A 72089-nucleotide genomic window follows, 5' to 3' on the forward strand; every position below is an offset into this window, starting at 1 on the left:
TTGTAATGTAGCAATAAATAACACACTAACGGTTTATCCCCTTCAGTGGTGGTTCATGAGCCATCAGAATTTGAAATTATCATCTAAATTTGAAAACTAGTACATCCCAACAGTCTTTGGAGGACAGATAATTTCTACTCTTGTATGCTTGCCTAACTCAAAGTAATTTTGACTCACTAGCCAAAGAAAGTCATATGAACCTGTGAATTCTCTGATATGTGTTACTGTTTCACTGCCAAAGAGAGCTCAGTGGTGTGACAACCTACCACTCCAGGTCAGAGAGAGCAATTTTGCTTAATGATTCTGGCGTGTGTTGATTTTATTTATTTATGATATGGTCTTTTTGTAGCTGAGTTATCTGGAAATGGTTTTCCTATCCCTGGAGTCCTGACAGACATTTATGACCACTAAAATGCCCCAAGAGCCAGCAGGGCTATTGTAAGCCCTTTGCCACCAAGGCTACCTCTTCATATCTGGCCTCAATAATAAATTGTATTGTTTTTTTGAGAAGACAACGGTGTATTCAAAACCCAGTGTGTTTGGGCTTTCACCTGAATTATTGAGCACACAATTTATTTTTCTACCGTTGCTGAGTTGCCAGTGAAGTTACAACTAATTCCCGCCCCCCCTCTGGTTACTGTGTTCTGTACATATTTCTCATCCTAATTTGACTCTCATCCTTAACTGGAAGTTTAACTTTTCATCTTTTTTTTTTCCCCCTTCAAAAACTAAAGAGAATGGGGAGCCTTGGCTCAGATCATAATCCCATGGGATTGAGCCCCATGTCAGGCTCCCTGCTCAGTGGGGAATCTGCTTCTGTCTGCCACTCTGCTGCTTGTGGGTACAGACTCTCTTTCCCCCTCTCTCTATGTGTCAGATAAATAAAATCTTAAAAAACCTAAAAGAGAAAGGCACTGAAGTTCTTTGAAGCAGTGTCTCATGCATAAAAATTAATAATCATTTTTGATTTCTTGTTCTGTTTGGAAAGGTTATCAGTTTTTGCTTCATAGGTGTCAGGTTTCATTTATGGTGTAGAGTCATCTGGTCTAGGATGCAATTTTCATGTATGATTGTAGTCATGAAAACGTCTCTTATCACATATGATCCAGGGATGAAAAAAAAAATCTTACAGCAACACCATCAATTTCATCAATTCATCAATCAATTCATCATCAATTCATCAATCATTTCATCAATTCATCAATCAATTCATCATCAATCAATTCATCAACACCATCAATTTCACACTTGTTCTGAAATTTTATTGCACTAACAGTTTTTGTGTCCTGGACAGAGGTTCTATCTGGCAAAAGTTGGCAGGTGAATCTCTCTTTGCCATCTACTTTTTTATGCTCGTATCCAATCTTTTCCCCTCCCCTCTTCTCTTTTCCCTTCCCCTCTTCTCTTCTCCCCTCCCCTCTTCTCTTTTCCTCTCCCCTCTTCTCTTCTCTCCTCCCCTCCCCTTTCCTTCCTTCCCCTGCTTCCTTCCCTCCCCTCTGCTTCCTTCCTTCCCTCCCCTCTGCTTCCTTCCTTCCCTCCTCTCTGCTTCCTTCCTTCCTTCCTTGGTTTTTTCCTTCCTTCCTTCCTCAGGGTCCCTTCTTCCATATTGCCCCATATCAGGCCTCATCAGAGCCTCTGCTTCATGCTTTTTAATCAAATTCCTCCTGCCTTAGCACTGTGGTTTGCAAATGCTTTTTATAATGAGATCCTGACAAAATCTTAGGTGATCCTTCGATAGACAGATAAAAGCAGTGTTGTCTTACTTATTTGCAACTTCTAATTCATTAGAATTACTTATTAATTGCAACCAGGAGATTATTAGAGATGTTGCCTGAAAACATACAAAATCAGGGCTTGCTAGTGGCATTTGGAGTCTTATACCAACCTTATCATGTAGTGTCTCTCATTTTCTAAATATTTTTTGCATATAGAGTTAAAAAAAGATCCTGACTCAAATAGGTTGTGGCAAATGGCAACAAGTTTGTTAACAATCCATCTTGAAATATCAAAATGCACTTCAAACAAATGTATCCACAAATTTGAAAATGGCATAAAATAACATTTTGTTTCAAAATAGAATTATCTTAAATATCTAATGATCTATTTGTTTTAAATATCAAACATTCATTTTAAGATTCATTTTAGAGCAATGGAAAATGCCTCTCAGATAATAACCTAAGATATTCAGCAATCTCACTTAAAAAAATTCAGAGCTCATCTCTTCAGCAGTGCACTTGAAATTTCAGAAGCCTGTTTTTTTCCTGACATCCTATGAAATGTTCCCTATACCAGATGATTTTCTTTAATGTCAGATAGAGCTCAATTCAGCTTAGGAAAAAGAAAAATCCAGCAAAGTCTTCAAGTTGGGTGGTCATGTTAACTGGAGGTACAGTTAGTTAATAGAATCTCTTTGTACTTAGGTATCATTAACCCCATCCAACTGATCTGTTAATGTGGAGTCAAGTGCAGTGGCTGACTTCAAAGGAATTGCCCTCAGTTTGCTCTTCAGTGTTCTTCCACGTGGGCAGCCAGTCTCCACAGCTTCCTTAGTCCCACCCTTTCATCTGGCATGACACCTCCTCTCATCTACATACATTAAGTCTTCTCGGCCATGTGAGGCTCCACCTCATTTGACTTATTGTATACAGTAGGTCATCCAGGTGAGCTGACTACAAGAAACAGAGTGCCCATGTCCACGTACAAGATGATGCCTTCTTAGGCTCTATTCATCGTTCATGGATAAAGATATACAGGATGTATTATTTCAACGGAAATCATCTTATGAACCCCTCACCTTTAAATGCCTGCCTATAAATGCCTGCAGGTAATGATAAGATTTAGGTATCATCATTTGTGTTGTTTCAGAGAACTCACAAAAGTCTAATTGGAAGGCCACCTTTTATAAAAATGACAGTGTTGGTGCTATCATCCAACACTTTTGACAGCTGTTGGCATCAAAAGTTGGTACTCCCTTCACGTGAATACATTTCAACAGTGTTTTGATGAGATCTTCTACTCCTGTCATACTTTGTGCCTTTGCCTCTGTACCATCAGTGCAGGGAGTCTGACACAGGGGTGCCAAAATATGATGGCAAGGTGATATGTTTAACAGTATATTCCCCACCTGGTTGTCAAAGAAACATGCTTCTCAGAAAGTAAAGACAAGAGGTCCAGGAGGTCAGTTCTCTTTATGTTCATTTGAATTAAAATTGGTCACAAATTCCTTCTCGATAGACTGTGTTGGACAAAGGTAAGATGTTCCCTGTTATCAGGCAAAGATACTGGCTGTGTGCTGTTCCTGTTTGTCCATGCTTTCCTCCTTAACTCCTTTGAAGGATACTAGAGCATATTATATTTAAAATTTTGTGTATTTATAGTGTATTAGTATATTTTAATCTTTGTGTCTAAATTTTATGTGTATTTTTATTTTTTTTTATTTTTTTTAATTAATTTTTTATTTTTTCAGCATAACAGTATTCATTATTTTTGCACCACACCCAGTGCTCCATGCAATCCGTGCCCTCTACAATACCCACCACCCGGTGCCCCCAACCTCCCACCCCCCACCCCTTCAAAATTCTCAGATCGTTTTTCAGAGTCCATAGTCTCTCATGGTTCACCTCCCCTTCCAATTTCCCTCAACTCCCTTCTCCTCTCCATCTCCCCTTGTCCTCCATGCTATTTGTTATGCTCCACAAATAAGTGAAACCATATGATAATTGACTCTCTCTGCTTGACTTATTTCACTCAGCATAATCTCTTCCAGTCCCGTCCATGTTGCTACAAAACTTGGGTATTCATCCTTTCTTTTTTCTTTTTCTTTTTTACAGCTTTATAAACATATATTTTTATCCCCAGGGGTACAGGTCTGCGAATCGCCAGGTTTACACACTTCACAGCACTCACCATAGCACATACCCTCCCCAATATCCATAACCCCATATTTTTATTTTTTTATTGTGTTATGTTCAACACTATCCAGTATGCATCCATTTGTAAAATATAAAGCTATGCAATTTTTATGCTGAAAGAGGCTGGAATCCTTATTTTTATGCAGTTAGCTTTAAATATGGCCTTGTAACCTGGGACGGATGGGCTATAGAACAAAATATAAAAATTTCACTGCATAAAATGAGCACTTGGATACCTCTTATTGCTCTGCAAAAATGGCACCAAAATACCCAATAAGCATCCTTGTGCTCTGTTGTCTCTGGGCAACTTATGAGAATTTTCCTTAAAAGGCTTTCCTTCTGTTACAATGTGATCCCCTTTGGCTGAAAAACCCATCGCTAATTGCATTGAATGGGCTGTCCTTTCCTCTTGTGCCTGTTCAGTCTCTCCGTTCTATCAATAAATTTGTTTTTTCTTTAATCTTTGATCCATTTCTGGTTTTAAGAATGCTTCTGTCACCTTCAGCTGAAAAATCACAAAATTGATGAATATCAATGATGGACCTAAACGCTTGAAATGTGTAAAGGCTAAAACTCTGACATCATCATGGTGAAATATCCTCCGTGTTCACTAACTGCATAATTCTGTGCACTAGGAGTAGGGATGGTGCTAGGTCATACGTACGCTGGGTCCACATGGCATATTTGGAAGGCAGTTGGATAACCATTGTTTTTTTTTTTTTTAAATTTTATTTTTTATAAACATATATTTTTATCCCCAGGGGTACAGGTCTGTGAATCTCCAGGTTTACACATTTCACAGCACTCACCATAGCACATACCCTCCCCAATGTCCATAAACCCCCCTCCACCCCCCACCCCCATCAACCCTCAGTTTGTTTTGTGAGATTAAGAGTCACTTATGGTTTGTCTCCCTCCCAATCCCATCTTGTTACATTTATTCTTCTCCTACCCCCTTAACCCCCCATGTTGCATCTCCTCTCCCTCATATCAGGGAGATCATATGATAGTTGTATTTCTCCGATTGACTTATTTCACTAAGCATGATACCGTCTAGTTCCATCCATGTTGTCGCAAATGGCAAGATTTCATTTCTTTTGATGGCTGCATAGTATTCCATTGTGTATATATACCACATCTTCTTTTGGATAACCATTGTTTTAATGCAACTGAGCTCCCTTTAGTTTAAATCAATATTGATGTACGAATGGCCAAAAATCCATTAATTTGCTTATTCAAAAAAAGGATGCTTGCTAACCCAGATAAAGGTAAAATCTCATTGTGGGAAGTATAAACATTTCTAGTAATAATTATCTAGTGAGCTGGTGAAGAATGCAGAGTCCTGAGCCATCTGCCCATTAATTTGGATTCAGCAGATCCAGGGTTGATGGCAATATTCTATACTTTCAAAAAGTACTACAGGAAGTTCTGATACAAGTTGTCCATGCATCGTACTCTGGAAAATACAGCTCTGGAGTTTTTGTAAAGAAAGCCAGGGATGGCTATTTTCCCCAGAAAGCTGTTCAAACTACCTGAATGTTGTTCTTTCCAGTGCCATACTTTTATGTCAGACTTCACTGTGACATAGGAAGGTTGGGTCACTATTGCAGAACGCTTTCAACTGTTGTGCCAAGATAGCTAGCTGGCCACGGCCTTTAAAAAAAGACAAGTATTGTAAAATCCAGAGAAACTTGGTAAAGTTAATTAACTTTATCACCACAGTTTTTCCCAGCTGTCAATTAACAGTGTTTCCACAAGGAGAGATTCTTCTGCTTGGTTGTAATTCTTCTGATCGGAGTAATGACAATATACATTTTTTAAAAAGATTTTATTTATTTATTTGACAGAGAGAGATCACAAGTAGACAGGCAGGCAGAGAGAGAGAGAGAGAGAGAGGGAAGCAGGTTCCCTGCTGAGCAGAGAGCCCGATGCGGGACTCGATCCCAGGACCCTGAGATCATGACCTGAGCCGAAGGCAGCGGCTTAAACCACTGAGCCACCCAGGCGCCCTGATGACAATATACATTTAATGTGTCATTCTGTTTCATTAAGCGTGTCTTACCAGCCACCTGTGGTGGTGGTGTTGCACAACACGAATGAGAACACCTTGTGGAGATGTTGTCAGGCTTGGGGTGCAACATGGGTGACCAGACAGGAGCTTGCTGCCTGCCCGCCCCAGTGCCAGTCATGTTGGGAATCTTCATCCGTCTTTCTCCATCCATCCTAGCTTGACTAGGAGGTATCTGGGCAAGACTGCAGCTGAGATTCTCCCTCTCCCCTCCAGCATTTGGCTATCTTTCTCTCTCCATCTGAGTTTCTCTAGGAGCAAGCCTCAAAGGGCTAGAGTACATATCATTTAATGGGTTAAGATGCAAAAAATTCTAGGGACATGGGGGCGTGAGATTGGATGGAGAAGAAAGTACAGGGTGGAGGCTGTGTTATCAAGGAAGTTAGCACTGTGGGCACCTGGAGCGCCATCTGAAACCCTAGGAGAACTACAAGTCCCAGGGTTAACCTGTACAAGGAAGAAGGAGCTGGGTAGATAACCATCAACTTCACGTAGTACATAGTGGGCAGTGGCAGCTTCTGGGCGCTGACTTGTTTTCTCTTTTATGCCAGTGGTGTAGGCTCATTGGTCAGAAAAAGTCACCCAAGCCAGAAAATTAAACTCCCCTTAGAATCTCCCCTCTATGCATCTCTAAAGGAAACTCCAGTATGGTTGAAAGTGGTTTATTGTGAGTAACAAAAGAGGAAACTGGGTTGACCAGGGTTAGAGATTACAAGGATTATAGGAACTCTGTGCCAGGAAGCAGGAACAAAGATAAAATATTTCTTAGAGTTCTGAAATTATTTATCTGTTAAATTGGTTATGCAGATTAATTCCCCCAAATATCTGTGGCATCCCCCTTCCATTTTTGTTCCACTACCATCATGGTGTTTTGGGTTCTCTTCTTTCATCTAGGTCATTGTGGTAGCCATGGTACTTTTACAGCATCTGTATTTACCCCTTCTGAATTTTTCTCCATATTTCTTCTAGTGATAGTTTTCTTGGGAAACTATAAAATTCTTCACACATACAAAGTGTATTTTTAAAAGTACTCAGGTACTCATCATTTACTTTAAAAATATACACTAACTGGGGTGCCTGGGTGGCTCAGCTGGTTAACCTTCTGCCTTTGGCTCAGGTCATGATCCCAGGGTCCTGAGATTGAGCCCCATGTTGGGTTCCCTGCTCAGTGGAGAGCCTGCATCTCCATGTCCCTCTTCCATGCTCTCTCTCAAATAAATAAAATATTTAAAAAATATTTTTAAAAATATACTAATGGATCTGAGTCCTCTACTCCCTCTTTACTCATTTACTTGAAACTATTGTCCTGAATTTGGTGTTAGGCACTCCCATGCATTTCCTTATACTTTTCCTACACATAATTGTATCACTAACCATATGTAGTTTTTTGTATGTTTGAAAACATACAGCATTTTTAGTCTGAATATCTTTTGCAGGTTGATTTTCTTTTTCCACCTAGTATCTTTTGAGGTTCTTCTATGTTGAGGAATAGATTTCTGGGTCTTTATTTTCAGTGCTGTATAATGTACCATTGTATTAATGAAACAAAATATTCATTCTCTGTGGACACTTATTTCTCTTACTTTGCTATTGCTATTACAGTGACCGTCCTTGTATGTGTCCCTTTTTGTCTGTTCATGAGGATTTCTCAGGTATGTTCATACAGATGTGAAGTCTCTGGATTGAGGGATAAGGATGTTTAACTTGGCCAATAGTGCCAATTTGCTCTCCTGAGTGGTTTCCATATTTAATGTTCTGTCAATAGAATATGGGATTTTCCACTGTTTCACTTTTTACCCACACTAGGTGTTGTGAGTGACACACAATTTTAATGTTTATTTCCATTGTTTACTAGTGATACAAAGAACCTTTTTGCATTACCCATTTGAGCTTCTTCGAATTTCTTGTTCATATCCTTCATTTTTAACTAGGTAATTTGTCTTTCTATTATTGATTTGTAAGAGACAGATACATCCACAGGCAAAGCAGTGGACCCCAAAGGTGTCTGTCTTAACACCCATAATCTGTGAATGTTATCTTACGTGGAGTGATTTTGCTGATGTGATTAAGTTTAAAAACCTCAAGATGGGGAGATGATCCTGGGTTATCTGTGTGGGATCAGTGTAATTACATGAGTCTTTAAAAGTGTAGGAGAGAGAAGCAGGGGTGGGTCAGAGAAGTGAGATGGAAGGAGAGATTCAAAGCTTAAGAGGGACTGAACCAAACATCTTTGTCTTTCAAGTGGAGGAAGAAATGTGGGTGGCATCTAGAAGCCAGGAACAGCTCTGAGTTGACAGCTGGCAAGTAGATGATGACCTCAGTCATACAAATACAAGAAACTGAATTCTGTCAATCACCTTAATGAGCAAAGAAACAGATCTTCTCTAGAGCCCCCAGAAAGGCACAGCCCTGCTAACACCTTGATTTTTGGCCTGGTGAGAACTGAATCCTACTTCTGACCACAGAGCTGCAAGATAACTAATTTATGTTGTTTAAGCCACCAAGTTTGTGGTAATTTGTGATAGGAGCATTAGGAGACTAAGGCATACACGCACAGGGTAGTACTCCTTTGTTGTGTACCTTGCATACATTTTGTTCCAATCTGTGAGGTGTCGTTGCACTTTTAAATGTCTTTTAATGCCCAGAAATTTTTCAATAGAAGGTGAGGTTAGATTCATAATTTCTTTCTCTGTTGTTTGTACATTATCAAAACAAATTCTTCCTATTATACCAAAGTCATCAAGACATTTTCTGCCCTCAACATTGAGGTTTTTAATCCAACAGGGAAGTTTTTATATGGTATGTGTTAGACATGCAGTTTATTTCCAATGGATAACAGTTGCTCTGACATTTATGGTCTAGTCCATTCTTTCCTAACTCAGGTTGACCTGTCTGTGGTTCTGTTTCTGAGCTCCGTGTGTGTGTGTGTGTGTGTGTGTGTGTGTGTGTGTGTGTGATGTCCATCTGTTCCTAAACCAGTATTAGAATATCTTAATTACGATACTTTCATTTTCATAATTGTTTTGTAGGCTGGGACTCCTACCATGTTCTTCAATTATCTTGACTATTCTTGGTCCTTTACTCTTCCTTATGAATTTTAAAATGAGTTTGCAACTTCCTTAAAGACGCTGTTGGTGGGGCACCTGGTTGGCTCAGTCAGTTAAGCGTCTGCCTTCAGTTCAGATCATGATCCCAGGGTCCTGGGATCGAGTCCCGCATCAAAGCTCCTCCCTATTCAGTGGGGAGTCTGCTTGTCCTTCTCCCTCTTCTTGCCACTCCCCCTGTTTGTTCTCTCTCTCTCTCTCTCTGATAAATAAATAAAATCTTTAAAAAAATGCTGTTGGTGTTTTGATTGGATTAAATTGAATTTATAGATTAATTTTGGGAGAACTGACATTTTTACCATATTGAGTTTTCCCATCCATGAACTTGGTTTATTTTTCAATTACTAAAGTCCTCTTTTATGTCTTTGAATATTATGTTTTAATTTTATCTGTAGTGCATAAGATTTATGAACAATTTATATAATGCTTTTAAAAAAGTGTGTTCTCAACTATTAATTCCTATACGTAGAGATGCAATTTTTTATGAAGATTTTGTAGCTAGTAATATTGTTGAACTCTTCCATTAACTCTACTAACTTGTGTTGAGTTTCTTATGTTGACAGAATAATTATAGCATCTATAATAAAATCCTCATTGTTCATTTACAGTATTTGTATTTTGAATTCCCTTTTCTCATTTTAGTAGGCTCCCTTTAAGCAAAACAAAACATGCCCAGTGAGTGTCCTCTTCTTGTTGCAGAATTTAAAGTAAATGCTCCCATCATTTACCTATAAGAATGTATTTGCTCGGAGGAGTCAAGATGGCGGAGAAGTAGCAGGCTGAGACTACTTCAGGTAGCGGGAGATCAGCTAAATAGCTTATCTAAAGATTGCAAACAACTACAAATCCAATGGGAGATTGAAGAGAAGAAGAACAGCAATTCTAGAAACAGAAAATCAACCACTATCTGAAAGGTAGGACTGGCGGAGAAGTGAATCCAAAGCGACGGGAAGATAGACCACGGGGGGAGGGGCCGGCACCCGGCGAGCGGCGGAGCAACGGAGCAATGGAGCAAAATAAGGACTTTTAAAAGTCTGTCCCGCTGAGGGACATTGCTCCAGAGGCTTAACTGGGGTGAAGCCCAGTCGGGGTCAGCGCGGCCTCAGGTCCCACAGGGTCACAGAAGGATCGGGCGTGTCTGAGTGTCGCAGAGCTTACCGGTATTAGAACGGGAAAGCCGGCTACAGAGACAGAGCCGAGGAGTAAGCTCTAAGCTCGGGGTTACCTTGAACCGGTCGCAGGCTCGGTCAGCTCGGAGCGCAGGCGGAGGCCAGGGTGACGGGAGTAATTGGGCACTGTTCTCTGAGGGCGCACTGAGGAGTGGGGCTCCGGGCTCTCGGCTCCTCTGGGCCAGAGACCGGGAGGCCGCCATCTTCATTCCCGTCTTCCAGAACTCTATGGAAAGCGCTCAGGGAACAAAAGCTCCCGAAAGCAAACCCAGCAAACCCGAGCGGATTACTCAGCCCGGCCCCGGGTAAGGGCGGTGCAACTCCGCCTGGGGCAAAGACGCTTGAGAATCACTACAACAGGCCCCTCCCCCAGAAGATCAACGAGAAACCCAGCCAGGACCAAGTTCACCTACCAAGGAGTGCAGTTTCTATACCAAGGAGAGCGGCGGAATTCCAGAGGAGAAGAAAGCAAAGCACGGAACTCATGGCTTTCTCCCCATGATTCTTTCGCCTTGCAGTTAATTTAATTTTTTTTTCTTTTTCAATTTTTTTTTCTCTTCTTCTGCTAAATTTTTTAAATTTTTACCGTTTTCTTTTTTAACGTTTTTTAAATAGTTTATCTAATATATATATATATATATATATATATATATATTTTTCCTTTTTATATTTTTTTATCGGCTTTCTTTTTTTAATAGTTTCTTTTTTTTTCCTTTCTTTCTGAACCCCTTTTTATCCCTTTCTCCCCCCTCATGATTTGGGATCTCTTCTGATTTGGCTAACGCATATTTTCCTGGGGTTGTTGCCACCCTTTTAGTATTTTACTTGCTCCTTCATATACTCTTATCTGGACAAAATGACGAGGCGGAAAAATTCACAACAAAAAAAAAGAACAAGAAGCAGTACCAAAGGCTAGGGACCTAATCAATACAGACATTGGTAATATGTCAGATATAGAGTTCAGAATGACGATTCTCAAGGTTCTAGCCGGGCTTGAAAAAGGCATGGAAGATATTAAAGCAACCCTCTCGGGAGATATAAAAGGCCTCTCTGGAGAAATAAAAGAACTAAAATCTAACCAAGTGGAAATCAAAAAAGCTATTAATGAGGTGCAATCAAAAATGGAGGCTCTCACTGCTAGGATAAATGAGGCAGAAGAAAGAATTAGCGATATAGAAGACCAAATGACAGAGAATAAAGAAGCTGAGCAAAAGAGGGACAAAGAGCTACTGGACCACGAGGGGAGAATTCGAGAGATAAGTGACACCATAAGACGAAACAACATTAGAATCATTGGGATTCCAGAAGAAGAGGAAACAGAGAGGGGAGCAGAAGGTATGTTGGAGAGAATTATTGGAGAGAATTTCCCCAATATGGCAAAGGGAACAAGCATCAAAATCCAGGAGGTTCAGAGAACCCCCCTCAAAATCAATAAGAATAGGTCCACACCCCGTCACCTAATAGTCAAATTTACAAGTCTTAGTGACAAAGTAAAGATCCTGAAAGCAGCCCGGGAAAAGAAGTCTGTAACGTACAATGGTAAAAATATTAGATTGGCAGCAGACTTATCCACAGAGACCTGGCAGGCCAGAAAGAGCTGGCATGATATATTCAGAGTACTAAACGAGAAAAACATGCAGCCAAGAATACTATATCCAGCTAGGCTATCATTGAAAATAGAAGGAGAGATTAAAAGCTTCCAGGACAAACAAAAACTGAAAGAATTTGCAAATACCAAACCAGCTCTACAGGAAATATTGAAAGGGGTCCTCTAAGCAAAGAGAGACCCTCAAAGTAGTAGATCAGAAAGAAACAGAGACAATATACAATAACAGTCACCTTACAGGCAATACAATGGCACTAAATTCATATCTCTCAATACTTACCCTGAATGTGAATGGGCTAAATGCCCCAATCAAAAGACACAGGGTATCAGAATGGATAAAAAAACAAAACCCATCTATATGTTGCCTACAAGAAACTCATCTTAAACCCGAAGACACCTCCAGGTTTAAAGTGAGGGGGTGGAAAAGAATTTACCATGCTAATGGACATCAGAAGAAAGCAGGAGTGGCAATCCTTCTATCAGATCAATTAGATTTTAAGCCAAAGACTATAATAAGAGATGAGGAAGGACACTATATCATACTCAAAGGAACTGTCCAACAAGAAGATCTAACAATTTTAAATATCTATGCCCCTAACGTGGGAGCAGCCAACTATATAAACCAATTAATAACAAAATCAAAGAAACACATCGACAAGAATACAATAATAGTAGGGGATTTTAACACTCCCCTCACTGAAATGGACAGATTATCCAAGCAAAAGATCAACAAGGAAATCAAGGCCTTAAATGACACACTGGACCAGATGGACATCACAGATATATTCAGAACATTTCATCCCGAAGCAACAGAATACACATTCTTCTCTAGTGCGCATGGAACATTCTCCAGAATAGATCACATTCTTGGTCCTAAATCAAGTCTCAACCGGTATCAAAAGATTGGGATCATTCCCTGCATATTTTCAGACCACAGTGCTCTGAAGCTAGAACTCAATCACAAGAGGAAATTTGGAAAGAACCCAAATACATGGAGACTAAACAGCATCCTTCTAAAGAATGAATGGGTCAACCAGGAAATTAAAGAAGAATTGAAAAAATTCATGGAAACAAATGATAGTGAAAACACAACAGTTCAGAATCTGTGGGACACAACAAAGGCAGTCCTGAGAGGAAAATATATAGCGGTACAAGCCTTTCTCAAGAAACAAAAAAGGTCTCAGGTACACAACCTAACCCTACACCTAAAGGAGCTGGAGAAAGAACAAGAAAGAAACCCTAAACGCAGCAGGAGAAGAGAAATCATAAAGATTAGAGCAGAAATCAATGAAATAGAAACCAAAAAAACAATAGAACAAATCAACGAAACTAGGAGCTGGTTCTTTGAAAGAATTAATAAGATTGATAAACCCCTGGCCAGACTTATCAAAAAGAAAAGAGAGAGGACCCAAAGAAATAAAATCATGAATGAAAGAGGAGAGATCACAACGAACACCAAAGAAATACAGACAATTATAAGAACATACTATGAGCAACTCTACGCCAACAAATTTGACAATCTGGAAGAAATGGATGCATTCCTAGAGACGTATAAACTACCACAACTGAACCAGGAAGAAATGGAAAGCCTGAACAGACCCATAACCAGTAAGGAGATTGAAACAGTCATCAAAAATCTCCAAACAAACAAAAGCCCAGGGCCAGATGGCTTCCCGGGGGAATTCTACCAAACATTTAAAGAAGAACTAATTCCCATTCTCCTGAAACTGTTCCAAAAAATAGAAATAGAAGGAAAACTTCCAAACTCATTTTATGAAGCCAGCATCACCTTGATCCCAAAACCAGACAAGGATCCCAACAAAAAAGAGAACTACAGACCAATATCCTTGATGAACACAGATGCAAAAATTCTCGCCAAAATACTAGCCAATAGGATTCAACAGTACATTCAAAGGATTATTCACCACGACCAAGTGGGATTTATTCCAGGGCTGCAAGGTTGGTTCAACATCTGCAAATCAATCAATGTGATACAACACATTAATAAAAGAAAGAACAAGAACCATATGATACTCTCCATAGATGCTGAAAAAGCATTTGACAAAGTACAGCATCCCTTCCTGATCAAAACTCTTCAAAGTGTAGGGATAGACGGCACATACCTCAATATTATCAAAGCCATCTATGAGAAACCCACCGCAAATATCATTCTCAATGGAGAAAAACTGAAAGCTTTTCCGCTAAGGTCAGGAACACGGCAGGGATGTCCGTTATCACCACTGCTATTCAACATAGTACTAGAAGTCCTAGCCTCAGCAATCAGACAACAAAAGGAAATTAAAGCCATCCAAATTGGCAAAGAAGAAGTCAAACTATCACTCTTTGCAGATGATATGATACTATATGTGGAAAACCCAAAAGACTCCACTCCAAAACTGCTAGAACTTGTACAGGAATTCAGTAAAGTGTTAGGACATAAAATCAATGCACAGAAATCAGTTGCTTTTCTCTACACCAACAACAAGACAGAAGAAAGAGAAATTAAGGAGTCCATCCCATTTACAATTGCACCCAAAACTATAAGATACCTAGGAATAAACCTAACCAAAGAGACTAAGAATCTATACTCAGAAAACTATAAAGTACTCATGAAAGAAATTGAGGAAGACACAAAGAAATGGAAAAATGTTCCATGCTCCTGGATTGGAAGAATAAATATTGTGAAAATGTCTATGCTACCTAAAGCAATCTACACATTTAATGCAATTCCTATCAAAGGACCATCCATTTTTTTTTTCAAAGAAATGGAACAAATAATCCTAAAATTTATATGGAACCAGAAAAGACCTCGAATAGCCAAAGGAATATTGAAAAAGAAAGCCAAAGTTGGTGGCATCACAATTCCGGACTTCAAGCTCTATTACAAAGCTGTCATCATCAAGACAGCATGGTACTGGCACAAAAACAGACACATAGATCAATGGAACAGAATAGAGAGCCCAGAAATGGACCCTCAACTCTATGGTCAACTCATCTTCGACAAAGCAGGAAAGAATGTCCAATGGAACAAAGACAGCCTCTTCAATAAATGGTGTTGGGAAAATTGGACAGCCACATGCAGAAAAATGAAATTGGATCATTTCCTTACACCACACACGAAAATAGACTCAAAATGGATGAAGGATCTCAATGTGAGAAAGGAATCCATCAAAATCCTCGAGGAGAACACAGGCAGCAACCTCTTCGACCTCAGCCGCAGCAACATCTTCCTAGGAACATCACCAAAGGCAAGGGAAGCAAGGGCAAAAATGAACTTTTGGGATTTTATCAAGATCAAAAGCTTTTGCACAGCAAAGGAAACAGTGAACAAAACCAAAAGACAACTGATGGAATGGGAGAAGATATTTGCAAATGACATATCAGATAAAGGGCTAGTGTCCAAAATCTATAAAGAACTTAGCAAAGTCAACACCCAAAGAATAAATAATCCAATCAAGAAATGGGCAGAGGACATGAACAGACATTTCTGCAAAGAAGACATCCAGATGGCCAAGAGACACATGAAAAAGTGCTCCATATCACTCGGCATCAGGGAAATACAAATCAAAACCACAATGAGATATCCCCTCACACCAGTCAGAATGGTTAAAATGAACAAGTCAGGAAATGACAGATGCTGGCGAGGATGCGGAGAAAGGGGAACCCTCCTACACTGTTGGTGGGAATGCAAGCTGGTGCAACCACTCTGGAAAACAGCATGGAGGTTCCTCAAAATGTTGAAAATAGAACTACCCTTTGACCCAGCAATTGTACTGCTGGGTATTTACCCTAAAGATACAAACGTAGTGATCCGAAGGGGCACGTGCACCCGAATGTTTATAGCAGCAATGTCTACAATAGCCAAACTATGGAAAGAACCTAGATGTCCATCAACAGACAAATGGATAAAGAAGATGTGGTATATATACACAATGGAATACTATGCAGCCATCAAAAGAAATGAAATCTTGCCATTTGCGACAACATGGATGGAACTAGACGGTATCATGCTTAGCGAAATAAGTCAATCGGAGAAAGACAACTATCATATGATCTCCCTGATATGAGGGAGAGGAGATGCAACATGGGGGGTTAAGGGGGTAGGAGAAGAATAAATGTAACAAGACGGGATTGGGAGGGAGACAAACCATAAGTGACTCTTAATCTCACAAAACAAACTGAGGGTTGATGGGGGGAGGGGGGTTGGGAGAGGGGGGGTGGGGTTATGGATATGGATATGGAGGGTATGTGCTATGGTGAGTGCTGTGAAGTGTGTAAACCTGGCGATTCGCAGACCTGTACCCCTGGGGATAAAAATATATGTTTATAAAAAATAAAAAAAAATAAAAAAAAAGAATGTATTTGCTCAATCAGGTTTTAATAAGTTTCTTTCTATTCTTAGATTGCAAATATTTATTTTTTAATGACCAGATGATGGTTTTATCAAATGTTTTTTTTCTGCATCTGTTGAAAATGATTTTCTCTTTTAATCAGCTTACATCAAATTACATTAATAGATACTTTTAATGAAAAAGATCTTTACATGCTTAGAATAAACCCAGCTTTTCCTAATGTTTTTATATGGGTGTACAAATGTCTGTATATGCAGAAGCAAGATTTACTTATGTTTTATTGGAAATTTTTGTGCCTATGGCTGTAAGTGATACTGGTTTGAAGTTCATTTCTTTGTGGTATAATCTTTAAATTTGCCTATCAAGGTTATATTGACCTTAAAGAGGAAAAGAAAGAAAAAGAGAAAGAACGAGGGAGCGAGAGAGACTGAATAAGGCAAGAATGGTAAAATATTGATAATTCTTGAATATGGATAATAATTATACAGGATGCCATTAAAGAATTCTCTCCACTTTTAGAGAAATAAAAACAAATGATTATTCTTTTTTTGAATTTCTTTTTTTACTCTATTTTTTTTAAATTAATTTCTTTTCAGCGTAACAGAATTCATTGTTTATGCACCACACCCAGTGCTCCATGCAATCCGTGCCCTCTCCTATACCCGCCGTCGGGTTCCCCCAACATCCCACCTCCCCGCCCCTTCAAACCCCTCAGATTGTTTTTCAGAGTCCATAGTCTCTCATGGTTCACCTCCCCTTTTAATTTCCCTCAACTCCCTTCTCCTCTCCATCTCCCTTTGTCCTCCATGCTATTTGTTATGCTCCACAAATACATGAAACCATATGATAATTGACTCTCTCTGCTTGACTTATTTCACTCAGCATAATCTCTTCCAGTCCCGTCCATGTTGCTACAAAAGTTGGGTATTCATCCTTTCTGATGGAGGCATAATACTCCATAGTGTATATGGACCACATCTTCCTTATCCATTCGTCCGTTGAAGGGAATCTTGGTTCTTTCCACAGTTTGGCGACCGTGGCCTTTGCTGCTGTAAACATTGGGGTACAGATGGCTCTTCTTTTCACTACATCTGTATCTTTGGGGTAAATACCCAGTAGTGCAATGGCAGGGTCATAGGGAAGCTCTATTTTTAATTTCTTGAGGAATCTCCACACTGTTCTCCAAAGTGGCTGCACCAACTTGCATTCCCACCAACAGTGTAAGAGGGTTCCCCTTTCTCCACATCCCCTCCAACACACGTTGTTTTCTGTCTTGCTAATTTTGGCCATTCTAAGTGGTGTAAGGTGATATCTCAATGTGGTTTTAATTTGAATCTCCCTGATGGCTAGTGATGATGAACATTTTTTCATGTGCCTGATAGCCATTTGTATGTCTTCATTGGAGAAGTGTCTGTTCATATCTTCTGCCCATTTTTTTATATGATTGTCTGATTTGCGTGTGTTGAGTTTGAGAAGTTCTTTATAGATCCTGGATATCAACCTTTTGTCTGTACTGTCATTTGCAAATATCTTCTCCCATTCTGTGGGTTGCCTCTTTGTTTTGTTGACTGTTTCCTTTGCTGTGCAGAAGCTTTTGATCTTGATGAAGTCCCAAAAGTTCATTTTCACTTTTGTTTCCTTTACCTTTGGAGACATATCTTAAAAGAAGTTGGTGTGGCTGATATTGAAGAGGTTACTGCCTATGTTCTCCTCTAGGATTCTGATAGATTCCTGTCTCACGTTGAGGTCTTTTATCCATTTTGAGTTTATCTTTGTGTACGGTGTAAGGGAATGGTCGAGTTTCATTCTTCTACATATAGCTGTCCAGTTTCCCCAGCACCATTTATTGAAGAGACTGTTTTTTCCACTGTATATTTTTTCCTGTTTTGTCGAAGATTATTTGACCATAGAGTTGAGGGTCCTTATCTGGGCTCTCTACTCTGTTCCACTGGTCTATGTGTCTGTTTTTATGCCAGTACCATGCTGTCTTGGTGATCATAGCTTTGTAGTAAAGCTTGAAATCAGGTAACGTGATGCCCCCAGTTTTATTTTTGTTTTTCAACATTTCCTTAGCTATTTGGGGTCTCTTCTGATTCCATACAAATTTTTGGATTATTTGCTCCAGCTCTTTGAAAAATACCGGTGGAATTTTGATCGGAATGGCATTAAAAGTATAGATTGCTCTAGGCAGTATAGACATTTTAACAATGTTTATTCTTCTGATCCAAGAGCATGGAATGGTCTTCCATTTTTTTGTGTCTTCTTCAATTTCTTTCATGAGTGTTCTGTAGTTCCTCGAGTACAGATCCTTTACCTCTTTGGTTAGGTTTATTCCCAGGTATCTTATGGTTCTTGGTGCTATAGTAAATGGAATCGATTCTCTAATTTCCCTTACTGTATTTTCATTGTTAGTGTATAAGAAAGCCACTGATTTCTGTACATTGACTTTGTATCCTTCTACGTTGCTGAATTGTTGTATGAGTTCTAGTAGTTTGGGGGTGGAGTCTTTTGGGTTTCCCATATAAATAATCATGTCATCTGCGAAGAGAGAGAGTTTGACTTCTTCATTGCCAATTTGGATACCTTCTATTTCTCTTTGTTGTCTGATTGCTGTTGCTAGGACTTCTAATACTATGTTGAACAAGAGTGGTGAGAGTGGGCATCCTTGTCATGTTCCTGATCTCAGTGGGAAGGCTGCAAGCTTTTTCCCATATAGGATGATATTTGCTGTGGGTCTTTCATAGACAGATTTGATGAAGTTCAGGAATGTTCCCTCTATCCCTATACTTTGAAGCGTTTTAATCAGGAATGGATGCTGGATTTTGTCAAATGCTTTTTCTGCATCAATTGAGAGGACCATGTGGTTCTTCTCTCTTTTCTTATTAATTTGTTCTATCACACTGATTGATTTGCGAATGTTGAACCATCCTTGTAGCCCAGGAATGAATCCCACCTGGTCATGGTGGATAATCTTTTTAACATGCTGTTGGATCCTGTTTGCTAGGATCTTGTTGAGAATCTTAGCATCCATATTCATCAGTGATATTGGTCTGAAATTCTCCTTTTTGGTAGGGTCTTTGCCTGGTTTGGGGATCAGGGTAATGCTGGCTTCATAGAAAGAGTCTGGAAGTTTCCTTCTGCTTCAATTTTTTGAAACAGCTTCAGGAGAATAGGTGTTGTTTCTTCTTTGAAAGTTTGGTAGAATTCCCCAGGGAATCCATCAGGTCCTGGGCTCTTGTTTTTTGGAAGGTTTTTTTGATCACTGCTTCAATCTCGTTACTAGATATCGGTCTATTCAGGTTGCCAATTTCTTCCTGGTTCAATTTTGGGAATTTATAGTTTTCCAGGAATGCTTCCATTTCATCTAGGTTGCTTAGCTTATTGGCATATAACTGTTGATAATAACTTCTGATGATTGTTTCTACTTCCTTGGTGTTAGTTGTGATCTCTCCCTTTTCATTCATAATTTTATTAATTTGGGCTTTCTTTCTTTTCTTTTGATTAGTGTGGCCAATGGTTTACTGATCTTATTGATTCTTTCAAAAAACCAGCTTCTAGTTTCATTGATACGTTCTACTGTATCTCTGGTTTCTACCTCATTGATCTCAGCTCTAATCTTGATTATTTCCCTTCTTATGTGTGGAGTTGGTTTGATTTGTTGTTGATTCTCCAGTTCTTTAAGGTGTAGAGACAGCTGGTGTTTCTGGATTTTTCAACTTTTTTGAGGGAGGCTTGGATGGCTATGTATTTCCCCCTTAGGACCACCTTTGCTGTATCCCATAGGTTTTGGACCAAAGTGTCTTCATTCTCATTGGTTTCCATGAATTGTTTCAGTTCTTCTTTGATCTCCTGGTTGATCCAAGCATTCTTAAGCAAGGTGGTCTTTAGATTTCAGGTGTTGGAGTTCCTTCCAAACTTTTCCTTGTGATTGAGCTCCAGTTTCAAAGCATTGTGATCTGAGAATATGCAGGGAATAATCTCAGTCTTTTGTTATCAGTTGAGTCCTGATTTGTGACCCAGTATGTGGTCTATTCTTGAGAAGGTTCCATGTGCACTTGAGAAGAATGAGTATTCTGTTGTTTAAGGGTGGAATGTTCTGTATATATCTATGAGGTCCATCTGGTCCAATGTGTCATTCAATGCTTTTGTTTCTTTATTGATTTTCTGCTTCAACGATCTATTTCTGAGAGAGTTGTGTTAAGATCTCCTACTATTAATGTATTCATATCAATATGGCTCTTTATCTTGATTAACAGTTTTCTTATGTAATTGGCTGCTCCTATGTTGGGGGCATAGATATTTACAATTGTTAGATCATCTTGGTGGATAGTCCCTTTAAGAATTATGTAGTGTCCTTCTGTATTTCTCACCACAGTCTTTAGTTCAAAATCTAATGTGTCTGATATGAGAATCGCTACCCCGGCCTTCTTTTGAGGCCCATTGGCATGAAAGATGCTTCTCCATCCCTTCACTTTCAGTCTGGGTGTATCTTTAGGTTCAAAATGGGTCTTTTGTAGACAACATATGGATGGGTCCTGTCATTTTATCCAATCTGCAACCCTGTGCCATTTTATGAGCACATTTAGGCCATTCACATTGAGAGTGATTATTGATAGATACGTTTTTATTGACATCGTGTTACTTTTGAAGTCTTTCTTTCTGTAGATTGTCTCTATATTTCTGTTCCATGCTATTCTTAGGATTTTTCCTCTTTTATAGAACCCCCCTTAATATTTCCTGCAGTGTCGGCTTGGTGGTTGCATAGTCTTTTAAGCCTTGCCGGTCTTGGAAACTCTTTATTTCTCCATCCATTGTGAATGTCAGTCTTGCTGGATAAAGTATTCTTTTTTTTTTTTTTTTTAAATTTTTTATTTTTTCAGCATAACAGTATTCATTATTTTTGCACCACACCCAGTGCTCCATGCAATCCGTGCCCTCTACAATACCCACCACCTGGTGCCCCCAACCTCCCACCCCCCACCCCTTAACAAAATTCTCAGATCGTTTTTCAGAGTCCATAGTCTCTCATGGTTCACCTCCCCTTCCAATTTCCCTCAAATAAGTGAAACCATATGATAATTGACTCTTTCTGCTTGACTTATTTCACTCAGCATAATCTCTTCCAGTCCCGTCCATGTTGCTACAAAACTTGGGTATTCATCCTTTCTTTCTTTTTTTTTTTTTTTTTTTTTTTTTTACAGCTTTATAAACATATATTTTTATCCCCAGGGGTACAGGTCTGCGAATCGCCAGGTTTACACACTTCACAACACTCACCATAGCACATACCCTCCCCGATATCCATAACCCCACCCCCTCTCCCAACCCCCTCCCCCCATCAACCCTCAGTTTGTTTTGTGAGATTAAGAGTCACTTATGGTTTGTCTCCCTCCCAATCCCATCTTGTTTCATTTACTCTTCTCCTACCCCCTCAACCCCCCATGTTGCATCTCCTCTCCCTCATATCAGGGAGATCATATGATAGTTGTCTTTCTCCGATTGACTTATTTCGCTAAGCATGATACCCTCTAGTTCCATCCATGTCGTCGCAAATGGCAAGATTTCATTTCTTTTGATGGCTGCATAGTATTCCATTGTGTATATATACCACATCTTCTTTATCCATTTGTCTGTTGATGGACATCTAGGTTCTTTCCATAGTTTGGCTATTGTAGACATTGCTGCTATAAACATTCGGGTGCACGTGCCCCTTCGGATCACTATGTTTGTATCTTTAGGGTAAATACCCAGCAGTGCAATTGCAGGGTCATAGGGTAGTTCTATTTTCAACATTTTGAGGAACCTCCATGCTGTTTTCCAGAGTGGTTGCACCAGCTTGCATTCCCACCAACAGTGTAGGAGGGTTCCCCTTTCTCCGCATCCTCGCCAGCATCTGTCATTTCCTGACTTGTTCATTTTAGCCATTCTGACTGGTGTGAGGTGATATCTCATGGTGGTTTTGATTTGTATTTCCCTGATGCCGAGTGATATGGAGCACTTTTTCATGTGTCTGTTGGCCATCTGGATGTCTTCTTTGCAGAAATGTCTATTCATGTCCTCTGCCCATTTCTTGATTGGATTATTTGTTCTTTGGGGGTTGAGTTTGCTAAGTTCTTTATAGATTTTGGACACTAGCCCTTTATCCGATATGTCATTTGCAAATATCTTCTCCCATTCCGTCAGTTGTCTTTTGGTTTTGTTCACTGTTTCCTTTGCTGTGCAAAAGCTTTTGATCTTGATAAAATCCCAAAAGTTCATTTTTGCCCTTGCTTCCCTTGCCTTTGGTGATGTTCCTAGGAAGATGTTGCTGCGGCTGAGGTCGAAGAGGTTGCTGCCTGTGTTCTCCTCGAGGATTTTGATGGATTCCTTTCTCACATTGAGATCCTTCATCCATTTTGAGTCTATTTTCGTGTGTGGTGTAAGGAAATGATCCAATTTCATTTTTCTGCATGTGGCTGCCCAATTTTCCCAACACCATTTATTGAAGAGGCTGTCTTTGTTCCATTGGACATTCTTTCCTGCTTTGTCGAAGATGAGTTGACCATAGAGTTGAGGGTCCATTTCTGGGCTCTCTATTCTGTTCCATTGATCTATGTGTCTGTTTTTGTGCCAGTACCATGCTGTCTTGATGATGACAGCTTTGTAATAGAGCTTGAAGTCCGGAATTGTGATGCCACCAACTTTGGCTTTCTTTTTCAATATTCCTTTGGCTATTCGAGGTCTTTTCTGGTTCCATATAAATTTTAGGATTATTTGTTCCATTTCTTTGAAAAAAATGGATGGTCCTTTGATAGGAATTGCATTAAATGTGTAGATTGCTTTAGGTAGCATAGACATTTTCACAATATTTATTCTTCCAATCCAGGAGCATGGAACATTTTTCCATTTCTTTGTGTCTTCCTCAATTTCTTTCATGAGTACTTTATAGTTTTCTGAGTATAGATTCTTAGTCTCTTTGGTTAGGTTTATTCCTAGGTATCTTATAGTTTTGGGTGCAATTGTAAATGGGATGGACTCCTTAATTTCTCTTTCTTCTGTCTTGTTGTTGGTGTAGAGAAATGCAACTGATTTCTGTGCATTGATTTTATATCCTGACATGGATAAAGTATTCTTGGCTGCATGTTCTTCTCATTTAGTTCCCTGAATATATCTTGCCAGCCCTTTCTGGCTTGCCAGGTCTCTGTGGACAGGTCTGACGTTATTCTGATGGGCTTTCCTCTGTAAGTAAGGAGCCTCTTTTTCCTAGCGGCTTTCAAGAGATTATATCTACAATTATGATTCCTCAATTTGACTATCAGTTGCCTTGATGTTTTTTTGGAATCTATAATCTTGGGTGGAGACTATTTGGCCTCTAGTACATGAACGCTGGTTCCATTTGTGAGATTGGGAAAATTTTCATGAAGAACTTGTTCCATTATATCTTCTAGATTTCTTTCTTTCTCCTCCCCTTCAGGGATTCCAATAATTCTGACGTTGGAACGTTTCATGGCATCATTTATTTCCCTGATTCTGTTTTTGTGGCTTCTAAGCTGTTTGTTCCAGGCTTCCTCCTGATCCTTTCTCTCTATCTGTTTGTCCTCCAGATCACTAATTCTATCTTCTGTCTCAGTTACCCTAGCTTTAGATTGGAACTCATTGAGAGCATTGTGAACCTCATCCCCTGGTAGCTTTCAGCTCTGCCCTAACATTGTGAACATCATCTCTGGTTGCTTTCAGTTCGGCTCTAATCAATTCCGTTTGGTCATCCATGGCTTTCTCCAACCTAGATATTGCCTGTATAATTGTTAGCCTGAATTCTCTTTCCGACATATTGTCTATGTTGATAGCTGTTAGCTCTGTGGCAGAAGGCCCATCCTCTGTATTTTTCTTCTGTTGGGCATTCCTCCTCCTAGTCATTTTGGTGAGAGATGACTGAACAGATGTAGCTGGATGTATCGACTGTGGTGCAGTCAAGGTGCACCCTGGTATGCTTCTGAGCAATCAGGATTCCCCACCCAAACGAGAGAAAAAAGAAAAGAAAAAGAAAAAAAGAGAGAGAGAGAGACAGGAAAGGAAGGGAAGATAAAAGAGAAGGTTCAGCCCAAATGGGCCCCAAGGTAAGATTTATGAAGTATACAAACAAAAACAGACAAAAAGACTGATAAAAGTATATGACAAGAGAAAAAAAAATATATATATGTGCGCAAAAAGGAAGAACCTTGTCAAAAAGAACCCCAAGTGTAAGATTTATATACTATCGGGACAAACACAAAAACACAGAAACACTGGTGGAAGAAAAAGATGGGAGAGTGGTTATAAATTCTCAGTGTGGGCGAGGAAGTTTGTTTTGATTCTTCCTGGATGTATCTTGATATCTTTGTTAAAGGACTCAACTTTCCTAAAATAAAGGGGGATTAAAAAAATTGGTTTACCTATAGGGGTAGTATTGATTGGAGAAAGGGGATTACCTTGAAGTTTAACTCTATATGAATATTAGAAAATAAAAATAAAAAAGGAATAAACTAGACTAAACTAAACTAAAATAAAAAAAAAAAAGAAATTTAAAAATAGAAATGCGAAAGAAAAACACAGGTGTATGTATCAAAAAGTTCAGGTTAGAAGGTTATTATGGAATTTGATGTACTGGACATCTCACTGTGATGGTAAATAGGTTAAAAAATTATCTATATTAAAAAAAATGAGCCAGAATGGTAGGAACGAATTAAAAATAAAAGTTGTCCTATGAAGTAGTGGTGGTTGTTCTCTTGTAGTCTTTTTTTTTTTTTTTTTCTTTCCTGGTTGGTTTTCTGGGGGAGGGGCCTGCCACGTGGGTTTTCAGTCAATGATGTTCCCTGAGTTAAGTCCTCCCACCCCCCTCAAGGGGGTGGGCTCTGAGGAAACTGGTTTTTTCAGGCTTTTGTTCTCTGGAGGTTTTTATGTTTGTTCACTTTTTTTTTTCTTTCACCTTGACCACTTTTGATGGTTTTTGTTTAGAGGAAAGCAAACTGCACCCTGACCTCCCTCTCAGAGAGAAGCCTCAGTCTGCTCTCCTGTGGGTGCTGCAGAGCCCATATAAATTCCCCCTTAGCCGCTGGCAGAGCAGGTTCCAAGTCACGGTCCCTGGGGATGCAGATCTTCTGCTTGTACCCAAAACCATGGCAGTGGCAGCATTGTCTGGGCAGGTCCAGACCACCAGAGAGGTTCCAAGCAGTGATCGCACACTGAGATTTTCTCGCTGGCCCGGGCTGGGAGTGCCTGGTCTTTCTGGGTCTAAGAGCGCTGGGCTTGCGTGCACCTCTCTCAGGGGAGGGTGAGGGACACGCATGTCTCAGGCTCTGTAGCACAGCTCAGCATTCTGCTGTCTGGCGAGGCTCCCAGCCTCTCACAGGAGCCGGACCCCACACGTTCTTGGGTGAACAAATAAAATCGTAAAAAACAAAAACAAAAACAAAAAACCCCAAACAGTGGCAGCTCCTGCCTCATAGATGGTGAAGCACTGTCTCATCCCAATCTTGGTGAGAAGAGCACAACCACAACTCAGTCCTCTGGGGGGGGGGGATCTCAGTGGAGCAGTTGCTGTTGCTCTGGGATGGGGACAAGATGGTGTGGACTCCAGGCAGCTTTATTAGCTGGGTTGAACATTAGAGAATACTTAGAGGGTCCTTGGTGGAAGAAGCTATAGATGTCCATGGTGGTGATGAGCATTACCAAGGTCCTCTTGCTTTCTGTCCTCCATAGGGTGAAATTTCTCCAGGGGGATCCCTCTTGGCTCTAAGGTGCTCCACACTAAGGGTTGGGGTGATATAGGTAAATTTCTTCCTATCTTTTCTATGTGACCATCCTCAGGTGTTGTGATCGAGTTTCTCCTGCTTCACTGCAGTTCAGAGCTTTCCCAGACTTATTCTCAAGCCGTTGATAGTTGTTTATTCATTGCTTTTGTTGTTTTTGTGGGGGAGAAGAAATTGACTTCCTAGTCTGACATCTTGCTGATGTCACTAAGCTTGCTTGCTTCATTCATTCATTCTTTCATTCAGTCATTTATTCATTTTTTACTCCTTATTCCACTGACTCGAACTCCATTATAATGTTGAATACAAGTCATGAAAATGGATACTCTCCATGTTAATGATATTAGTGGGAACACATTCTGTTTCCAACATTAAATATGTTAGCCATGAGGTTTTTGTAGAGGACTTCATCAAATCCTCTTCTATTCCTAGCTTGATTTTTATTAAAGTTAGATTTTTGTCAAAATTTTTTTCTCTGTCTACTGAAATCCTGTTTTGTTCCTTTGAACATTTTTTAATGTGAGCTACATTGATTGTTATTTGTATATTATCCAATCATGCATTTTAGGTAAAATATCATTGATCACGATGTGTTATTCTTTTCAGATATTGTTGGATTCAATTTCTTAAAATTTTATTTATAATTTTGCATATTTGAGAGACATGGTCTATTGTTCACCTTTCTTATAATATCTCATTCTTATTTTGATACAGGGTTATGGTGACCTCATAGAATAATTTATTCATTAGAATGAATTTTGAAGTATTCTTCCTCTTTAGCTTTTGCAAATTCCTGCAGAATTAGTATAAATTTTTTTTTCCTGTATGTGTAAGAATTCAATGTAGAGCCACCTGGGACTGAAGTTTTCTATTTGGAAAAATTTTCAGCTTTAAAGTCCATTTCAGGGACGCCTGGGTGGCTCAGTTGGTTAAGCAGCTGCCTTCGGCTCAGGTCATGATCCCAGCGTCCTGGGATCGAGTCCCGCATCGGGCTCCTTGCTCGTCAGGGAACCTGCTTCTCCCTCTGCCTCTGCCTGCCATTCTGTCTGCCTGTGCTCGCTCTCTCTCCCTCGCTCTCTCTGACAAATAAATAAATAAAATCTTTAAAAATAAATAAATAAAATAAAGTCCATTTCATTAATGGATACAAGGTTATTTGGGTCATAGATTTCCTCTTTATTGAATTTTGATAATTTGTGTATTTTAAGGACTTTTCCCCTATTCTGTTATTCAGCTTATTGACCTAATATTTTCCATAATATTCCCTTTATATATTTTTATTCATGGAGACTGTGATTTCACTTCTCTCATAAATGGTAAACTGTGCCTTCCCACTTCCTTTCTTTCAGAAGTGTGGCTAGGTTTATCACTTTCTGTTTTCAAGGAACCAGCTTTTAGTTTCACTGATTTGTCTCTATCATTTTTCTGTTTGTATTTCACTTATATATCCTGTTATTTTATTTTTGTTATTAATTTGACTCTTTTGCTCTTTTTCTGATTTCTTTTTTTTTTAAGATTTTATTTATTTATTTGACAGAGAGAGAGAGATCACAAGTAGGCAGAGAGGCAGGCAGAGAGAGAGGGGCAAGCAGGCTCCCCGCCGAGCAGAGAGCCCAATGTAGGGCTGGATCCCAGGACCCTAGGATCGTGACCTGAGCCGAAGGCAGAGGCTTTAACCCACTGAGCCACCTCAGTGCTCCTCTTTTTCTGATTTCTTAATGTATAAGCTGTGGTCATTCATTTGAGAACTTTCGATTTTTTTCTAATACATGAATTTCTTTCTCTAAACTTACCCCAGATTACTGTTAGTAGTATTTCACAAATTTGGTATTTTGGTTTTAAATTTTATTTAGTTTGAAGTACTTCATAATTTCACTTTTAAATTCTCCTCTAAACTATAGGATTAGTTAGGACTTTGTTATTTATTTTCTAAATATTTGGGGGATTCTGCAGAGTCTGTTACTCTAGTTACAAATACTTTGTGTGATTTTGAATTTTTATATTTTGATTTGTTTTATGACCCATAGTATTTATTTTGGTAGGTTCCATGTGTCCTTTTGATTTTATTTTATTTATTGGAGATAGAGAAAGAGACAGGGTCAGTACAAGCAGAGAGAATGGCAGGCAGAGGGAGAAACAGACTCCTCCCCACTGAGCAAGGAGCCTGATTGGGGCTCAATTCTAGGACCCTGAGATCATGACCTGAGCCGAAGGCAGCCACTTAACTGACTGAGTCACCTGGGCTCCCAGTTCTATGTGCCCTTGTAAAGGATATGCATTCTGCTATTGTTGGGTAGACTGTATAATTAGGTTAAGGTAAAATATCATTGATCACTGTTCAAATCTTCTATTCAAATCTTCTATTTTCTTATTGTGTCCACTTGTTCTATCATTATTGATGGAAGGGTATTGAAATCTCAAACTAATAACTGTAGATTTGTCTGCTACAGAGTTCCATTTTAACATTCTATTACAAACAACGTTGCCTGTATATCTGTGTAAATGATTATGTAATAGTTTTCTATGGATGCCAAAATAAATGACCACAGACAGTAGTTAAAACAACACCCTTTTATTATCTGTCTTTCTAGGTCGTAAATCTGGGCATGGCATACTGGGTTCTCTGCTCATTGTATCATAAAGTGGAAGCCCAAGTGTCAGGTGGGCTCAGCTGAGGTCCTATTCCAAGCCTGTTCACATAATTTAGTTCTCTGTAGCTATTGGACTGAGGTACCCCCCGCCTTTTTTCTCCAGCTGTTGAGCTAGAAATTGCTACTAGACCTACTGAAGGCCACCCTCAGATTTTGGTGCTGTGGTCCTCTCACAGCGTGGAGTTTCCCTTCTTCTAGAAAGGGCTTAGTGCCACTTGTAAGGTCATTATGTCAGGCCCACCTAGGATAATCTTTCTTCTGATTAACTCAAAGTTAGCTGGCCGGACACCTTACTTAGATCAGCAGAGGCCCTTCAAATGACCATACGATGGAATCTAATTACAAGAGTAGAATCATATCATATTCACGGGTCCTACCCACACCCAGGGAGTGGGAATTCTATAAGGACATGTTTCGTTGGGGGTCATTTTAGAATCCTGCCTGCCACCAATTATCTGACTAGAAAAGTAATCTGAAATGATACACACCAAGGTTGTAATATTTATTAGATTAAAAATATGATGGGGTAGGTAGAGTAAAATAGATGGGAATGGGAGCAAGATGTTAAAAAAAAAGCTGGAGGAAAAGAGGGGGGAAAAGCTGCAGTAAAAATTAAGTAAACATGTAGACTATAAAAATCCCCCTTGTATGATCATCATATAAAACTGTAACCTTTTGGATCTGCACTTGGACTAAAACTGGAAGTTGTATTAGAAAAATAAAAATACTGTCTTTGCCTTCAGGACGGAGTGATGATTGATGGTTTTTTTTTTTCCTCCCTTGAATTTTTACTTCAGTAGAAACTTTTCACTTTCAACAACAAAACATTTTAAAACCCAGCATCAATCCCAAAATCTTGGTTCCTTTTAGAGATCCTAGAGATAATAGTTCATGAGAAAAAATTATTTTTTATTTCCAGTGTTTTCCTTTTACAGAGAATGAAAATTTATCCAGGCAATTAAGGGCCAGTTTCATGATGGCAGGCAAAGAGGTAAAGGATTCCTGTGATAAATCTGTCTCTGAACAATAACAGCACAGTATGCCTTTGATTTTTCCGTAGGATGCCACAAGTCGAGATAATTGAATTCATTTCGTTCACTAATATTTGGGTGAATGTTGACGCTAAAGCACCTTAAGTTAGAATTATTTGAAGATTCTGTTCTATATGGCTGTCCTCGGGCACATGGAAGCCCTGATTTTGAGCAAGAATTTCTCCCTGTTTTCTCCTCCACACACGTTATGTTAAGCTGTCATTCATAGCCAAAGCAGGAATTCAAGACTGTCTTGGAATAACTTGGATGACAGAAGCTCTCTCACAGTATGTAGCTCTCAAAAAAATTAAAAAGTCACATCACTACAGATCTTTTTTTTTTGATGTGTTCGGTATTTCCAGATCCATCTTACAATGACAAATTAAGACATTTGTACAATGAACTCTGACACTGGTGTGACTGCAACTGTCCCTGGTCCTACATAGCTTTTCATTTTTTTCTGGGATGCATCTTTGATAATACTCTCTAAATGCCCTGAATCCCTTCAGAAGCAACTCACTGACAACTGGTAGTTGAAAATAATCTCTACCTTTTCCAGCCCCGTCAGTGAACCTCCCTGTTGAAAGACGCTTAGGTATGAAGCTGAACTCTGAAGAATGTGGCTATGGAAAATCAAATTCTGGAATTACGACTTTGCAAAACCTATTATATAATAGCTTCAAAACACCAAACCATTTAACATAAACTGCAGCTTACTAATAAAATAAGCTATAATTTTTTTGTGACCACAAATACCTGTTTGCCTCTAATTTTATTTTATTTTTTTTAAAGATTTTATTTATTTATTTGACAGAGAGAAATCACAAGTAAGCAGAGAGGCAGGCAGAGAGAGAGGAGGAAGCAGGCTCCCCGCTGAGCAGAAAGCCCGACGTGGGGCTTGAACCCAGGACCTGGGATCATGACCTGAGCCGAAGGCAGCGGCTTAACCCACTGAGCCACCCAGGCGCCCCTGCCTCTAATTTTATTGTATGTAGAAGTCCACTGTGATTTTTTTTTTAATGACAAAAGAATACCAGCATGGTATTTGACAATTTTTTTTTCTTAAATCAGTTCATTTAATCAGGCATAGGTAATCTGTGAGTTGTACAGAATCCATCCAAAATGCAAATTTACTGCTTAGTTGAAGGGAAACATATATAGAAAAATCTAATGTGTTTTTTAATTTAATTAATTAATTAACTAATTAATTTTAAAGATTTTATTTATTTATTTGACAGAGAGAGACACAGAGAGGGAACACAAGCAGGGGGCGTGGGAGAGGGAGAAGCAGGCTTCTCGCTGATCTAGGACCCTGGGATCATAACCTGAGCTGAAGGCAGATGCTTAACGTCTGAGCCACCCAGGCTCCCCTCTACTGTGTTTTTTGTTACTTTGAAATTCTCACTTGAGTTTTTACATTTTCAGAAGCATTTTTTTTTCTGTCACGTAACATATATTTATTTAATTTCTAATTTGTTGTGTGCATTTGCTTAGTATTTGAGATTGAAAGTGAATATGGATAGGATCTTTGCCTTCATAGAACGCACCACCTTCCTGTGGGAGACATTTAGCAGTCATGAGGTATGTAAGTTAGGATCATAAGAAAAGTTACCATGTTTCACTTATTTGTGGAGCATAACAAATAGCATGGAGGACAAGGGGAGATGGAGAGGAGAAGGGAGTTGAGGGAAATTGGAAGGGGAGGTGAACCATGAGAGACTATGGACTCTGAAAAACGATCTGAGAATTTTGAAGGGGTGGGGGGTGGGAGGTTGGGGGCACCAGGTGGTGGGTATTGTAGAGGGCACGGATTGCATGGAGCACTGGGTGTGGTGCAAAAATAATGAATACTGTTATGCTGAAAAAAAAAAAAGTTACCATGATTTTCTGCTGGCATTTGGTGAATACCCATGGAGGCATTTCATTGGTCAGGCAGTCTTTATTCACAGCCTGATAAGTGCCAGACACCATGCTGAAATTAGATAAATACATAAGGAACAAAAAACAGCAGCAGGAAAGAGAACCCTTCAATGTAATTATAGTTCTACAGACTAAATACAAACATTGTGATGTGTAAAATGTAGGGGGCTATTGTTTACTCTTGCCTGTCTTATGTTTGTATGTGTATGTATTCTGTCTTCCTACCTACCCACCCACCCATCTATTTATTGGTGGGAAAAGCAGACCAGATGAATAAGGAAGATTCCACAGAGGAGATGGACCCATTTTATATACTGAAGGTTAGGGGGAAGATACCACTCTCTAGAAGAGAATGTTTAGGTCAGGAATAGAGTATATATGCCAAGATTAATTACATGTGTTGTGTATCCCAGGTATGAGACCCATCTTGGTAGCCAATGCTGTAGGTGCTCTACTGTTTCTACCTTGGTCCTTGCCATTTCCTGTCCAACTTCCACCATCCGGCACTGCTCTCTTCATTTCAGTGCTTTTTCTACTTGACAGAGCCTATTCTGTCCATGCATGTTGCTGGAAATAAACTCCTTTTAGGATCAGCTTGCAACCAGTGGTAGATAGAGGTCGGTGGGATAACTAGCCCACCTCTCTTACTTCTGGGATAGGAACAGTTGAAGTGTGCATTCTAAACTGTTGTCCAGAGTTCCCCAGCAGGATGACAACCTAATTGTCCACAGTGGTGATCTGTTTGATAATGCACTTATGGCTGCCTTGCCTTCTCGGTGTCACTTCCCCATTCCCCCAAGGGATCCTAGGTCACGTCCTAAATGACTTGCACTTGAGTCTTTGCCCCCAGGTTTTGCTTCTGGGAAAACCTGACCTAAGACATTCCCTATTCCTCATAACCCACAGTTTATGCCGTTAGGGTGCTCCCTGTCACTTCATTCATCTAGTAGGACCCAGATCAATTCAGCATTTAGAACCAACAAATAAACAGGGCCCCCATTAAAATCCTTTGTGATTAATATATAATGTAATATATATTATAATATAATATTATATATTAATATATATTATTAATACTAATATATTAATAATATTTATTATAATATAATGTAATATAATTACATTCTGTTGATTAATATACTCAACAGAAGTATAGATTTATATTTCTGAACAGTACCTCAAAGGTGGTTTTCCAAGTCTTTCATTTTTCTACCTTTATGAGAACTTGAATCCAAAACTCTTAACTTCCAGGCTAAGGCTGTCTCCAAATAGTGAAGTTGTGTCAGAAAGGAAGGTTAGCAGAAAATAATCAGGTGCAAAATTGAGATTTCTGATATGGCTGTAGCCATTGTTGCATAACAGATCACCTTGAGACTTAGTGGCTTAAAGCAATTATCATTTATTATTGCCAACAAGTCTGAGTCACATGGGTGGTTCTGCTAACCTGACTGAGGTTCATCTGATCTTGGCAAGTCTGCTTATGTGTCTTTGGTCAGCAGATGGGTGTGCTACAGGTTAGCAGTTGGCAGGTTGGGACAGTGAGAATATCTGATCTGCACAGGTTCTCCTCTTCCACTGGGGCCAATTTGTTTACATGACAGACAGGAGCACAAGAAGGAAAGCAGAAATGTGCAAGGATTTTTGAGATCTAAGTTCAGAACTAGAAGAGCATCACTTAACTGTTTTCTATTGGTTAAATCAGGTCCTAAAACCAAGCTAAATTCAACAGGTAGAGAAATAACTCCTCTGAATAGAATTTTTCAAAATCACATTGCAAAAGGATGTGGGTATATGGAGAGAAATAATTGTAGCCATTTTTTTTTTTTAATTAAAACAACCTATTTCTGGCCAGCATAGTCCTAAATACAGTCTCTGCTTACCAGATGCCTGGGACATTTTGTAAAGAGTGGGAAGGGAGCCACGTTAACCACAACATAACTTTATTCAGTCTCCCTGCAAGCCATTTTTTCCTGTTATTCCTCCCCTTGGGCATTGCCTGTGATAATTTTCTAATGTTTCAGAAATTCTGATGTCTGGTCCACTGGTTTTTTCCTTTTTTCCTATTTTAGTGTTCTCAAGTTGCAGATTACACCACTAACTTAATTGAACTATGGAGCATTTATTAGAAATGTTATAGCATAAGAATTGTATTCTCTAAATTTTATAATAGCTACTCATAGGGGAACCTGCACATAGTGAGAAGGATTGGGAGGGAAAACAGGAGGGCTCTAAGTGTAAAGACAGTCAAGAAGTAACATTCTTGCCACCCTGTGGTAATTTCTGAAATTGCATTATTCCAAAGCACTGGAAATGTGGCTGCTGTGCATGGCTATGTTTAAGTTTCTGTGCTGGGTGCCAGTGAGGGTGAAATGGACTGTGCTTGGTAGAGAGAGACCTCTTCAGGTAGCAGAACTGAATGGAGCCTGTCAATCCACCTAATTTTGTCATGTTTCCAACCTTACCATCAGCCTCATCTCCATAGTGATGGGCAGATGTCTGTGTCTCCTCCTAGGATCAGGATATTAGAAGCAGAAGAAACCTGTGTGTGTGTGTGTGTGTGTGTGTGTGTGTGTGTGTGTGTGTGTGTGTGTGTGTTAAGATTTTATTTATTTATTTGACAGACAGAGATCACAAGTAGGCAGAGAAGCAGGCAGAGAGAAAGAGGAGGAAGCAGGCCCCCTGCCGAGCAGAGAGCCCGATGCGGGGCTCGATCCCAGAACCCTGGGATCATGACCTAAGCCGAAGGCAGAGGCTTTAACCCACTGAGCCACCCAGGCACCCCGAAACCTTTGTGTTCTTCTAACTCAGCTCTCTGAGCTTTTTGTTAGGTAAACTTTTTGTTTGTTTGTTTGTTTTTAATGACAGTGTGCATGCAGAAAACTACAGGGGTCATAATTTAGTAGCTCAATGAATGCACGATATAACCACAGCATGTAGACTGCACCCAGATCAGGAAATAGAAAATTACAAACCTGCAAGAAGCCCCCCCTCATGTCCTGTTCAGTCACCGTGCCTCTTTCTTTATCTTAACTTCTATCAGCGTGGATATGTTTAGCCTTTCTGTGAACTTCTTAGAAGCGGAATTCTACCGTTCTCTTTTGCATCTGTCTTGCTCACTCAGTACCCTCACTCAGTACCTCTGTGAGATTCATTCTTGTAGATTATTCATTTTCATTACTGTGTAATGTTTTAATACCTGATTACGTAATTCAGTTCTATAGTTTATGATCACTGGGTTGTTGGCAGTTCTGACTGTCACAAATTATCCTACTGTGAACATTTTCGTACATGTCTTTTGGTACGCATGAGCTTGTATTTCTATGGTGTACCTGTCCATGAGTGGAATTTGGGGGTCATGTATATGGATGTGTTTGGCTTTAGTAAATTCTACTAGTTTTCCAAAGTGGCTGTACCAAAAATAGTCACATTGGACGTTATGAACTTTGAAGGGACAATTCAGTCCATAATGTTATGGATGTCTGTCTTTTTAACTTTTATTTTCAGTGACATAATAAATTGTAAAGACATGTTCAGGGAGGTCCTGTGCGCCCTTCATCCAGCCTCCCCTAAAATTAAAGTTGTGTGTGTGTGTGTGTGTGTGTGTGTATTTTTTCTTTTTTTAAATAAGCAGACTGAAAGAGACAAAGTGATGTGGTTGAAGCCTCACAGCTAGTGAGTTACAAGTTTATAAATGAATGAAGTACAGGCTTTCTGATGACTCATAAAAAGCTATTCAAAGTTCTCTTTAACATGGTCTTAAAGTTTACAAATCCCTTTATGTTTTTTAAATTAGGCAGTTCGAGACACTTGGGTGGCTCAGTCAGTTAAGTGTCTGCCTTCGGCTCAGGTCATGATCCCAGCACGATCCTGGGATCAAGTTCCTGCATCGCGCTCTTTGCTCAGGACAGAGCCTGCTTCTCCCTCTGCCCCTCATCCTGCTCATGTGATCATTCTCTTTCTCTGACAAAAAAATAAATAAAATCTTTAAAAAATAATAGTCAGTATGACCTCTCAGTAAGATACAAAGAATATGTAAACCTATTTTCTTAGATTTGGGGGAGACATTAGTGTCAAGCCATATAAGATCAGTGTTTACTAGATGAAGTAGTTATGGAATGTTGATAGCAACAGCATCGTTCCATGTGGTGGGTATTTTAATGTCCATTTTTTAGAAGGATGTGATGCACAATGAGGGATATGGTTTTATGAGGGACCACATTGATAATCCACAGAGCCTGAACTTGCACTTGAATGTCTGACCTATATGTCAGTAGCTGATACTAGTAACTTCCTTGATAATACACACTGCATTGCCTTTCTACCCTTCCCTGTCTTAGTTGCCCATCCTCCTGCCAAAATCATTTGACATCACATCCCAAATAAAGTACTTGCAAGAAAATTCTTTTTTTTTTTAAGATTTTATTTATTTATTTGACACACAGAGATCACAAATAGGCAGAGAGGCAGACAGGGGGGCAGGGGAAGCAGGCTCCCTGCTGAGCAGAGAACCTGATGCAGGACTTGAACCCGGGACTCTGAGATCATGACCTGAGCGGAAGGCAGAGGCTTTAACCCACTGAGCCACCGAGGTGCCCCAGTACTTGCAAGAAAATTCCTGCTCAAGATCTGTCCCTGGGAGAATCCAAGTGAAAATACTCATCTGCACTAATTTTTCTCCTTTCATCTATCTCCTTAATTTCTGTTCAGGTCCAGAAATAATTGGAAAGGATGTTTCTATATGACCCTTTCAGGACTTCTCCATTGTTACTGAAAAGTTAGCATATGCATAATCAGTTTCTTCTGCAGGATTGATATTTTCTGTGGCCACCATCTTCATCTCATGGTTTTTATCTAGATTAATTGCTTGAAGGACCCTGGTTTGGGGGAAGTTGAGTTTTTTACTTGACCTTTTTACCAGGAATATTTGTGTATTACAGGAAAGTCCTCTTTTGCTCCCTGACCTTAGGTACTCCAAGAGAAAACCCTTCTATGCTAGAATAAAGGTCATGCCTTCTTCAATTATAGCTAATCCTGAAGCACGAGAGTTTAACGAATGGTTAAATCCATATTAAATTTAATTACAAATAGATGAGTATATAGCATTCCAATCCATGCTCCAGTGATTTATGGAATAAATGTGCCGGAATACTGCTGTTCAAATCCAAAGCAGTAGAAGAGTCTCAGCAATCAGCAATCACAAGGACAACTTTAGGACAAAAGCCATTGCTAAGCATTAGTCAGGCAGTTAAGATTAACATGGGATAGCACAACCCTCCATTAGTTACTCATCAGCAAACCCAGAAAAAAATAGGAGTTAGATTATAGCTCTTTGGTGTACTTTGAAAAGTGAGAAAATAGAAAAGCACCGAGGCAGAGCAAGAACCCGGGGCCAAGCTCAAGCAACCAGCTAAGTTGCTGAGCTGTCAAACAGTAAGCTCTCTCAGTCTTAATCCATCGTACAAACAGCCATTGCAAGGAATGAGAAGATGCAAGACACTAATTCAGTCGTTTCAATCTTCAGTGTGCATCAGAATCACCTAGGGGGCTTGTTAAAACACAGATTGTTGTGCTCCATCACCCAGAATTTCTCATGCAGTAGGGCTGAGATGTGGGCCCTGAGACTTTGCATCTCTAACAAGTTCCCAGGTTATGCTGATATTGCTAGTCCAGAGAATGATTGTGAGAAAGACTGCCAATGAAACAGACTTACCCTAAAATGCATCTCCGATGCTACTTCTGCAAGGAGCTTGGCCCATCCCGTTGGCAGACTCAAGGAAATGTTCTTGCTGGAAGCACGGGTTTAACCTTCAGGTCTGGGCAGAGAATGTTGGAGGTGGAACGCCAAGGAGTTAGGTCTCAAAACCAGGCGGCCAGGAGGAATTTGGATTTGTAAAGATCAGAAGGAAACACAGGCAGAAAATGAGAGTGAAGTTTAGAAATGCTGAGCCCAGTAACACTCAAGTTCGCAATGACCACTCTTGCTCTCCCATCCAGTTTGCTTTCTGCATGGCTTTTGACAACAAGGGAAGAAAGGAGTTTGTCGTCCAAAGTAAATGCTGGACCATGAGGAATAACGGCACAGCATTACAATACCTTCACGTCCCCCCCAACCCCTTCAACACGTATACCTGAAGTTTCCTCATAATGGGTACTTTGATGAATGCTTGACTATAACCTCACTCCATAAGTGTCTGGGATTGGCCATGCTCTTCTTCCTTACCATTTTTAGTATAGTCTCTTGCACTGTCCTTCTTTCTGTTCCAGACTTTGTTGATTTAACTTAATTGTGGAAAGAAGCTCTTTCCTCTCTCTTTTATTTAAATATAACACCTCCGTTCACTAATACTAGGTAGCAAATTGAATTTAATGCAAATATCTTGGCCTTCAGAATTTTACATAATTGATTTTTAAATCGCAGCTCTGCAATTCACTGGCTTTTGAAATTTGATCAAGTTATTAAGTCTTCTTGGGCTTGTTTTTTGCATCTGTTTGCCTCAGCTTGGAGGGCCACAACAGTACTACAGATGGGGTGGGTTAAGCGACTGGATTTATTTTCTCACATTTCAGAGGTCTTGAAGTTTAAAAACAAGGTATTGGCGAATTCAGTTTCTGGTGCTTGCAGATGGCGGCCTCCTCACTGTGTCCTTACACGGCCTTTCCTCTGTGGGAGTGGAGGAGAGCGAGAGCAAGCTCTGGTGTCTTTCTCTTCTGGTAAGGATACCAGTCCTTTCAGATTAGGGCTCCACGCCTATGACCTCGTTCAACCTTAATTGCATCCTCAAAGGCCCTATCTCCAAATATAGTCACTTTGAAGGGAACCCAGTTCAGCCCATACCATGACATAATGCAAATGGAAATAATAAAATTTAGGTCAAAAGTGTATTGTTGGGGAGCACCTGGGGGGTGCAGAGGGGTAAGCATCCAAATCTTGGTTTTGGCTCAGGTCATGATTGTTATTGTTATTGTTAGAATTGAGACGATATAGTTCTTTGCTAAAAGTGAGATTTAAAAAAAAAAATCTTTATTTTACTGTCTTTTTGTAAAATGAAATTTTACTCATTTAATCATTCAGCAAACTGAATACTTATAATATGCTGGTTCCATTTCTCAATGCTTGGAAACATAGTCCACTAGCCACAGAGTTGCTCTTTGGTTGGAAAGACTATAAAAACAAAAGTGAGGTAAATACATCTGTTTCTCTGCTTGTGATAAGTAATGTGGAGAAAGATCAACCAGGAGGTGATTTTATATATGGCGATCATGGAAGGTGTCTCTAAAGAGGTAATATGCATCTGGTGGAAAAAGCTGAATAGTCAGTATAAAGACCCTCATCTGGGAAGTGGTGTCTTTCCTTCTGGCAATGCTGACAGTCTTCCACAGGGATACTCACTTATGGCAGAAGGGAAAGAATGTTAAATTCTTAAATTCTGTTACATCACAGGCAAAGAAGTTTGGGTGATTAAGAATGACTGAAGCTGGGGCGCCTGAGTGGCTCAGTCCATTAAGCATCTGCCTTTGGCTCAGGTCATGATCCCGGGGTCCTGGGATCAACCCCAAATCGGACTCCCTGGTTGGCAGGAAGCCTGCTTCTCCCTCTCCCACTCCCCCTGCTTGTGTTCCCTCTTTCTCACTGTGTCTCTCTCTGTCAAATAAATATAATATTAAAAAAAAAAAATGAAGTTGAGTCCAGATTTTTTCTTCACAAGTTGCAGGACTGAAAAATGATCTCTTATGATCTTGGTTTTCTTACCAGGAAAAAGAGGTTAAAATAGTGTCTTCCTCATCTAGCTGCTTCAAGGATTAGGGGAACTTTGCATGAAATGCACTTGGTGGACACAGGAGTTGAAAAAACTCTTGTATCATCATCTTTACCATTGCTGCTATAAGCTGGTAACTTTCCTAAGACAACTGCCAAAGTCCTGGTAATGTTTATGGTTTATGTGTGAGTTCACTTTTGAAAAAAACTGGTGATATTTGAATAATGATTACCTCTGAGGATGAAGAAGTGTCTTTCACTTTAGGGATTAGAAAACTTAAGGAATGGACCCTGGGTGTGTGTGTGTGTGTGTGTGTGTGTGTGTATTTATGTCAGTTTAAAGTGTTCGGAATTAACTTGGAAAAGATAAATGACATTAGTAGAAAAAATGTGAAGTGCATATGGTGAATTCTATAATAGCATTGTGCCAGTGTTAATTTTTCAAGTTTTGTAAATGAACTATGGTTATGTAAGATTTAAACATTAGGAGAAGCTGGGTACAGAGTGTACAAAAAATCTCTGTAACATTGCAGCTCTTCTGTAAATTTAAATTACCTCAGGTTTTAAAAAGTGTTAAGAGCTAGAATGGTAGGTAGTGTTTTAGTTTTTAATAGCCTTGTATGGGACAAATATTTATTTTTTGAAGACACATTTGTTTTTTCTGGGAATAGCTAAAATGCATCCAGAAACAAGTTGTGGCAGAGAAATGCTATGGGCTCACTAAAACCAGTTTCCTCTCTCCCCTGGGCTCTATCTTGGACTACATTTCCTAGCCTCCCTTGCACTTAGTTGGTCATGTGACTGCATGTGGTGAGAGGAATGTGATCAGTCCGTATGTACAGTCTTCAGGCCTGGACTATGAAAACCTCCTATAATCCTCTGTGTTCTCCCCGCCTCCATCTGACACCCTAGGTGACAGAAAGTGAGTAAGATGAAGGGAACGTGGCCCTGAATGAGCATACAAGCCTGATGTCCAATCAGACATTCGGTTTGGGCTTTGATGGGTAAAAGGAACTTTTGGGGGGATTGAATCACTGAAATTGGTTACTTACCTAACTAATGCAGAAAATTCTGGGCACCATGCTGTGGAATTTTTTTTTTTAAAGATTTTATTTATTTATTTGACAGAGATTACAAGTAGACAGAGAGGCAGGCAGAGAGAGAGAAGGGGAAGGAGGCTCCCTGCTGAGCAGAGAGCCCGATGTGGGGCTCGATCCCAGGACCGCAGGATCATGACCTGAGCTGAAGGCAGAGGCTTTAACCCACTGAGCCACCCAGGTGCCCCACCATGCTGTGGAATTTAATTGTATGGTATTTTTTTGGTTAAACATAATTAGGCTCTGGAAAAAAATCTCAAAGGGGGTAAATATTCCCAACATAAAATTCCGTGATGGATATTTTCAAATGAGATACATTAGTTGGATGTGTCCGTTCTGGTATTTGTATTTTAATGGTTTATATTCACATGTAATTAAAGACTGTAAGCTTCGCAAAGGTAGGGATCATGACTATCTTGTTCTTGGTTGTATTCCCAAACTTAACACAGTGCCCTGCTTTCAGTAAAATTTAATTGAATCAGGAAAGTATGGAAATAACTGAATGACTGATTGCTTGGTTCATACAAATGAGGAGAGAGTTTTTCGTTATATATATATTTCTAAAGATTTTATTTATTTGACAGAGATCACAAGTAAGCAGAGAGGCAGGCAGGAGTGGGGTGGGGGGGGAAGCAGGCTCCCCACTGAGCAGAGAGCCTGACTTGGGGCTTGATCCCAGGACCCTGAGATCATGACCTGAGCTGAAGGCAGAGACTTAACCCCTTGAGCCACCCAGGCACCCCTTCATTATATATTTTGAAGTGAATATAGCAATGAAGTTTTAGTAGTAGTTAAAACATATTATTTTATACCTCAACTCTCTTTGAATCAATAAGCATGAACCTACATAGTGCTTTTCGTCCCATACTGTGTTTTTTTTTTTAAGATTTTACTTATTTATTTGACAGAGATCACAGTAGGCCGAGAGGCAGGCAGAGAGAGAGAGGTGGAAGCAGGCTCCCCACTGAGCAGAGAGCCTGATGCGGGGCTCGATCCCAGGACCCTGGGATCATGACCTGAGCCGAAGGCAGAGGCCCCCCACCCACCGAGCCACCCAGGCGCCCCCCATACTGTGTTTTGTCTTATAGTTTAAAATTTTTTTTTGCCTGGCACATCGTAGGTGCTATATAAGCACATGTTGAATGAATTAATGAATTTTACAAACACTAATCAACTTGGTTAGATTGGGGGTATATGTGGTAATGAGGACTACTTTTTTTTTTTTTTTTTAGGTTTCAATTACAGTTAACAGTGTTAGTATCAGGTGTACAATATAGTGATTTAACAATTCCATATATCACCCAGTGCTCATCATGACATCCTTAATCCACATCACCTATTTTAACCCCTCCCCTGATCCACCTCCCCTTTGGTAACCAACAGTTTTTTCACTTAAGAGTGTTTCCTGTTTGGGGCACCTGGGTGGCTCAGTGGGTTAAAGCCTCTGCCTTTGGCCCAGGTCATGATCCCAGGGTCCTGGGATCAAGCCCCACATCGGGCTCTCTGCTCAGCAGGGAGCCTGCTTCTCTTCCTCTCTCTTTGCCTACTTGTGATCTCTGTCTGTCAAATAAATAAAATCTTAAAAAAAGTGTTTCCTGCTTTGTCTTATTTTTTTCCCTTTTGTCTCTTAAATTCCAAACATGAGTAAAATCATATGGTATTTGTCATTCTGATTTATTTCACTCAGCATTATACTCTCTGGCTCCAGCCATGTCATTGCAAATGGCAAGATTTCATTCTTTTTTTTTTTTTAAAGATTTTATTTATTTATTTGACAGAGAGAAATCACAAGTAGGCAGAGAGGCAGGCAGAGAGAGAGGAGGAGGCAGGCTCCCTGCTGAGCAGAAAGCCCGATGCAGGGCTCAAACCCAGGACCTGGGATCATGACCTGAGCCGAAGGCAGCGGCTTAACCCACTGAGCCACCCAGGCGCCCCGCAAGATTTCATTCTTTTTACAGCTGAATAATATTCTGTTGTGTATATATACTGCTTACTTATCCATTTCTTGGCTATCAGAAAAAATGCTGCTTTAAACATAGGGGTGCATGTGTCTCTTTGAATTAGTGTTTTTGTATTCTTTGGGTAAATACCCGGTAATGTAAATACTGGATCATAGGGTTTCTTAACTTAAATTTTCTTAAATTTTTCACTTTTTGAGGAACCTTCATACTGTTTTACAGAGTGGCTGCACCAGTTTGCATTCCAATCAGTGGTATGTAAGTGTTCCTTTTTCTCCACATCCTCGCCAGCACTTTTTCTTGTGTTGTGGATTTTAACCATTTTGACAGGTGTGAGGTGATCTCATTGTGGTTTTGATTTCCTTTTCCCCAACGGTAAGTGATGATGAACATCTTTTCATGTGTCTGTTGGCCATCTGGATGTCATCTTTGGAGAGATGTCTGTTCATGCCTTCTGCCCATTTATAATCAGGTTGTTTTCTTTTTTGGGGTATTGTGAAAGTTCTTTATTTTGGATGCTAACCCTTTATTGGAAATGTCATTTGCAAATATCTTCTCCCATTCTGTAGGTTGTCTTTTAGTTTTGTTGATTATTTCCTTTGCTGTGCAGAAGCTTTTTATTTTGATGTTGTCCCAAAAGCTAATTTTTCTTTTTTTTTTTTTCCCCTTGCCTCAGGAGACCTATCTAGAAAATAGGAGCTACAGCTGATGTCAGAGAGGTGACTTCCTGTGTTCTAGGATTTTTATGGTTTTAGAGCTCACATTTTGGATTTATTTTTGTGTATTGTGTAAGAGAGTGGTTTCGTTTCTTTCATTTGCATGTTGCTGTCCAGTTTCCCGAACAATGTTTCTTGAAGAGACTGTCTTTTTCCCATTGGATATTCTTTTTCCTGCATTGTCGAAGATTAATTGACCATATGTTGTGGGTTTATTACTGGATTTTTATTCTGTTCAGTCATCTATGTGTCTGTTTTTGTGCCAGTACCATATTGTTTTGATTACTACAGACTTGTAATAGAAGTTGAAGTCCGGAATTGTGATGCCCCAGCTTTGCTTTTCTTTTTCAAGATTGCTTTGGCTATTTGGGGTCTTTTGAGATTCCATACAAATTTTAGGATTGTTTGTTCTAGCTCTGTGAAAAATGCTGTTGGTATTTTGATAGGGATTACATTAAATGTGTCAATTGCCTTGGTAGTATAGGCATTTAAACAGTGTTTGTTCTTCCAATCCATGGGCATGGAATGTCTTTACATTTCTTTGTGCTGTTTTCAATTTCTTTCATCAATGTCTTATGGTTTTCAGAGTACGGCTCTTTCACTCCTTTGGTTAGGTTTATTCCTAAGTATCTTACTATTTTTTTAAAAAAAGATTTTATTTATTTGACAGAGATCACAAATGGTCAGAGAAGCAGGCAGAGAGAGAGGAAGGGAAGCAGGTTGCCCACTGAGTAGGGAGTCCAACTGGGGGCTGGATCCCAGGACTCTGGGATCATGACCTGAGGCAAAGGCAGAGGCGTTAACCCACTGAGCCACCCAGGCGCCCCAGTATCTTACTACTTTTGGTGCAGTTGTAAATGAGATTGTTTTCCTGATTTCTCTTTGTGCTGCTTCATTATTAGTGTACAGAAATGCAGATTTCTTTACATTTATTTTTGTATCCTGTGACTTTACTGAATTCCTTTATCAGTTCTAGCAGTTTTTGGTGGAGTGTTTGGGGTTTTCTTTACGTAGTATCATATCATCTGCAAATAGTGAGAGATTTTACTTCTTCCTTACTGATTTGGATGTCTTTTATTTCCTTTTATTGTCTGATTGCTGAGGTTAGGACTTCCAGTCTATGTTGAATGAAGTAGTGAGAGTGGACATCCTTGTCTTATTCCTGATCTTAGGGGAAAAGCTCTCAGTTTTTCCCTATTGAGGATGATGTTAGCTATGGGTTTTCCATATGTCCTTTATTATGTTGAGTTTCATTCCTTTTAAACCTATTTTTTGAGGGTTTTTATCATAAATGGGTGTTGTACTTTGTCAAATGCTTTTTCTTGATATATTGAAATGATCATGTGGTTCTTATCCTTTCTCTTATTGATGTAATGTATTATGTTGATTGATTTGGAAATACTGAACCACTTTTGCAACCCAGGAATAAATCGCACTTGATCATGGTGAATAGTTTTTTAAGGTATTGTTGGATTTGATTTGCTGATATTTTATTGAGGATTTTTGCATCTATGTTCATTAGGGGTATTGGCATAGTTCTCATTTTTTAGTGGTGCCTTTATCTGGTTTTGGTATCAAGATAATTTTGGCCTTATAGGATGAATTTGGAAGTTTTCCTTCCTGTTGTTGTTCTTGTTGTTGTTTTTCAAATACATTAAGAAGAATAGTTACTAACTTTAAATTTTTGGTGGAATTGGCCCTTGAAGCCATGTGGTCAGACTTTTGTTTGTTGGGAGTTTGATTACTGACTTGATTACTTTGCTAGTTATTGGTATATTCAAATTATCTATTTCTTCCTGTTTCAGTTTTGGTAGTTTATATATTTCTAGAAACTTACTCATTTCTTCTAGGTTGTCCCAACTTGTTGGCATATAGTTTTTCATAGTCTCTAATAATTGTATTTCTATGGTGTTGATTGTTATTTCTCAGTTGTGATTTTGAGTGCTTTCTCTCTCTCTCTCTTTTTCTTGACAAGTCTGGCTAGAGGTCTATTCTTCATGAACCAGTTCATGGTTTCATTGACCTGTTCTTTTGTTTTTGTGTGTTTTGTTTGTATATCTTCTTTTCTTTTCTTTTTTTTAAAATTTTTGGCAAAAATTTTATCTATTTGAGAGAGAGTATGCATGAGCATGAGTGCAGGGAAAGGCAGGGGAAGAGAGAAACAGACTCCCCACTGAACAGGGAGCTGAACGCTGGTTTGAATCCCAGGGTCCTGGGATCACAACCCGAGTGGTAGGCAGACACTAAACTGACTGAGCCACCTTGGTGCCCCTATATCATTTATTTCTGTTCTAATCTATGTTATTTTTTTCCTTCTGCTGGTTTTGGGTTTTGTTCTTTTTCTAGCTCCTTTAAGTGTGCGGTTAGGTTGTTTGAGATTTTTCATGCTTCTTGAGGTAGGCCTGTTTTGCTGTTAACTTCCCTTAGAACTGCTTTTGCTGTATCCCAAAGGTTTTGAACAGTTGTTTTCATTTTCCTTCGTTTCCATGTACTTTATCTCTTTGATTTCCATGATGACCCATTCATTGCTGAGTAGCATGCTATTTAATGTCCACGTATTTGTGGTCTTTCAGATTTTTCCTTGTGGTTGACTTCTATTTTCCTAGTGTTGTGGTCAGAAGAGATGAATGATGCATGGTAAGACTTTGATCTTCTTGAATTTGTTAAGGCTGGTTTTGTGGGCTAAAAGTCGATCTGTTTTGGAGAATGCTCCATGTGCACTTGTAAGGAATGTGTATTCTGCTGTTTTAGGATGAGATGTTATGAATATATCTGCCCTGTCCGTCTGTTTTAGTGTGTCATTCAAAGCCATTATTTCTGGGATGCCTTGTTGGCTCAGTCGGTTAAGCAGCTGCCTTCAGCTCAGATCATGATCTCAGGCCTGGAATCGAGTCCCACATCAGGCTCCTTGCTTAGTGGGGAGTCTGCACCCTCTCCCTCTGCCCCTGCTCATGTGTGCATGTGTGCACGCTTTCCCTTTCTTCCTCCCTCTCTGTCAAATAAATACATAAAATCTTTTAAAAAACAAAGACCAAAAAACTCCCACATTATTTCCTTATTGATTTTATGTTCAGATGATCTGTCCATTGATATTAATGGGGTGTTAAAATCCCTTACTATTATTGTATTATCCTTAGTTCCTTTATGCTATTAACTGCTGTATGTATTCAAGTGCTCCTATGTTTAGGGCGCATTAATATTAATAATTATTATATCCTGTTGGATTGTCCCCTCTATTATTGTAGTGTTCATTGTCTCTTGTTACCAGTCTTTGTTTTGAAGTCTGTTTTGTCCAGTGTAAGTATTGCTACTCTTTCTTTTGACATCCATTAGCATTATAGATGTTTCTCCGTCCCCTTCTTTCAATCTGTAGGTGTCTTTAGGTCTAAAATGAGTGTCTTGTAAGCAACATACAGATGGGTCTCGCTTTTTTATCCATTCTGTCATCCCAGGTCTTCTGACTGGAATATTTAGTCCATTTACATTCAAAGTAATTGTTGATATGTATTTATTGCCATTTTAATTGTTTTATGGTTGTTTTTGAAGATTTTCTCTGGTCCTTTCTCCTTTGCTGATTTTTTCTTTTGTGGTATATTTGGATTTCCTTTTTTTTATTTGCCTATTAGTGGTTTTTTTTTTTTTTAAAGATTTTATTTATTTATTTGACAGAGAGATCACAAGCAGGCAGAGAGGCAGGCAGAGAGAGAGGAGGAAGCAGGCTCCCTGCTGAGCAGAGAGCCCAATGCGGGGCTCGATCCCAGAACTCTGAGATCATGACCTGAGCCGAAGGCAGCGGCTTAACCCACTGAGCCACCCAGGCGCCCCACTATTAGTGGTTTTTGATATATGATTACTGTCAGGTTTGAATATACCCTCTTCGTATAACTGACGAGTACATCTTATATTGCTTTAGATCATGATAACTGAAGTTAGTTACATACCTTAGAGACCTGTGTGTGTGTGTATATCATATATGTGTAATGTTATGTATATATGTATGTATATAATGTACATATGTGTATATATGTATTGTGTATATAATACAAATATGTATATAACACATACATGATATATACACACATATACAGGTACCTCATAAATCCTACATAGAAAATTTAATTAGTGGTTGACATACGGTAGCATTGGAGAAAAGTTTAACTCTGGTTTTGACTGAAGAAAATTTCCAGCATTTCCTATATTAAAATAATTAAAGGAATAAGAATGCAAAAAATTAGCATGAAGTTTTAAGAATGAATTAAAGTTTTCCTCTACTATAAATCTAGTTATTGCAAGAAGATTGAAATGTGCTCTCATTTTTTAGTCCTCTGTAGTTTATTCTAAAAGAAATTAAGAAGCTGTGAGGTATCCTCTTGTGAGATCTTGACATTCTAGTTTTTGCTGTGTGCAGGGTTTCTCAGAAGCTGCTAAAATTAATTTCTGCCTTCAGATTGAAACTGCTGAGAGGAAAAAGGAATAGACAGTAGAAATATATATTATAACTAAGAATGTATCTGTATTAATAAGGTTTTCTAGTTAACAGTTCCACCAAATAAAATAATATGGAATGGCAGTAGTGGAAGCACATAATGTAATTTCATTCTGTGAAGCTGACATAAAATATAGTAAAATAAATAGGTTGGTGACAGGATAATTATAGATTTATTAATTTGTGCTTTGAATCCACTGCTGTGTAATAAGCAAACAGAATGAAGGGCAATAGCATTTTTGCATTGTGTCTTCCCACCCAATACATACCCCTTTTTGGAGTAAGTAGACCTCTTTCCCACCCCACCACCCCGTTTCTTTGTCTCAGCTGAAACTTTAATTTTTGAGCAAAAAATAAATCTGTTGGAGAAAATGTTCTGTGTTTTAAAAGCTAAAACTTTAGCTTATGCAAGATACTCCTAAGAAGGGGTACTTCAGTTTGAGGGAAAAAACCATGGCAGCACGATAGAGGTGATAGCTATGTGGTGCCTCTAGGAGGTTGGATGGAGTGGATGGAATTCCACAGCTCATGAAGATCCTTGTCCTGAGGTGTCTGGAAAATTGCAGAGCTGTCAGGCTTAGGGACTACATTAGCTGGAAAATGAAGAATTTACTGGTTACTAATGTGTGTGGAGATCAGCATATAGTCCCCAACTGTTTTGTTCTGCCTAAGATCCTTAGTATGATTCAAGGCATTGCCAAGTGAGGGCAGAGGAAATGAGGCAGGGTGAAGGGAGAGTTAGGGGATAGCTCCTAATAATGAGTAAGATTTAATTTCCCTCCAGAGTTAAAGTTAGATTTAATGTGATTGAAAGAAATGTTACATTTCTTTAACATTTCTTTAACTTTGAATTGTAGTGGTAGAAAATTCGCACCTCCTACACATTTTCAAGATTCTCTATACTATATGGCTTATTAGATAGTAATGCATCTTACTTGAACTAAAGACTGTTTTTGATCTAAGAAGCAGTTCTTAAAACAGAAAATGCATGCTTGAACAGAAATTTTCTTTCAAGAATAAATTGATATCAAAGCTGTTTCCAGTTATTGGTGCCATTTACAAATTAAACAGCTTTTTTGGTAATCATAATTCAGCAGAACAGATGAAAAAAGTGTATAAATGTATTTTCTGTATTGCCATCTAAAGTGCATACTGCTTAGGGATTTCATTATAATGTCATATTTCTTTTCAAGTAACCCATAGCCTCAAATGTATCTAAAATCATGGATTTATATATATTCAGTGATGATGAAGCAGCATCTTAGAACTGAGATACTTATCTTAGTTCTAGTGAATTCCAAAAATTTTTGCTTGCCATTCATTAATTTCCCAGCCACAGGTATTATATTACTGCTCCCCATGATTGACCCATTCCTGGAATCCTACTCTCTATGCATTTATAGCTATTCCCACTGCAGTGGGTAGAGTTTACTTCCCTAACCCATTGATGTTGAGCTTGACTGTGTGAAGTACTTTGGCCAGTGGAATGTTCATGGATCTTCTGCATGAAGAAGTTTAATGCGCCCTGTGGCTGAGCTTGACTTCATGTGCTCCTGTCTTTTATTGCAAGAAGACTCTGCTTCCAATAGCCACCGGTCCCTGAAGAATGGGGGCCATGTAGATAAGATCTGGACCAAACTGCCTATATCTGAGTATGGTTGAGCCCAGCCAAACCCTAGATCACCTGAAAACATGTGAATAGGGAATGAATGTGTGTTGTAACCTACTGAATTTGGGATAGTTTGTTATACAACATTATATTATTCAAAGCAGACAGATGAATTTTTCCATTCTTTTCAGTAGATCTCCAAGTTGCTTGTGGTGCCTTGAATTTTTAGGTTAGTTAGCTTTTAAAATTTATTCCTTATTTAGAATACAAGGAAACTTATACACTGTGGCTCCAATTTAGCATGGAACAAGCTTTCATTTGTGACTGTGTTTCAGTATTTAAATTCAGTTTATTTCAAGAAAGATTTTATGGCACTGTGAGATGGAGAAAGACTTGAGCATTAGATACTATTCCAAAGGTCACACATATAGACAATCATAAAATATGCAAAAAGGTAACATGCTCCTGGAGAGGTACAAATAATGTGTTGTGGTTGTCACTTAAACTGGCTTTTACAAAAACACAAAAATTAAAAGATGGAAGAGTGAAAAGTGATCTTTTCACTGGGGAAAGCATTAATCCACTTTTTATTCTCACAGAACCCATGTTTTAAAAGCACTTAAAAGAAAAGAAAAACAAAAAACAAAACCACTTGATGAGCCAGCTGTTAGTGATACAGTGGTGAAGAACACAATCATAGCATCTGGTTACTGGTTATGACAGGAGGAAGAAACAGACTGGGGAGTGGAATAGATGCCAAATCCTCTGGATGGTACAGGGCCAGTTGAAGAACAAAGCTGAGTAGTAGACAACATTGTGTCCACAGGCCTTTCCAGCTTTGGGAAGAATCAGGAAACCATTGCAGTTGTGTAATTTGACCCATAACTGGTCCTAGACAGTTGTCCCACACAGAAGTCAGGCTGGACATAAGCTGATATTAGGGGGACTCCTCATGTGGCTTTTCCGCCTGGAAGACGGCATGGGAAGTGCATTCATTGCAGTAGATCCACAGGAACTCTACATCCAAGTCACTGGAACATTTTGGATTGCTGATTGATTAGACTTGTGTTGGAATACTGGGAGAGAAAGGAGTTGAAATGGACAAAGAGGTTTTAATTTTGATTTTTGTTGAATAACACTGAACAGAATAGTTAAACCTTATAGTCCGTTCCTCCAATTTCTTTATCTATTTATACAGTGATGTTGTAGAACAATCTTAAAACTTAGTAGCTTAAAATAATACCCATTACCTTCTTTTCAAGAGTCTGACAATCGGCTTTTTGGTTTCACTGATGAGGGCCAGGCTGACTGATCTTGGCTGGGTTTCCTCACACCTCGGTTTATGGCTGCAGGTTGGGTTTCCTCACACCTTGGTTAATGGCTGCAGGTTAGGTTTCCTCACACCTTGGTTGATGGCTGCAGGTCAACAAGGTTGATCTGTTGGCTTACTCTGAACTATGTAAATCTGAAGACTTCACCAGTGTAATGGCTGACTCAGTTTTGCTCCATGAAGTTTCTCTCATCCACCAGGTAAGTTGAAAACTTATTCATATGGCAGCTTGGCAGGGATCTAGGAGAGTGACTAGATGCTCATAGGACTTCTTGAGGCCAAGGCTCAGAACCAGTTTCCATCACGTTTATCATATGCTTTGGCCATTCAAGTCTCAGATCATCCAGATTTGGAAGTTGGAGGAATAGAATATGGCCTTTTGCTGGGAGGAACTGCAATGTCTCATTGTAAAGAGGTGCTATGGGCTGAATTGGGCCCCATTTAAATTCAGATGTTGGAGGGCCATGATCTCAGATATACAGCCTCCAGAATGGTGAGAAAATTTTCTGTTGTTCAAGCCACACAACCTAAGGTATTTTGTTATGATAGCCTGAGCTGACTAATACGGGAAGGGGTGGAGAACTAGGGCTCCTTTTGCAATCATCTACTGCAGTGACCATTTTCAGTTTCCCTGTTTCATGGCTGGCACTGTGTTACAAACTTTACCAACCTGATCTCATTAATAATCACAGCAGTTCTACTAGATGAAGAAAATGAATCTTGGGGATGCTAAACTTGTGTATGATCACACAGATATTAGGTGGTAGAGTTAGGATGGTAGTTCTGATTCTCTAAAGTATAAGCTCTTTCTGCTTCCTTTACACTGCTTCTCTGAATCACTGGCTCCCAATTTTCCCCCAGATAGTTTACCAGTTGAAACAGAATCAATTCTGCCACAGCAGGAATCTGAAGAGTGAGATGAGAAGGCTGTGTGTTCTGAGATTGTCATAGTTGGCCTGGCCCATGCTGGCAATGTTCGTCTGAAATTAAGGGTCATCTGATACTGAGTGAGAGAAATTAACCTTTTGCAAGGGAGGAACTACCATTTGAGGAGCCAGAATTCCACATCTTCTTGTCTATGGAGGCTGAATGATATCTCAGGAGTCTGTATTTGTAAGAGAATGGGAGGTAAGAATGTGACTCCTAGGCAGGAACAGTCCTTGCCCCCTAGTGGGATGTCTGTATCATATCATATTGCTATCTGGCTGAGGACAAGGATGCTGAAAATAGGATCTACCCCACGGAAAGGGGTTGCAGGCATGAGGCTAGAGGTTTGTAGCTCCCCCAAGTAACTGGGACTCTGGAAGGGCAGAGAGAATTATACATTGATGCAAGCATTTTATATTCTGTTCTTCACTCTGCTGCCAGCACTTTGAGCGATGTCTGGTGCTTGCAGGCATGGAGTAAATATTTATTGAGTGGTGAAGATGAGGATGTAATCTGATGCAAGGAGCACCCAGAGGATTAATTACTACAAGTGTGTGGGACACTAAATGGGAAAACATCGGGTATTTTCTAGACCCTAGTTGGTAATGGAGAAAGAAAGTTCCAACTGTACATCAAAGTTTCTCACTTACTGGTGTAGAGACCAGCACTAATTTCTTAAAGTGTGGTCTGCAAACTACGAGACAAATAAGAATTTATGGTGCTGACATTCTGAAGCTTCCATTTCAAGCAAGCTCTTCTATGATGGCCTGTCAAAGATTTAGACCTTCTGTCTTCAGCAAAACTGAACTTGCCAATAGATAAAAGGTTATAATTTCTTCCAAATAGACCAGTGCCACTCAAGGTGAAGTTATAGAGTAGTAGCCTCAGCATTACCTGGTTCCTTAGGAGAAATTCAAATTCTCTGGCCCTACTTCTGAACTATTGAATCAGAATTTCCGAGGATGAGGCTTGCATCTGATTTTTTAATGAGCCTCCTAAAAGACTCTTATGTGCGCTTATGTTTCAGAAGTATTGAATTTAAAGAGGCTGGAGAGGTTTCAGCGATATCATTAATAGCATTTCAGATTCCTTTGTCCTCTGCCCTTGTGTCATATAACACATATATATGTCCTATAACCTGAAATTGATCATCTGTGGCGTCAACATTAATTTTGACTAAAGAATAAAGAGAAAGTGGCACATATCTGAACAGATTGTGAATGTGTTCTCGGTCACCATTAGAAAACTTCCTGTCCTTGTATGAATTTTGGTTGAATCATTGTGAGGAAATTGAAGAACATTCATTGGGGTTATATAAAATAATGGTTCACAGCATGGGTTTGGGTCCCAGAAAGATCTGGTGTTAATTTCCACTCCACTATTTACAAACCAGGAGACCTTGGGCAAGTTCATCTCTGTAGTGTCAGTTTATTTACCTGGAAAGTAAACAGCATTTACCTCATATGATTGTTGAAAGGATTTTAAAAAATAGAATGCATATTCCACATTGTACCATCCTCCTTCCATGCTAAGTGCCCAATCAATGTTAGTAGACATCAGTAGTACTGTTGTACTACAGTAAATATTAATTTGGTGCCCCAAGAAGTTTTTCAATTATATAATGAATCAGCTTAATTTCATGGCACAGTAAATATTTTTTTTTAAAAGGATCACAGATACTGATTACTAAAGCATAAAAATCATATACCCTTTCATTGTGTGCATCCAATTTTGCATTCACCATATAGTTTGAACTTAGTCCCTTGATTCCCTCTTTGGGCTCAGCAACATTTGTGGGCAAAAATTTCTTACTGATAGATCTTCATTATAACATAGGAGATCAAGCAGACATGACTAATAAAAAAAGCACTGCATGAGAGGTGACAAAGGATACATTTGTTAATGAGTTGATGACTGTTGTTCAGCCCTGAGAAGAAATAACATGTGGAGCAAAGCAACGGCTTTTGTACAACTCAGCACACTCCTTTAAAATTTTTTTCTTTCAGTTCCCAGGTTCCAAGGGAGCGATTTGTGTGGACAGTGAAAGAAAAGGCAGAAGCCAAGTAGGGTAAAGATGAATCCCACGGATGGGCCTTCTTTTCCTTCTCCTTTCCATCCTGGTCTCACTGATGGTTTAAGAAAGAAAGCAGATGCAGCAACCTCGCTGGGAAATAGAATCCTTGCCCCAGGCAATTCTGTCAGGGGAGGTCAAGGTCAGCCACCAAGAACATCAAAGTGGAGAAAGTTCTTTGGGGTAGAAAGGATCACATCCCTGTGATGAATAAAGAGGAGGGAAGCCAAAGTCCATATTCTGTTGTTTTCTCATGAGAAACAGACCGCAGATTTTCCCAGAAATAATACTGACTTGTTTTTCCTCCTAATTGGTATTATCTGAAATCCCTTTATTTTTATTATTGAGGTGTGTATATCAGTACAGGAAATAAACTTCTGAGCATCTTTATAAACATTTGTACTTCTGAATTATTTTGAGACTTTCCTAAAAAATAACAAAATGGAGTCATTTAGATTCAGAGATTTCCATCTTTCTGAAATACAATAAAAGCATCCCAAAACATCATTTTTAACAATCTGATAAAGCATGTGGTTAATGAGATGGATCTGTAACTGATTTCAGTCTTTAAATTTTGTTGAGATTTTTAGTGATAGGATGGATACAGAATAAACCTTTGGTCCTGTATTACTGGTTAGAATTTAGTATGGAAGGAGGAAATATTAGAAAGTTTGGTCTAATAATCTCATAAGGTTTCCTGCCAATTTTCTTTTCTTTTTTTGATAGTGCTTTTATTTTATTTTATTATTTAAAGATTTTATTTACTTATTTGACAGAGATCACAAGTAGACAGAAAGGCAGGCAGAGAGAGAGATGGGGAAGCAGGCTCGCCGCTGAGCAGAGAGCCCATTGGGGGGCACAATCCCAGGATCTGAGCTGAAGGCAGAGGCTTTAACCCACTGAGCCACCCAAGCGCCCCCATAGTGCTTTGATTTTAACAGTTAGGGGAGGCTTATGAAATCCTACCAATTTTCTTAATGGTGAGGCTCTTTTTTGAAAACGACCAACCTCTGGGTACCATGTGTTCAGAACATTCAGTATTTTATTTCTGTATAGAGGGTTTTGTTTTGTTGTTGTTGTTGTTGTTTTTTTTTTTCTACAGACTATCCTTTTGATTTTTTTCTAGCAATGAGGGAGGGGAAGTTGATTTGTATTTGTCAGTCTGATGCTTTATTTTAGAAACTCCTTCGATTCTTGTGGGGGGAATGGCTTCGTATACAGCTATCATTTAGAATTCTAAGGATTTCTGCCTTAGAATTATGATAAATAATACCTAGCTTTGTTGCCATACTAGTATCAAACCTTTTGGATTTGACAGAATGAATATATTAATTGTGATACAACATTTAAGTAGGTTTATTTATATATAATAGTCTATAGAAAGCCAGATTCTTTTGGGACCCACATATTTTTGCATATTTCTGTTGACTCTTGAAAGAGACCACTTATAATACTGTGTTCCAAGACCAGTGCTCTCTGGTGTTTGGAGGAAGGTCATGTCAAAGCTCTTTGTGGTGTACTCAAGAAACAACTAAGGATAGGCCAGAGTTTCCTGGTAACCGGGATTTCAGTCGTTAATTTTCAGTATCCTTAGGAATTGCCCTTGGTTGAAGAAGGCAGAATTGAGTTCGTGGAAGAATGGGGGATTCTTTGTCCTCCCAATGATTTTGGATCATTTTTTTATAATTTGCCATTTTTAGTAGCTAGTTATTAGATAGACAAGGATAAAATTTACCAAGTCTTACAGGATCCCAGAGAGAACAGTATGTTCACATCCCAAAGCAGAACATTCAGCAAGAAAAAAGACATTGGGAAATGGAGATGGGAGAAAGAAATTTTTTCACTGGCTATGTGTTTTTACAGAAGTTAAGCAGCCTGTCTACATCTTCATTTCTCTACTTCATGTGGCATCCATGAAAATGAGACTTTCAGATTTCTGACTGCGTGTTCAATGAGACTTCTCCTGGGCCGCTCCCAGTTAATGAGTGAGAACAGCAGGGATATTAAGGAAGATGCAGGGATCCTCTTAAGGATGATTGAGCTTGAAGACTCTGTGGTAAACAGAATAATGGCTCCTCCTAAAGATGCCCACATCTTAATATTCAAGGCCTGTGAATATGTTATACATGGCAAAAGGAATTTTCCAAGTGTGATTAAGGATATCAGGATAGAAGATTATCCTGGATTATCTTGGTGGGCCCAGTGTAATGACAAGGGCCTTTTTAAGAGGGAGGTAAGAGGGTCAAAGTCAGAAAATGGAGATAGGATGACAGAACAGAGGTCAGAGATAGTGCAGACAGGGATGGGTTTAAAGATGCTACCCTGCTGGCCTTGAACATGGGGAGCTACAAGCCAGGAAATCCAGGTGCCTTCTAAAAGCTAGAGAAGGCAAGGATATGAATTTTCTCCTAAATCCTAAATCTCTTTATTTTCTCCTAAATCCAATGCAGCTCTGCCAACAGCTTGATTTCAGGATTTCTGACCTTCAGAGCTATAAGATACCACATTTGCGTTGTTTTAGGCTGTGAAATTCGTGGTGGTTTGTTACAGCAGCAGGAGAAATCTAGTACAGACTTCCCACTGGCCTTGAGACAGTGGCTTAGAATGGGCACAAAGACCCATCCACTAAATCTTCATATCTTTCATCTTTCCTTTACCTGGGGTCTGATGGCTCGCTCATCCTCCTCTGACTCCCTAATTTTCCATCATAGGAATTTCCCTAATAAATTACGTGCACATCCAATCCGATTTTGGTGTCTGCTTCTTAGAGGACCTGGACTAATTCACCTCATAAATTTGCTTTGGTGATTAAAGCCATGTGAGGTTCCTACCACATGGTTTGTGGGTTCTAATCTGTTAGCTGTTGTGATTATTAATTACAGTAGCACCAATAATGTAGGGGAAAATGCAATTAACCTGTTCCTTGGGCAAACATCTTAGTCTCATAGTTTACTTGCTTACATTCAAGCAATTAAATTTTCTCCAAATATTTTAGCCCCATTGCATGCCTTGTTTAGTAGTTAGCATGTCCAGTCCAGCATGAGGGTAAACTCTAGACTTCACTTGGAGTTAACACAGCAGTTGTTCAGAATTGCTCTGGATAGGTTGGCAGGTCTAATTTGGGGGCTTGAAGTTAGGAAACCCTTTGTTGCCAAACATCTATGTTGTGTCGTTTAAGCCAGCTTTTAGCAGAAAGAAAGCTGGTATTTTTGAGATCCTTCTGCTTCAGTTCTTTATTGTCCGTTCCAAGCTCAGGGGAGAGAATGTTTGAATGGGCATTAGAGGAAAATAATAGTTCTTGGCTGCTGTTGCCTCATGAGTTCTAGTTAATCCATGTAAATGCTAAATATGAAGAAGTAATATCACAAATCACTGAAATGATGATGAATGCCATTGGAAAGATTTGTTATATATGTCAAGAGACAATTCACAGAAATCAGTTTCAGTTGGATTAGATAACTTAAATGTGTAAAACAAAACTCTAAAAGAAAACTGGGTGTGATGCATAAACAGTGAATCTTGGAACACTGAAAAAACAAAGTTAAAAAAAAAAAGAAAACATAGGTAAATATCTTTATGCAACCAGAATGGGAGGATAGCTTATTAATGACATTAAAAGTATAGAATTTGAATAAAAATATTGATAAATACATTCTATTTATAGTAAATAGATTGTAAATTATTCTTATCCTGGCATGACTCCTCTTTAGTACAGGGTGATGTTAATGCTTTGCCCGTCAAAAGTCTGCAGCTCTGCTATCTTGAATCTGAGCTGGTTTTGCGGCTTGCCTTGAGCAATAAAAAGCAGTGAGATTGATGTTGATGACTTCCAGGCTGAGGCCTCAAGAGACATGAAGCTTGTAACTCTACTGTCTTGGAGCCAGTGTGCTATGGGAGGAAGTCTGAGCTAGACATGGTTAGAGACCATATAGAGGAGGACCAGATCTCCCCATCCAAAAGTCTCAGCCAATTGCTAGACATAATGAGTGAGGCCATTTGGACCAACCATTCCCCATCAGACCTGCCAATAGCCACAAACACATGAGTGAAACCAGCCAAAACCCCAGAGAGCATAGATGAGCCCTGCCCAAATTGCCAGTCCACAGAATTTAAAAAAACAAATGATTGTGGTTTCATGATACCAAATTTTGGGGGGATTTTTGTACAAATGACACCATAAATAAAAATTTCTCTGCTTCATAAAATATTCTGTGCAAAGTAAAAAAAAAAAAAAAAAAAAAAAAAGATACGCCACAAACTGAGACACTATTTAAATCTATCTAGATTGTCAAAACTTACTATCAAAGATAAAATATAAATGTTAACAATTCTATAAGAAAAAGGCTCAAGGAATTAAGCATTAAGAAAGGTTATGAACAGGGGCACCTGAGTGGCTCAGTGGGTTAAGCCTCTGCTTTCAGCTCAGGTCATGATCTCAGGGTCCTGGGATCGAGCCCCACATCAGGATCTCTGCTCAGCAGGGAGCCTGCTTTCCCCTCTCTCTCTGCCTGCTTCTCTGCCTGCTTGTGATCTCTCTCTGTCAGATAAATAAATAAAATCTTAAAAAAAAAGAAAGGTTATGAACAAACAATTCATAGGCAAGGAAAAAGTAATGTCCAATAAATATATAAAAATGCCTAATCTTAAGTATAATCTAGAAAGTTAAAATTAAAACATATGAAAAATAATTTTATATCAATCAGTTTAATAAAATAGAATATGACCTCTTAAAAAGAAGATGGAGTAATTGAATGCCTCCTAAGGTAATTGTGGCAGGATAAATAGATACCATCACTTTGGAAAACTTTGGCAATAAGGTAAAATTGGCAATACCTGTTCTAGAAAGTGTATTGTCAATGAGCCCAAGGAGATAAATATAAGAATTGGTGCATTATCTACCAAAACAAAACAAAAAAAGGAAAATAACCTCAATGTGTTCATTACAAGAATGAATTTTTATGAATAAGCACTATATAGAAATGGAAATGAGTATTAGGTCTAGCGGTATGGGAAAAGTACAGAATCATGTTTAAGAAAAGTAACATGTGATGCCACTAATGTTTAAAAGCATAAAGTAGAATTCTGTGTGTTATTTGTCATTACATTGTTAGGAAAATGATTTTAAATGAGTAGGTATGATAAACATAACTAGCTAGTAGTTGGTTTGGAGGAAGGAATGCATAAAGGAAATGGGATGAGGGATGGGATAGTTTAAGTTGGCTGGAGAACATATAAGGGTCCATCAACTTATTCTGTATAAATTCTGTCTTCTGAGTTATTTAGTAATCAAAAAGATAGAAAAGCCAACAACCCAAGTCAAAAACAAAGACTTGCCTTAGTTTGTGGGAAAGCTAATGATACCCAAGACGGTATAAAGAGGCAGTATAGAAACTCTTGCCAACAGGTCTACTCATCTCAGGTCCAACAGGCATTTTCCTGGTTACCCATCTGTACCAAGACAGGAGAATCCTTTAAAATCTTCACTAGATTCAAGAGTCAAAAAAATAAAAACCGTGATTTTTTTTTTTTTAATCAGTATCTGAAAACCTTTGAAGACCGTTAACTCACTTGACCTTGGTTCTAGAAACCACTTCCTAGGCTTCTGTTATTGTGTGAATGTAAATGTACAGGAAAATAGTTAAGATGTTTATTTCAATGACTGACGGGCATAACTAAGAGCTATGAAACCTGACAGTGTGGAAAACCTGTCTCTTTTTTCTATTTTCTACACCAATAAAAAAAAAAAAGCAATCAGAATTTTTCACCTGAAGATGAGCAAGAGATCGCATAAAGAAAGAAGATGGAACATTTGATGTAAATACATGAGATTATCTTTCGTGCATTTTCAACCAGAGTCAAAGAAATAGATTTTCATAAATTAGAGCAGCTCTGTGATTTAAAGCAAGCATTCTTATTCAAGGCGACAGAGTTGAGGAGAGAGATAGGAATGATTTGATGGGTGGATGCTGGCTTAGCTGCTTATGTAACTTGGTTATCATTAGTGGTATGGGGACTGGAAGGGAATCTGGGATTTTGGAAGATGGAGGACAAGTGTAAGGGAGTGAAGGAAGCAAGTGGGCGAAAAGGCTAAAAAAAAAGGTTGTTGGGGGGACTAGTTTTAGCTGAAGTCTAGCCTCACTGTGATCCCAGGAGTTGCTGTTGAAAGTAAATGGTGCCACAGACTTCTTTAATCTTGAGGCAAGGGAGCTGGTTGTACCTCGAATCAGTCAATCACTGGCTGCATTTTGCCGTTATGGATAGAGGAGTGTAATATCTCAGGAGAGGCATATTCTGTCAGATGAAGAAGGGGGCACCTGTGAGTTTAGCAAATAAGACCCAGTAGCTTAGGATAGGGGTACCTGCTTGTGGAGGGGATCTGAGCAGGGCACCAGCAGTATTGTATGTGATCTGATAACTCAGTCGGATGCTACTCTTCACCATCTCCCCTCACCCCCTCCAGCCCCTGGCAGGAAAAACTCAGGGCCCTCTCATAGATTAATATCCAACTCTCTTATTTCTGCTTCTCAGTTCTTAATCCTCCCACAACAATTCCCATTAAACCTAGCTCAGGAAATTACTTTTACATTCTTGTGCATTCCTTCCTATGCTACAGCTTATGGTATAAATGTTACACTCTGCCTCCAGCCTCCTTGGTCTTAATATTCAAATCCAGGCTTTGGACCCAAAAGGTCTGTTTTTCTCTCAAAAACATAGTTCTTGTCATCATATGTCTCCCACTTGCAGTGCTTTAATCTCCACAGTCAAAAGTTCTAGTCAGAAACTTACCTCTTTCAAAAAACCAACTTTGTCTTTGCTGTTCTTTTCAGGCAATAAATCCCATTCCTTTATGACTGATGAGTCACCAATAGGTTATCTGAAAGAATGGTACCAAGCTATCGGTGGAGGTTATTTCTAGGAAGTGATTTGCATGATGAAAAAAAAAATGGGTTTTTAATTGTTACGCTTTAGTTCTGAGTGAATTTATGAAGAGTACAATTGAAAAAGAAAAGGTTTGGGGAAGAGAAAAAGCATGAGATTTCCAGAAACCTACATTCATGAGAAACGTGGTATAAAGGATATCCTGGGCCATATGAATTCAGTGTCCTAATCATGATTAGATTGGGAGGTTGCTCCATGCTGACTTGTGGGAGTTGATGGCTATTCACCATCCCCGAGTCCTGAGGATGGATGTGGTGTGGAAAGGGAGAGACTGGAGAGTGCAGAGTACTGATTGGAGACCAATGGCAGGATTAATCGTCAGTAGTAGTGAAACCATAATTCAGAGTCTTCTGATGACCCATAGGAGAACATGTGCCTCCTAGGACAACCCACAAGATTGCAATTAAATTATATCTAGCATCTTCCCTGGTACTGAGAAACTCTTATAGAAAAGGTTTTGAGACCATTATAGGGACTGTGGAAAAGACAGAAGACTCGATTTAAACAAGGAAGTAGGTTACAATGAAACGGCAAGTCTCTGCATTCTTGCCATCAGTAAAAGTTGGAATTAGAGAATTGTTAGAGGAAATGAAGAATGTGATACTTCGATATTGTTGAAATTTTCGATTTCTTACAAGGAGAGACATCCTAGATTGCCATGTCCTTATGGGGAGAACTCATGATTTCCCTAGCTGAGTCATTAGGGACATACAACATTACATTTAAGATATACAGTGTGATGATTTGGTCCATGTATATATTGTAAAATAATTACCACAATAAGGTCAATTAACACCTTCATCACTTCATATAATTACCATTTTTTCTATGTATGACCAGAACATTTAAGATCTACTCTTAACAACTTTCAGGTATATAATACAGTGTTGTTTATTATATTTCTGTGCTGTGCATTAGATCCCCAGAACTTATTAATCTTATAGATGTAAGTTTATAACTTTGACCAACCACTCACTATTCCCTCCCTCCCCCAATTCCCAGGGAACACCATTTTATTTTCCATTTTTATGAGTTTGGCTTTTTTTTTTTTTTTCAGATTCCACATAAAGTGAGAATATATGATGTTTCTCTTCATCTGTATTTCACTTAGCCTAATGCCCTCAGTGTCCATCCATGTTCTTGCAAAATGCAGGATTCCTTCCTTTTTGTGGTTGAATAATACTCCATTGTATGTATATGTATATATATATATACACACAACATTTCTTTATCCATTAACCATCAGTGAACACTTATTTGTTATCTTGACTGTTATGAATAATGCTGCAGTGAACATAGGGGTGCAGATAATTCTTCGAGATAGTGATTTCATTTTCTTCAGATATATATCCAGGAGTGGAGTTACTAGATCATAAGGTTGTTTAATTTTAAATTTTTTGAAGACCCTCCATACTGTTTTCCATTATGTCTGTACTAGTTTACATTCCCACGGATACTGTACAAGGGTGCCCTTTTCTGCACTACTTCAATGAGACTTGTGTCTTTTTGATATTAGCCATTCTAATAGGTATGAGGTGACATTTTATTGTAGTTTTTCTTTGCATTTCCCTGATGATCAGTGATGCCGAATATCCTTTCCTGTGCCCTTGCAATTTCTGTGTCTTTGGAAAAATGTCAATTCAAGTTCTCTGTCCACTTTTTAGAGGTTTATATTGCTATTGAGTTGGAGTTCCTTATATATTTTGGAGATCAACCCCTCGTCAGATAGATGGATAGCAAACATTTTTTCCTATTCTGTAGGTTTGCAATATTTTCTCTCCTTCTGTATATTGTGTTTTCATTTTTTTGATTCTTTTCTTTTGCTTTGTAGAAGCTTTTTAGTCAATATAATCACACTTGATGATTTTAGCTTTTATTGCTTATGGTTTTGGTGTCCTATTAAAAAAAACAAAATCCTTGCCAAGACTTATTTCAAGAAAGTTTTAGCCTGTGTTTTCTTCTAGTAGTTTTATAGTTTCAGATCTTTTAAGTCCTGAAATTCATTTCTTTTTTTTTTTTTTAAGATTTTATTTATTTGACACAGAACACAAGCAGGGGGAGCAGCAAAGGGAGTGGGAGAAGCAGGCTCTCTGCTGAGCAGGGAGCCTGATATGGGGCTTGATCCCAGCACTCTGGGTTCATGACCTGAGCTGAAGGCAGATGCTTAACCAACTGAGCCATCCAGGCACCCCTTGAAATCGATTTCAAAATAATTTTTGTTTGTGGTATAAAATCGGAGTACAATTTTATTTTTGTGTGAATATCCAGTTTTCCCAACCTCTCTTGAAGACACTGTCCTTTCCCCACTGACTATTCTTAGCTTCCTTGTCAGATATAGTTGACTGAGTATGTGTGAGTTCCATTTCTGTTCCATTGGTCTGTGTGTCTGATTTTATGCCAGTACCATACTACTGTGATTACTATAGCTTTGTAACAAAATTTGAAATCAGGAATTGTGATGTCTCCAGCTTTGTTCTTCTTTGGCTATTTGGGGTCTTTTGTGGTTTCATATATATGTTAAGATTTCTTTTCTCTTTCTTTGAAAAATGCCATTGGAATTCTGATAGGGATTGTATTGATTCAGTAGATGTATTTGGGTAGTATGGACACTGTAACAGTATTCTTCAAATTCATGACCAATTCATGAACAGAATTCTTCCAGTTCCAATTACCTTTCTATTTGTGTTGTCTTCAGTTTCTTTCATCAGTGTCTTATCATTTTTAGCATACAGGTTTTTCATCTCATTGGTTAATTTTGTAAGCATTAATTTTATGCTATTATAAATGGGATAGTATTCTCTTTTACTTTTTTAAAAAGATTTTTAATTTGAGAATGAGCATGAGCAGGGGGTAGGAACAAAGGGAGAGGGAGAAGCAGATTTCCCACTGAGCAGGGAGCTTGATGTGGGGCTCGATCCCAGGACCTTGCGACCATAACTTGAGCTGAAGACAGATGCTTAACCGACTGAACCACCCCAGTGCCCTGGGTATTAGTCTTTATTTTTCAAGTAGTTTATTGTTAGTGTATAAAAACACAAGTGATTTTTGTATGTTGATTTTTGTATCATGAAACTTTACTGTATTAGTTTATTTATTCAACAGTTCTAACAGGTTTCTTTTAGGGAGGGCATTGGTGGAGTCTTTAGAATTTTGTATATATAAGGTTATATCATCTGCAAACACAGTTTTACTTCTTTCTTCCAATTTATATGTCTTTTATGTGTTTTTCTTTCTTAATTGCTCTGGTGAGGACTTCTAGTACTCTGTTGAAATGTGTGTACCTTTTGTATTTTTCTGGATTTCAGCAGGAAATCTTTAAATCTTTCACTATGGAGTATGATGCTAATAGCTATGGTTTGCCATATATGGCCTTTAATTGTGTTGAGTTACATTCCTTCCACACCCAATTTGTTGAGACTTTTTTTTTTTTAAATCATGAAAGGATTTTGAGTTTGGTCAAATGCTTTCTCTGCATCTGTTGAGATGATCTTGATTCTTATCTTTCATTCTATTAATGTAGTATATTACATTTATTGATTTCTATATATGGAATTATCCTTGTATGTCAAGATGCAAGGGAAATAAATCCCACTTGATCATGGTGTATAATTCTTTTAAAAGCTAGTATTTTGTAGAGAAATTTTGCCTCCAAATGCATTAGAGATATTGGTCTATAGATTTCTTGTGGTATCCTTCTCTGGTTTTGATATCAGGGTAATTCTGACTTGATAAAATGAGTTTGGAAGTATTCCCTTTTTAGTTTTAAAAAAAAAAAGAGTTTAAGAGGGAGTGATGTTAATTCTTTAAAAGTTTGGTAGAATTCCATCCAGTCCTGGATTTTCCTTTGGCCATCTCAGGGACTTCAATATCTCTAGGATATACCCAGCCACCTTTGAGGGCAAAGGGCAGCACAGTGTCTAAGAGACTCTTGAATTAATCATCAGAAAAGGTTTTATCTTTTGAATGGCTGTGTTATAGTTTCCTGTTGTTGTCATATTCAGAGTGACAGCTGTGAGTAACTTTTGTCCATCAAAGATATCACCATCACTGATCCTAGGGAAATTTTCACTACTGGAAGTTAGTATTCATAGATTTGTCCTATCTTATGGATCATCTGTATTTGGAGAGCTGATGCTGTGTGAGACCCTCTATCCCATCATTGCTGAACTATTAGCAGGTCATCTCCTTTCAGAACAAGCTGAAACTGATGCTGTTCTGTTAGTCACCATACAGTACATCATTAGTTTTTGATATAGTGTTCTATGATTCCTTGTTCACGTATTACACCCGGTGTTTGTTGTTTTCATTTTAGGCTTAATGTTTTAATTGGTTCCTTGAATTTGGATTAAGAGCAATAGGAGATAGGAAATATAGCCAGATGGACTTGTATACTATTAACCTACTCTTTTGAGGAACACATGCACACACAGAAGTTTGTGTACAATCTCAAGGGCTCAGTCAGAAATGTCAAATATCTTTTTTTTTTAATTTTATTTTTTATAAACATATATTTTTATCCCCAGGGTACAGGTCTGCGAATCGCCAGGTTTACACACTTCACAGCACTCACCATAGCACATACCCTCCCCAATATCCATAACCCCACCCCCCCTCCCAACACCCCTCCCCCCATCAACCCTCAGTTTGTTTTGTGAGATTAAGAGTCACTTATGGTTTGTCTCCCTCCCAATCCCATCTTGTTTCATTTATTCTTCTCCTACGCCCTTAACCGCCCATGTTGCATCTCCATAGATCATATGATAGTTGTCTTTCTCCGATTGACTTATTTCGCTAAGCATGATACCCTCTAGTTCCATCCACGTCATTGCAAATGGCAAGATTTCATTTCTTTTGATGGCTGCATAGTATTCCATTGTGTATATATACCACATCTTCTTTATCCATTCGTCTGTTGATGGACATCTAGGTTCTTTCCATAGTTTGGCTATTGTAGACATTGCTGCTATAAACATTCGGGTGCATGTGCCCCTTCGGATCACTATGTTTGTATCTTTAGGGTAAATACCCAGCAGTGCAATTGCTGGGTCATAGGGTAGTTCTATTTTCAACATTTTGAGGAACCTCCATGCTGTTTTCCAGAGTGGTTGCACCAGCTTGCATTCCCACCAACAGTGTAGGAGTGTTCCCCTTTCTCCACATCCTCGCCAGCATCTGTCATTTCCTGACTTGTTCATTTTAGCCATTCTGACTGGTGTGAGGGGATATCTCATTGTGGTTTTGATTTGTATTTCCCTGATGCCGAGTGATATGGAGCACTTTTTCATGTGTCTGTTGGCCATCTGGATGTCTTCTTTGCAGAAATGTCTGTTCATGTATCTGCCCATTTCTTGATTGGATTATTTGGTCTTTGGGGGTTGAGTTTGCTAAGTTCTTTATAGATTTTGGACACTAGCCCTTTATCTGATATGTCATTTGCAAATATCTTCTCCCATTCCGTCAGTTGTCTTTTGGTTTTGTTCACTGTTTCCTTTGCTGTGCAAAAGCTTTTGATCTTCATAAAATCCCAATAGTTCATTTTTGCCCTTGCTTCCCTAGCCTGATGTTCCTAGGAAGAAGTTGCTGTGGCTGAGGTCGAAGAGGTTGCTGCCTGTGTTCTCCTCAAGGATTTTGATGGATTCCTTTCTCACATTGAGATCCTTCATCCATTTTGAGTCTATTTTCGTGTGTGGTGTAAGGAAATGATCCAATTTCATTTTTCTGCATGTGGCTGTCCAATTTTCCCAACACCATTTATTGAAGAGGCTGTCTTTTTTCCATTGGACATTCTTTCCTGCTTTGTCGAAGATGAGTTGACCATAGAGTTGAGGGTCTATTTCTGGGCTCTCTATTCTGTTCCATTGATCTATGTGTCTGTTTTTGTGCCAGTACCATGCTGTCTTGATGATGACAGCTTTGTAATAGAGCTTGAAGTCCGGAATTGTGATGCCACTAACTTTGGCTTTCTTTTTCAATATTCCTTTGGCTATTCGAGGTCTTTTCTGGTTCCATATAAATTTTAGGATTATTTGTTCCATTTCTTTGAAAAAAAAAAGGATGGTCCTTTGATAGGAATTGCATTAAATGTGTAGATTGCTTTAGGTAGCATAGACATTTTCACAATATTTATTCTTCCAATCCAGGAGCATGGAACATTTTTCCATTTCTTTGTGTCTTCCTCAATTTCTTTCATGAGTACTTTATAGTTTTCTGTGTATAGATTCTTAGTCTCTTTGGTTAGGTTTATTCCTAGGTATCTTATAGTTTTGGGTGCAATTGTAAATGGGATGGACACCTTAATTTCTCTTTCTTCTGTCTTGTTGTTGGTGTAGAGAAATGCAACTGATTTCTGTGCATTGATTTTATGTCCTAACACTTTACTGAATTCCTGTACAAGTTCTAGCAGTTTTGGAGTGGAGTCTTTTGGGTTTTCCACATATAGTATCATATCATCTGCGAAGAGTGATAGTTTGACTTCTTCTTTGCCAATTTGGATGGCTTTAATTTCCTTTTGTTGTCTGATTGCTGAGGCTAGGACTTCTAGTACTATGTTGAATAGCAGTGGTGATAACGGACATCCCTGCCGTGTTCCTGACCTTAGCGGAAAAGCTTTCAGTTTTTCTCCATTGAGAATGATATTTGCGGTGGGTTTTTCATAGATGGCTTTGATAATATTGAGGTATGTGCCGTCTATCCCTACACTTTGAAGAGTTTTGATCAGGAAGGGATGCTGTACTTTGTCAAATGCTTTTTCAGCATCTATGGAGAGTATCATATGGTTCTTGTTCTTTCTTTTATTAATGTGTTGTATCACATTGATTGATTTGCAGATGTTGAACCAACCTTGCAGCCCTGGAATAAATCCCACTTGGTCGTGGTGAATAATCCTTTGAATGTACTGTTGAATCCTATTGGCTAGTATTTTGGCGAGAATTTTTGCATCTGTGTTCATCAAGGATATTGGTCTGTAGTTCTCTTTTTTGTTGGGATCCTTGTCTGGTTTTGGGATCAAGGTGATGCTGGCTTCATAAAATGAGTTTGGAAGTTTTCCTTCTATTTCTATTTTTTGGAACAGTTTCAGGAGAATGGGAATTAGTTCTTCTTTAAATGTTTGGTAGAATTCCCCCGGGAAGCCATCTGGCCCTGGGCTTTTGTTTGTTTGGAGATTTTTGATGACTGTTTCAATCTCCTTACTGGTTATGGGTCTGTTCAGGCTTTCCATTTCTTCCTGGTTCAGTTGTGGTAGTTTATACGTCTCTAGGAATGCATCCATTTCTTCCAGATTGTCAAATTTGTTGGCGTAGAGTTGCTCATAGTATGTTCTTATAATTGTCTGTATTTCTGTGGTGTTGGTTGTGATCTCTCCTCTTTCATTCATGATTTTATTTATTTGGGTCCTCTCTCTTTTCTTTTTGATAAGTCTGGCCAGGGGTTTATCAATCTTATGAATTCTTTCAAAGAACCAGCTCCTAGTTTCGTTGATTTGTTCTATTGTTTTTTTGGTTTCTATTTCATTGATTTCTGCTCTGATCTTTATGATTTCTCTTCTCCTGCTGGGTTTAGGGTTTCTTTCTTGTTCTTTCTCCAGCTCCTTTAGGTGTAGGGTTAGGTTGTGTACCTGAGACCTTTCTTGTTTCTTGAGAAAGGCTTGTACCGCTATATATTTTCCTCTCAGGACTGCCTTTGTTGTGTCCCACAGATTCTGAACCGTTGTGTTTTCATTATCATTTGTTTCCATGAATTTTTTCAATTCTTCTTTAATTTCCTGGTTGACCCATTCATTCTTTAGAAGGATGCTGTTTAGTCTCCATGTATTTGGGTTCTTTCCAAATTTCCTCTTGTGATTGAGTTCTAGCTTCAGAGCATTATGGTCTGAAAATATGCAGGGAATGATCCCAATCTTTTGATACCGGTTAAGACTTGATTTAGGACCAAGAATGTGATCTATTCTGGAGAATGTTCCATGTGCACTAGAGAAGAATGTGTATTCTGTTGCTTTGGGATGAAATGTTCTGAATATATCCATGATGTCCATCTGGTCCAGTGTGTCATTTAAGGCCTTGATTTCCTTGTTGATCTTTTGCTTGGATGATCTGTCCATTTCAGTGAGGGGAGTGTTAAAATCCCCTACTATTATTGTATGATTGTTGATGTGTTTCTTTGATTTTGTTATTAATTGGTTTATATAGTTGGCTGCTCCCATGTTAGGGGCATAGACATTTAAAATTGTTAGATCTTCTTGTTGGACAGTTCCTTTGAGTATGATATAGTGTCCTTCCTCATCTCTTATTATAGTCTTTGGCTTAAAATCTAATTGATCTGATAGAAGGATTGCCACTCCTGCTTTCTTCTGATGTCCATTAGCATGGTAAATTCTTTTCCACCCCCTCACTTTAAACCTGGAGGTGTCTTCGGGTTTAAGATGAGTTTCTTGTAGGCAACATATAGATGGGTTTTGTTTTTTTATCCATTCTGATACCCTGTGTCTTTTGATTGGAGCATTTAGCCCATTAACATTCAGGGTAAGTATTGAGAGATATGAATTTAGTGCCATTGTATTGCCTGTAAGGTGACTGTTATTGTATATTGTCTCTGTTTCTTTCTGACCTACTACTTTTAGGGTCTCTCTTTGCTTAGGGGACCCCTTTCAATATTTCCTGTAGAGCTGGTTTGGTATTTGCAAATTCTTTCAGTTTTTGTTTGTCCTGGAAGCTTTTAATCTCTCCTTCTATTTTCAATGATAGCCTAGCTGGATATAGTATTCTTGGCTGCATGTTTTTCTCGTTTAGTACTCTGAATATATCATGCCAGCTCTTTCTGGCCTGCCAGGTCTCTGTGGATAAGTCTGCTGCCAATCTAATATTTTTACCATTGTACGTTACAGACTTCTTTTCCCGGGCTGCTTTCAGGATCTTTTCTTTGTCACTAAGACTTGTAAATTTGACTATTAGGTGACGGGGTGTGGACCTATTCTTATTGATTTTGAGGGGGGTTCTCTGAACCTCCTGGATTTTGATGCTTGTTCCCTTTGCTATATTGGGGAAATTCTCTCCAATAATTCCTCCAACATACCTTCTGCTCCCCTCTCTGTTTCCTCTTCTTCTGGAATCCCAATGATTCTAATGTTGTTTCGTCTTATGGTGTCACTTATCTCTCGAATTCTTCCCTCGTGGTCCAGTAGCTGTTTGTCCCTCTTTTGCTCAGCTTCTTTATTCTCTGTCATTTGGTCTTCTATATCGCTAATTCTTTCTTCTGCCTCATTTATCCTAGCAGTGAGAGCCTCCATTTTTGATTGCACCTCATTAATAGCTTTTTTGATTTCCACTTGGTTAGATTTTAGTTCTTTTATTTCTCCAGAAAGGGCTTTTATATCTCCCGAGAGGGTTGCTTTAATATCTTCCATGCCTTTTTCAAGCCCGGCTAGAACCTTGAGAATCGTCATTCTGAACTCTATATCTGACATATTACCAATGTCTGTATTGATTAGGTCCCTAGCCTTTGGTATTGCTTCTTGTTCTTTTTTTTGTTGTGAATTTTTCCGCCTCATCATTTTGTCCAGATAAGAGTATATGAAGGAGCAAGTAAAATACTAAAAGGGTGGCAACAACCCCAGGAAAATATGCGTTAGCCAAATCAGAAGAGATCCCAAATCGTGAGGGGGGAGAAAGGGGATAAAAAGGGGTTCAGAAAGAAAAAAAAAAAGAAAATATTAAAAAAAGAAAGCCGATAAAAAATATAAAAAGGAAAAAATATATATATATTAGATAAACTATTCAAAAAACGGTAAAAAAGAAAACGGTAAAAGTTAAAAAAATTTAGCAGAAGAAGAGAAAAAAAATTGAAAAAGAGAAAAAAAATTAAATTAACTGCAAGGCTAAAGAATCATGGGGAGAAAGCCATGAGTTCCGTGCTTTGCTTTCTTCTCCTCTGGAATTCCGCCGCTCTCCCTGGTATTGAAACTGCACTCCTTGGTAGGTGAACTTGGTCCTGGCTGGGTTTCTCGTTGATCTTCTGGGGGAGGGGCCTGTTGTAGTGATTCTCAAGCGTCTTTGCCCCAGGCGGAGTTGCACCGCCCTTACCCCGGGGCCGGGCTGAGTAATCCGCTCGGGTTTGCTGGGTTTGCTTTCGGGAGCTTTTGTTCCTTGAGTGCTTTCCGTAGAGTTCTGGAAGACGGGAATGAAGATGGCGGCCTCCCAGTCTCCGGCCCGGAGGAGCCAAGAGCCCGGGTCCCCACTCCTCAGTGCACCCTCAGAGAACAGCGCCCAATTACTCCCGTCACCCTGGCCTCCGGCCGCACTCCGAGCTGACCGAGCCTGCGACCGGTTCAAGGTAACCCCGAGTTTAGAGCTCACTCCTCGGCTCTGTCTCTGTAGCCGGCTTCCCCGTTCTAATACCGGTAAGCTCTGCGACACTCAGACACTCCCGATCCTTCTGTGACCCTGTGGGACCTGAGGCCGCGCTGACCCCGCCTGGGCTTCACCCCAGTTAAGCCTCTGGAGCGATGTCCCTCAGTGGAACAGACTTTTAAAAGTCCCGATTTTGTGCTCCGTTGCTCCGCGGCTCGCCGGGAGCCGGCCCCTCCCCCCGCGGTCTATCTTCCAGTCTCTTTGGATTCACTTCTCCGCCAGTCCTTTCAGATAGTGGTTGATTTTCTGTTTCTAGAATTGCTGTTCTTCTTCTCTTCAATCTCCCTTTGGATTTGTAGGTGTTTGCAATCTTTAGATAAGCTATTTAGCTGATCTCCCGCTACCTGAAGTAGTCTCAGCCTGCTACTTCTCCGCCATCTTGACTCCTTGCCAATCAGAAATGTCAAATATCTTTTGCTCCAATAATGCTTCAAAATTCAGCAGGTTAAAAAGAAATTATTACTACTCATGGTATTTATTATGACTTGGCTATAGGTAGGCTGGGTGATTTTGCTGATGGTGGCTCAGTTTGGCTGGGCAGATCTTTGGGTCTTGGTTAAGGCTAATTTACATAATGGACAGTCAGTAGGCTGCTGCCTGCTGTGGGATGGCCTTGGCTGGGATGATTGGCTCAATAGTACATATTTCATCCTAACATAGGCAGATTTTTAGGGCATCGCAGAGGGCTATCAGAGGAAGAAAAAATGCTTAAGCCCTTAATCATCTCTGCTCACATCAAGTTTGTCCATTTCCCATTGGCAATTCAAATGACCAAGGTCAGTCAGTGTGAGAAGACACTGCCAAATGGTAGGGCTGCAGAAGCAATGCCCAACTAGACTCCTAGGGGAGGTCTAGTTTACTGACTGGCTGTATCATAGAACTTTCTTCTAAGGAAGCTTCAAAACTTTTGAAGTGGAACATAATTTAAATGTACACTGTGTGCCATTCTACCACTCGTATAGAATGTAGGCTTTGTAATACTCCCCTCTCCTTCTCGTCTCTCTGATGGAAATGAATGCCCTGTTGAGCATGCTCAAGGAACAAAAATATGTCTAGCCATCAAAGAACTGCTCAGCACAGTTTTAGGAAGGTAGAGATAGGAGGAAATTTCCCACAATCAGGAGTTCAAAAATGGTATAAAACATTGAGCTGAAAAGGAATCTAACTTTCCAGAACTTGGGCCCTGTGATAAAGTAGTTCTCAATTTGAGGGATACTG

General features: G+C 39.1%; 1 long non-coding RNA gene across 1 annotated transcript; it reads left to right on the forward strand.

Moving 5' to 3' along the window:
- Nucleotides 1-21839: 21839 nt before the first annotated feature.
- LOC125109722 (uncharacterized) lies at nt 21840-42547 on the forward strand. Its single transcript, XR_007130359.1, has 3 exons — nt 21840-21881; nt 22512-22513; nt 42449-42547. It is a non-coding gene; the product is annotated as an uncharacterized LOC125109722 (long non-coding RNA).
- Nucleotides 42548-72089: the final 29542 nt, after the last annotated feature.

This window comes from Lutra lutra, chromosome 9 (genome assembly GCF_902655055.1).
Source record: "Lutra lutra chromosome 9, mLutLut1.2, whole genome shotgun sequence".
Taxonomy (NCBI): Eukaryota; Metazoa; Chordata; class Mammalia; order Carnivora; family Mustelidae; genus Lutra; species Lutra lutra.